The following is a 60,948-nucleotide window of genomic DNA, read 5'->3' on the forward strand; positions in this document are numbered from 1 at the left end:
TGAGGCATTACTGGGAATTAATGGCTGCCTGCCTCCTGACTCACCAGCTCTTCCCAGGCTAACATAAATTCCCAGGACCCGTTGTGAGCCACACATCACCGCTAAACTGAAATGAAGTTGTCCAGAAGCCTGGGGCAAATATCCATGGTGCCAGTGCCACCTGGAAGCCTGGGAATGGAGATGAGCTCCCAGATAAACACACTGCTCTGTCCTGATGGCTCACTGGGGGCAAGCACCTGGAGCTGCTTCCTGGGGCTCCCTGCAGGACCCCAGTTCTGCGTCACTCCTCCCAAAAAATTCTGGCTGAGAGCAGCACACACCACCTTGGGGAGCTGCTCCTCTGGGTAATTAAACCCACGCTGCGTGCCTTACCTTTAACCTTTTATCCTGGCTAACTCTCACCATGCTCTGCTCTGAGAGATTAAAGAGCCTCTCTGAAGCTGCCCCTGGCTGCAGGCACTTCCAGACCATTATCACATCACCTCTAACCTGCTCTTAATAAACTAAAAGAAGATGCTTCATTACTGAAGCCAAGCTCTGCAGCTCACACCTGCCTGGCAGTTAGAAACCATCGTGTCACACACATCGAGCCTCTTGGACTTTGTGCCTTTCACATCACACAGCCTTCAGTGGGGAGAAGAAGAGCTGATAAAATTGGCATGTCTATATATTTATTTAAATATTGAGATTTCCTGCTCTCCCAGCTGCAAATGTAAATTTTGTGTACTTAGATCCAGTAATTAGGGTTAATGACTAAAGAGCATTTGGAAATTGTGCAATTTGTGAAGTCCTCCATCAGAAAGGACCAATTAGATTTGCTTCTCCTTCTGAAAAATACAAATTTCCGTCACCAGCTGTTCATGGGACATGTCTGTCTGGGCTGCTTGTCTCGGGAAATTTAATTAAATTTAGTTAAATTTAGTTAGATTTAGTTATCATGTATTAATTACAGGCCATGCTCAGATTTCTGTGAGTTCCAGCACCCCACTGGCAGAACAGGTAGAGGTACGGCCGAGAGTGGAATATGTTTTAATCTGGAGGAAATACAGCTGCTACATCAAACCAAAAGGCTGAGCAGCTCCACTCCAGCCCACAGCTGAATTCATTTACTGCTGGGTCTCACTTTTGCTGGAGCCATCCATCCAGACCGCTTATTCTCCAAGGACAATCGCTGAGCAGCACAGACCAGTGCAGGAGAGAGATTTGTCTCCTGACAGATTATCCCCCGGGAGAACCAGCACAACGCTCCACAGCCTTGGAGAAGATGAGGCCTGAAAAAGAATTCTGCACTACAAACGTGTTCTTCGTCCCCTCCACAGGGAGCAGCTCTGCCCTTGGGCCCCTCAGGGCAGAGCTGGGCTCGCAGGGGCTCCCAGAGCAGCATCCATCGCTGTGGGAGCTGGGCCATGGGCACTGCTCAGCCCAGTGCCTGTAGCTTTGTCCCTCCTGGTCTTTAATTGAGGCAGCTTGGGCTTCCCAAGCAGTGGGGTGTGAAAGCAGCACCTCATAAAAACGTCCCAGTCGCTATAACAATTCTAAATCAGCTTCCTGGGATGCAGCTGGAACAAGCCCCCTGGAGAAGCCACGGCAGCACAGGGAAGGTTTTACTGGCCCTTAGTTATGGGCTTTGGCACAACCCTCTGCATTTTGTTCTCTGGAAAACAGCAAGGAGGAGCGCTCCAGCACTGCATCACCTCCACCAGCAGCTCCCACACCTTGCCACACGAGTGCAGACACTGCAACAACTCCACTATGAATTCTCCAAACAGCCAGAAATCAACAGTCTCAGCTCTTTCCTCTGCTGTTTTTCTGGTGGTGACCCTTGCACAATTGATTGAAGCCTCCTGACACTCCAGCTGCTCCCAGGTTCCTTGCTGCAACCTTGAGGAAAGTCCCACAGGTCAGCAGGCCACAGACTAAGAGCTGCTGAGGTGAACAAGTCCCCAGAGGGGGAACCTCACGATTAAAAGCTCTTTAACCCAACTGAACAGGATCAAAGGCGGCGGCTGGAAGGCTGGAGATGTTCAGAAAGGCATGGTTAATTGTGGGAGCAATTAGCCTCTGCAAGAATTCACCAGGTACATGATGGATTCTCTGTGCCTGGAAGTGTTTAAATCTCAGTGGAGATCTTTTGGAAAGATAAGCTTCTGTTTGACCAGGGTGGATGGGCTTAATACAGGAATAGCCAATTTTATGCAAGAAGAGATGAACAGAATGGTCTTTTGAGCTGGAAAATCTCTAAAATCTATGAAACTATTAATAGAGAGTGAGACATTTCTAGTGGGTTTGACAGCTAGATGACAAATCTGTGTTAAATTCCACAGGATCCAAAGAAACTACTCAGCCTCGTTTTCTAATATCCTCCAAGGGGTTTCCCAGTGGGGGATTTTAGCTTTCCATTTTTTAGCTTTAGAACAATTTTCCAAATTGGAAAACTTCTCAACCTCCCCTCCTCTCACCTCCCCCTGCTCCTCCATCCTTTCCTCTGTCTCGGAGAGTACGTGCCAAGCTGTGCGTGGGTGAGCCCCTGGGAGAGGCAGCAGCAGCACAGCCATCCCACATGTGTGAGGAACAGAGCAGTGGGCACAAGTAGGAGAAGCCAAACCTTGCACTTTGCCAGCCCAGAGTGATCTCAGAGCCTGGGGATCACCCCCAGCATGAGGAGGGAGTGGCTGCACCCATTTTGCTTCTCCCTGGATAGTTTGGGTTATCAATATTTCCCTTTTAACTCTGCTGCGAAGCCTGATCTTCCCAAACCCATCAGGGCACAGCAGCTATGGTTGTGCTGTGGTTGTGCTCTGGGCTGGCTCATCCCCCTCCAATAATGGAAGCAGAATTAATTACGGCTTCCAGGACCAATTGCTTTGGCCAAGGCTGCTGAGTTTGGTATTTTATATGTGTTTTGAAAAAGAGGGCAGATCATTGAAGATGCAGGGTAATTCCCAATCAGTCATCACATCCAGTGGACTTCCATCCCCACCAAAATAGAAACCTCTCACTCAGACATGCTCACCCTCCCTCCCTCCCTCCCAACATTCCTCTGCTGTGCTTCCTTAGCAGGGACACTTCAGGAAAACCTGAAGTACAACTTTTGACCCTCTCCAGTAGTTTCTTGTCTGTCTTGAACTTGGCAGCTCCTTAGCAAGATCAAGGAGGAAAAAAAACAAGGGTCAATTGAAAGTGGAAGAAATTAATGAAAAGGCGGCTAGGCCCACCAATATTAATAAAAAATATCAATATTTAGGCTGTAATATGTAAAAGCAGTCATCCTCTGAGTTTTGGTGGGGTTTCCTGACAGGCATGACAACAGGACCCTGTACTGAGAAAAATCTGCTCTCTTATGAGGCTGCCAGTCCTTCAGAGAGCAAAGAGGTTAATGAAATAGAGGTAGAAAAGATTGCAACGTTTCCTGCACTTCCCTGTAATTTAAATGTGTGCTAAGTACTGCATTCTTCCAGAAATCCCAAGTGGAAGAAGTAAAACAACCACCACTTGAAGGATTTAACCCAGAAGTCCCCAATTGAATTCATATTTATAATAGGAAGTTTTTGTATAGACCTGCAGAAAGCCTGGGAAAATAAAATATACATAAGCAGCAGCCAGTGCTGAAACTTCTATAATGAGGCAATTTGCAGAAGAACCCAAGACTTGGACAGGCCTTTTGAAGGTGCCAAAGGGATTGTGATCTTCTTCTGTGGACAATTCACTGTGCAACACAGCAGGGGTGGTGGCAAAAGGGCTCTGGTGACACGGAGCTGGATTTCAGAAGCCAGGGAGGATTCAGCCCTTGCATCCTGCAGGTCCTGGATTTCAGAAGCCAGGGAGGATTCAGCCCTTGCATCCTGCAGGTCCTGGATTTCAGAAGCCAGGGAGGATTCAGCCCTTGCATCCTGCAGGTCCTGGATTTCAGAAGCCAGGGAGGATTCAGCCCTTGCATCCTGCAGGTCCTGGATTTCAGAAGCCAGGGAGGATTCAGCCCTTGGATCCTGCAGGTCCTGGATTTCAGAAGCCAGGGAGGATTCAGCCCTTGGATCCTGCAGGTCCTGCCTGTGCCAGCTCAGGATGGGAAGGGCCAGGAGTGATGCAGGGTCAGGGAGGAGGATGGGCTCAGGAAGGGCTCAGGAAGGGCAGCCCAGCAGCTGCAAAGACCATGGAAAGGGGGTAGCTTTGGGCCCTGCTGAGCTGAGGTGGGAATGGGAACACAGAAGTGAGCAGAAAAGTCCACAGGGCACATCTGGGCTCATCAGCTGAAACACTGCTTCAGAGGCCACCAAAATCACCCCCCAACAGTTCCACAAGTGTCTTGAGGCAACTTGTGGGGCACCCCAAGGTGAGAGAGACTGGGGAGGTGACCTCATGCCATAAGAAGACCCTCCAGCACTGCAGATCACCCCAAGGTTTCCTTGCCTGTCTGTGGTTGCCTTCTTGGTTCAGATGCCACCCAGAGGGTCGACCTGTCACTCTGCATCTCCTCTTCCTCCCCAACCCTCTGCATCTGGCAAACGATGGAGCTGCCAGGCTGAAGCTGGCTCTGCCCAGGAGCAAAGCCAGCAGTGCTCTGGAAACCTTGCCTCCCCTCCTCAGGAGATGGTTTTTGTCAGTGCACTGACACAGCAGGGCCAGAGCTTCTCCCTCTTATTCCATGGGATCTGTTCCTGCCCCAAGAAAGAGCAGAGAGGAGAGAAGAACATCAAGACACAGCAGGGCAGGAGTGAGGGAGCCCCTTGCACACTCAGCTCCCAGAGACACTGTAGTGCTCAAGCTGCAGCTCAGATACCGGTTTGTCCCCTATTGACACACTGTCCCCTCTTGTCACCCGCTGTCCTGGCCCTGGCAGCCCTGTGAGATGCCTCTCCCGGGCTCTAAGTGACACAAACACCCTGGCTCTTCTCTGGAAATGCTGAACTAGTTAAACCAACCCTGGCTGGGATTCTGGCTTTGCCCACAAAGAAACTGGCTGATACTCACAGGGCTGCTCTCAGGCAGCACAGCTTTTTCATTTGGTTGGTTTTCCCTTCTCTTTTCCATTTGTATCTCGGTTCTTATCTGGCACTGAGCACAACAGAGAGTCTGCAGGAGGGACCAGGCTGCAGTGGGCACATATCAACACAGCCTTGCTGATTCAGAGCGACCAAGCATCTGATAGGAATCCTCCCAAATCAGCAATGTGTGCTCGGTCACTACTGCCACTGCAGAAGTGGAAACCACACAGAAAGACCCTGCAGATGTGATTTCTCATCCCTCTCCACACAGCTTGAGCCCTGGAGCCACAGGAAGCTTTGCCCAGCCACACCGAGGGTGAGGTTAGGGAAAGGCAGAGGCTGTGCCATCTCCCTCTGTCCTGGCAGGAGCACAGAACCCTGCTTCAAAGGCAGCAAGAGCTTTGGGATCCTTCAGGTCACTCTGGAAGTGGCATTTGCTTCCAGCTCAGCTGGTCCCCACTGCCTCAGTGATGGAGCACTGCCAGGTTTGTAGGGCACTTTCCCCTTAACAACCCAGACCCTCCTGTTCAGCTGCTCACGCCTTTTTGGAAGCTGCTCTGCCTTCACCCAAGCTGAGTTATAAAGGCATCAACACCACAAAAAAAACAAACCGAACAAACAGGTTCCTGTAGCACTCTTTAATGATGTTCCTGGTCTAACAGAGAAGATTTACTTTCTCCAGAGAAGGCTACAGAAAACATTGCTGTTCCATGTCCATCTGTCTTGCTCTCCCTCTTGTCCACTAGCTGTGATCAGCTTGCAAGGGAAAACACGTCTGAAAGCTCAGGTGTGCTGCTGACTTGTGTCCTGTCAATCAGGGCTTTGCACAGCAGATCCTTCTGGCCCTTCTTCTTCTCTTGCAACAGCAGCAGAGGGTTGGTGGAGCTTTAAATCCAGGGGGCAGTAAATCCACATGGCACTCACTGCATTGTGTGAAGATTCATGGCTGTGTTCTCTGAAGGTCAGCTTCATCTGTTGCAGGCAATTAGGGATAATCTATGGCTCCTGCTGCTGCTCCAGCCCTGGCCGTATGCTCCTTGTCAGCACCAGACCATTGGTCAAATAAAAGTCACAACTGGTCAATGTCCTGGAGAAATGCTGTGCCAGGAGCAGGAGGCAGAGAGCTCCTCAGGTCACCATGGGCTCCCAGGGATCTTGCTTCTCTGAAAAGCTGAGGGCTGGCAGAGAGGGACAGGCACCAGCACCTCACAGCTTCTGTCCCAGCGCTGTCCCCACAGACCTGGCAGGGCTTCCTCCAGCACCCACAGCCCTTTGCTCTCTCCATCACTTCTCCTTCATCCTTGAGTGCTGCATCTCTCTCACCTTCCCTGCCCTGCCTGGAGCCCTGGTGCCTCAGGGGAAGGACTCCTCCTTCCTGCCCTGGCCTCTCTCTGCATCTGCTTTCCTGAGTATTTCTCTGTTTGCAGGCAGAGATGGATGTACACCACATGCTGATGCCGAATGATTTCTTGCCTTTTTTCTTTTCTGTATTCTCTGTATTCTTTACACATATATTTTCAGCCTATTGTTGTATACAATACAACAATACAATGTACATGTCTATATACACATATATTGTAGCCTATTGTTGTACCTGTGGCTAGCTTTCCCAGTACTTTCCCCCACCTTTTTCCTAAGCAGAAAGACAAAACACATTCCAGAGTCCCTATCCTAGCTTGGTTCTTTCTGGGAACCAAGGATGGATAACAGCTCTTCAAGACACATTTTCATCAACAAAGTTGATGAAAAGAAAACACCACAAAAGTTTAGTCCCTTCTGAGGGGGGAGGATTTAGAAGGGGCCTGAGCTGGGGTGGGGGGTGTGGAATTGCATCACCACTTGTGCTCTTAATTGGTGATTTTTGTCAATTATGCTAATTTGCTAAACTTATAAAACTGTATTCACCCCATGGGAGGGGGTGGGCATTTTGTGGGCATTTTCCATGTCTGCCCCTGGAGTCCTCCAATAAAGACCAGCATTTATATTCCCTCCTGCACTAATATTATCTCCAGAGCGTGTTGTTTTATTTCGAGGTTCTTTAAGGCATCAATGCAATTCCGCCCTTTGCACACTGGACCTGGAGGAGCTCAGGGATTGGGGATGGCAGGAGGCAAAGAAAGGCTGTTCTGAAGTGAAGGCACAGGGGCAGGGAGAGCTCCCAGATGCCTGACAGACCCCAGTGCCACCCTGAGCATGCTAAAACCTGGATTCAGGAAATAACTTTGAGATCTGAGCCTGAAACCCTTGACTTGAAAGTATTTTCTCATGGTTGCTCACTTGGTGGCATCTCTAACCATGGTCTCTGCAGTCTGCAGAAGGGGCTTGGGATCCCACAGCATTTATACCACTGAAACCACGATGAGAGACAAGGCTACAACCCAGACCTGCTGACCCACAGCTGGGACCAGAGTCTGGGAGCCCAGTGGCTTTGGCTTGTGGGATTGCAAAAATCATCACCAAACAGTGTATCCTTCAAATGGAGCTCACATTAGATTCACAAGAGCTCTCTTAAGAAAGCAACCCCAGGTGATGCAGGCAGTTTTTCACCAGGGTCTGGAAGTGCAGAGGCAGTGGTAATGAGGTCCCTGGCAGCCCTGGCAGCAGGGGGAAGGATGAAGGGATGGGAGATATGGGCCATGCACCAGGAGCTCCTGCAGATGGCACGGTCCCTCCTTCCAGGCCCAGCAGGGAACAGGAGCTGGGGCATGTTCTCCCTCTAAATTGTCTCCATGGGAGGAGGAGGTGGATGAGTTTCCAGCCTCCCTGGCCCTGTCTCTCCCTGTTTGTCTGCTTTGTTTTTGAGCAGCCCTCGAGGCTGTGTTTTGGAGAGAGGGTTTCATCAGGCAAAGGAAAGGTACAAAGATGAGTTAATGAGAACGATTATTCAGTGACAGCTGCTGCCACTCACCTCCTAATGAGTGTAAGGTACAGCCTTGCAGAAACAAGGCTTTTTCTGATTATTATGTTCAGGAGATTAATTTAGGAAACTCTGCTTAAGACCTGTGGTGATCTTATTTGAAATCTAGTCAATGAACAGGCAACATACCCTGTGTAAAGTTGAATTGCTGGGAGTAGATAGATCCTGGGCCTGGGTTGGGGCACAGCAGAGACATGCAGTCCTTGCTCTGCTGTCCCTGGGATGCTCCCCAGCATCCTGGGAATGGGATGTGCCCACCTGGAGCTCAGCGAGGCACAGCCTGGCTGCAGAAGCATTTTATTCCCTGACTGCTGCAGTCCACAAATCAAATCCTCTGTCTGAAGCCCAGGGCTGAGGAAGGACTGGACCATGAGCTCCTGCAGGGAACAGTGTTTGTCCTGCAGGGAGAATCCTCTCTACAGCCACAGTCAGATCTGCTAATGGTCATCCCTGTGTCCGTGCCTGAGAACTGCTCATCAGCAGCCTCTCCACACAGGCATGAGGTGTCCAGGCTTAGCACATGATGCCTGCCATTTAATGTCTCCATCAAGCCATAGAGAAACCAAATGGACTGGAAAACTGGCCCAGGATCACAGCTCTCCTTCCAAACTGGCACCCACGGAAGGCAGCACTCCTCTCCATTTTCAGCCTGGCATGGCCAGCAGCCCCTGCCCAGCCAGCCATGGCCAGGGCCAGCAGCACTGCCAGGAGCTGCTGCCTCTCTGCCTGTGCTGCTGCTGGTGCAGGGGTGTCCCTGCTGCCCCACGGCCTGCCACAGCTGATGGGGGACACAGCCCCGGTGCCCCAGTGCAGGCACAAGGCTCAGCTCCCCTTGGTGCTGCCGTCACAGCCCTGCCACCAGCTCTGACAGATGGTGAGCCAGCCCAGCTCCATCTCCTGGGGCTGTTTGGCCACTACAGAGAGCTGCTCAGGCCAAGCCGAATTTGGCTGGCAGGTGTCCCTACCCCAAATGCAAATATTTGGGCAGGAGTGGCTGTGAGCCCAGCAGAGGAGACTGTTTTCCATCGAGGCCGGGGAGGGAGGTCTGCCCCACAGCAGCTCCTGCGATTTCCTCACCTGGAGACACCATATCTGATGCTCAGGAGCCTTCACAGGCTCTTCCTCTGTTGCATTTTGCATCCACATTTCTGCCAGGGCTGGTCTCGCTCCCAGGGCAGTATCCCAAAATATTGGCTGTAGAAATCTGCATTTCCCCTCTTGGTCTCCCTTTGAAACCATTCTGTTTCCTTTGTGGCTGTTTCACCTTCAGTGACCCTGAGCTCCAGGCCCTGCTGTGGTCTGTAGGGAGCAGCCAGTGCCAATCCACCCCTGCTGCTTTCATAAAGCTCTGGGTGTTTTCTGGTGTTTTCTACAGTGATGCCGTTCAGTTCTACCCCTTCAATACCCCCTTCACACCCTCTTTCACCTCTGGCTGGTCTGTGGATGGAGGAGCACATGGAGGCTCTTGGAAGGGCTCCATGGTTTTACTGCTACCTTTAATTCCAAGGCCCAGGAACTGAAACCAGTCATCCCCTACACAAATCTGTAATGTTCTTTGCACACAGCCAGTGCCTGTGGCAGTAAAACTCCCATCACTAATTCCACTACTACTGACTTCCTAGAGAAAAGAAAGGAGTGGGGTTACCATGCTCTCAAGGGATGATGAAACCATTATGGTCTTCTCTATATATCCAAAAGGAACATTTATCAGCCTGTGTTTCGGGCCAGAGGTCCCTTCCCTTCCCTTCCCTTCCCTTCCCTTCCCTTCCCTTCCCTTCCCTTCCCTTCCCTTCCCTTCCCTTCCCTTCCCTTCCCTTCCCTTCCCTTCCCTTCCCTTCCCTTCCCTTCCCTTCCCTTCCCTTCCCTTCCCTTCCCTTCCCTTCCCTTCCCTTCCCTTCCCTTCCCTTCCCGCACCTTCCCTTCCCGCACCTTCCCTTCCCTTCCCTTCCCGCACCTTCCCGCACCTTCCCGCACCTTCCCGCACCTTCCCGCACCTTCCCTTCCCGCACCTTCCCTTCCCTTCCCTTCCCGCACCTTCCCGCACCTTCCCGCACCTTCCCGCACCTTCCCTTCCCGCACCTTCCCTTCCCTTCCCTTCCCGCACCTTCCCTTCCCGCACCTTCCCTTCCCTTCCTGCACCTTCCTGCACCTTCCCTTCCTGCACCTTCCCTTCCTGCACCTTCCCTTCCTGCACCTTCCCTTCCTGCACCTTCCCTTCCCTTCCCTTCCCTTCCCTTCCCTTCCCTTCCTGCACCTTCCCTTCCCTTCCCTTCCCTTCCCTTCCCTTCCCTTCCCTTCCCTTCCCTTCCCTTCCCTTCCCTTCCCTTCCCTTCCCTTCCCTTCCCTTCCCTTCCCTTCCCTTCCCTTCCCTTCCCTTCCTTCCCTTCCCTTCCCTTCCCTTCCCTTCCTGCACCTTCCCTTCCTGCACCTTCCCTTCCTGCACCTTCCCTTCCTGCACCTTCCCTTCCTGCACCTTCCCTTCCCTTCCCGCACCTTCCCGCACCTTCCCGCACCTTCCCGCACCTTCCCTTCCCGCACCTTCCCTTCCCGCACCTTCCCTTCCTGCACCTTCCCTTCCTGCACCTTCCCTTCCTGCACCTTCCCTTCCCTCTTTTCTCTTTTCTTTTCTTTTCTTTTCTTTTCTTTTCTTTTCTTTTCTTTTCTTTTCTTTTCTTTTCTTTTCTTTTCTTTTCTTTTCTTTTCTTTTCTTTTCTTTTCTTTTCTTTTCTTTTCTTTTCTTTTCTTTTCTTTTCTTTTCTTTTCTTTTCTTTTTTCTTTTCTTTCCTTTTCTTTTCTTTTTTCTTTTCTTTCCTTTTCTTTCTCTTTCTCATTTTGTTTTAATTGCACACCTCGTGTACCACAGAAATGTGTTTTGCATGAGAACTAAAGACAGAAGGAACACTCACTCCATAAAAAGTCTGATCAATACTGCTGGGCAGCCAGAGCCAAAAACATGTCAAAAGTGAGCTGGGAATTAAAAGAAAGTAACAGATGTCATTCAAAAGCCCACGGTGTGAGGAAGGGCTGAATCATGCCCTGGCAGGAGGGGAGCTGTGGCACCAGGGAATTCCTCAGCTTTGCACATCAGGTGGAAGGGTTGGGGGCAATGGAAACCCTACGAACAACAAGAGAGAGAATTGCCCAGGCAGCCCTGGGAGCCTGAGCCTGCTGCAGGAGGAACAGGAGACACCAAGGGCACATGGAAGTGAGGGGCAGCAGGGCTGTGCAGGGACCACAGGACGAGGGGAGCAGGGGACATCACGCAGGGCTGGAGCCGGAGAGCGGCCACTGCGTGGGGGACAGCAGAGCCCGCCAGAAAGGGGAAAACAGAAGGATTTATGAGCACAGCCATGATGAGAGCCAGTTATCCGTGACCATCCTAAATCTTGTCAGAGAGAGGATGAAAGGGACCGTCTCCAGTGGACAGGCTGGAAGATTTAACACCACCATTCCACAGTGTAATCACAAAATGAGCCCCCCACGCTCGTGGGAAGGGGACTGCCTCCTGCCTGTGCTCCCAGGGCTGAGCCACACCTCAGAGAGCAGGGAGGGAGGTCAAACAACACCAGGGGCACTCCAAAGAGGCCCAGCATCTCTGCCACAGCCCAAGGAGGGTCAGGATGCTGCCAGCCTCTGCAGCCCAGGCAGCCAAAGGCTCGGGTCAGCACAGCCACACACCCGTTCTCTCACAGTTTTATTAATGACACCGCATTTCCAGCCCAGCTGCTGCACTGGGAATTGTGCTTGGAATTGGGACTGCTGCACCTCCCCTTGTCCCAGCCACAGGGAAGAGGACACAGCCCCACAGCAGCGTCCCAGGCACTGAGAAGGTGCTACAGAACCTCTGCCCACTCCTCTGTGCCTGGGTGCCAGGGCTCAGCAGGCACACACTGAGCTCTGCCTGCTCTTCACATGTGCCCTGCTCTCCAGCCCAGCCCTGGGGCCCTTGCACAGCTCTCAGACCAGCAGAAATGCCCAGTGGGTTGAGCTTTCACAGTGAGGGTTTGGGGAATGGGAACTTGGGCAGCAGCAGAGCGAGCCCAGGGGCCTCTCCCCAAACCTGGGGAGACGGGTCACTGCCACCTCCCAGGGGCAAGGAGGGCTCCAGCCAGGGACACGGGGGCACAGGGGACAGGAAAGAGCAGTCACAGCCACTGAAGCCCCCATAGCCACAGACAGAGGCCACGGGAGCTGCCTGCCTCCCCCTCTGCAACCAAGCAGCCTCATCATCTGTCCCCAAGAGAGAAAGCAATCAGGTAAGCAACGTCTACAAGCCCATATGGACGGGCTGGGATGCTGCCCAAGCTTCAGCTCAAAAAAAAGTGCACATTTTCTGGTATAAATATTTTGGTTTGCCTCCTCCTCGCCGGCCCACGGGCTCCAGCACAGGAAGCACAGCAGCAGCCCTGCTCAGAGTGTCTGGCAAGAGGCTGATCCCCACAGTTACCAAAGTGTGCTGCAACAAAAGCCCACACACACTGACCCCGCTGCCCACATGCCTCCCAGGCATTGCCACGAGGGAGAGAGGCTTCTGGCAGAGTGGAGCCAGGCTTTCAGCCCCTGGAAGGTGCTGCTTCACAAAGGACCTCAGCAACTGCCACATGTAGGACCAAGGAGATGCCTTGTGACACCATCCAGTTCCCATTTGGTTCCTTTTGTTCCTGCCATCTCCCATGACAGAAAAGAGCTGATTCCTTTCCTGTTAGCAGCCTAAAATCATGGAATCACACGAATGGTTTGGGTTGGAAAGGACGTTCAAGATCATCTCATTTCTTCCCTCTGCCATGGGCAGGGACACCTTCCACTACCCCAGGTTGCTCCAAGCTCCATCCAACCTGGCCTTGGACACTTCCAGGGCTGGGGCAGCCACAGCTGCTCTGGGCACCCTGTTCCAGGGCCTGCCCACCCTCACAGGGAGCATTTCCTGACACCTGATCTCCAGAGATGCCTGCTCTGAAGTTCAAACAGTGGCTGTAATGCAATGAGGAGTCTGCCCACCCTGTCACAGCACTCCCAGCATGAGCCCTTTCCTCAGCAGTGCAGCATCTCCCCAGGACACATCCCCACTGCTGTGGGGCCTGTCCTTACCCCACACATCCACCAGCCCACCAGGAGACACCCCACTTTCCAGTCTCCTCCTCTTTTCTCCCCCCAGTACCACGGGAAGAGCTCTCAGTCACCAGAGCTGCTCTCTGCCATGGCAAGAGCAGGATCTGAGCAGCAAAATGTAGCAGCAGGTATTTATGGATGTATCTCCTTTAATCATCAGAGCACCTGCGGCCATGTCTCACCAGTGCTGGAAACGAGGATCAAGCTGCCACATTCCCACAGAACAACAGTGATTAAACCCAGGTGATGGCCCCAAAACTTTCTCCAAAGGCTGGGGAAATTGTGATGGGAATTTGGTAGTGTGAAAATGTGTCCGTTTGATGAAACTGGAATGGAGAGGAAATCCATCAGGGCTCTTCTTCACCAAGTCCTCTTGGAACAAGGATAAGAGAGGGAAGGAGAATTTGTCTAATAAGAGTATTAAAAGCAGTTTTTCACCAGTGTACACTCTATGGCTCTTAATTCTTGAGAAATGAGTTTAAGCCCTGCCTCCCCCAGCCCAGCCTTGGCTGTGAACGCAGCTGGCCAGACTCAGCCCCTCAGCCTGCCCCGCTGGCACTGCAGGTGCCCAGGAAGAGACTGGGAGCAGCTCTCAAGCTGCTGGTTTGCTCTCAGACATCCAGAGCAGGACAATTAACCTGCAATACTTGCTCAGACAGTGCCTCCCTGTGTGTGTGCTCCACAGCTACACACCCAAAGCGAAACCTGAGCTCGGGATCTGCACTTACCTGGGCAAACATTTGTTTTGTGCTCTAACAGCAAGGTGAGCGTGCTATTCCCCTGTGTAAACATCAACTCCTCAGACATAAGCACTTCTGAGCTGTGCTGCACTCCTCTCTTGAAACAGCCGCTTTCCACGTGAAATCTGCTGCATTCTCCTGTGTCAACAGAGCCAGTGCTCGAGGCTGTCCTGGGCTGCTCTGAAATGTCTCTTGTCTTGGCTGGGAGCAGTCCGAGGGTGTTTGTTTATCCATTTTTAGATGCACTCTGTTCCTTCTGCCATCTCAGTAGATGGGTCTGCGAGGCAGGAGCAGGAGGAAAGGATGATCAGCAGCACAGACACAGAAGGAAAATGGCTAAAACACACTGGGTTTATCCTCCCAGGCTAACATGGCACCGGCCTTGAAAGGGAAAGGCAAAGGGATTAAAGTAGTTTCCTCTCTCTGGTCTTAGCGCTGGTGCTCCCTGGGAGATGGTGACCAAAGCAGGAACATGTGGGAGGACCCAAAAGGAGCCAAAAGTGAGTCCTGGAATAGGAGGAATGAGGCTGGAGGGAAGGTGCCAGCAGAGCTCCCTGCAGGGCAGGTTTGTGACCCATCCCAGTGTCTCATTTGTGACCTGGTGGCTTTGGAGCTGCTCTGGGGCCAGGAGGAGCAGGTGGAGCTGCACAGCCCAGCAGCCAGCCTGGGACAGCTCGGAGCCCACTGGGAGGGGAATGGGGAGCACAGTGTGCAGGGCTCAGTAGCTGGGGGTTAGGAGCAGCTGTTTCCACTGCCCAGCAAGGGCTCGTCCATGGGACTGGCCAAGGAGGAAAATTATCTACATCAATGAGTCCAGGAAAGTTTTGATAAACTCTGAGTGTGACAGAGCACCTGAGGAGGAAAAAAATGTCTACGGGGTCTAAATATCTTCTCAGACACTCAGGAAACCCCTTCAGCCTCAACAGATGGTGGCACCACACAAGCCTCCAGCTGCTGCTGTTTTCACTGGAAAACATTTTTGTCATGACTTCTCCCCCTGGTTTTAGGCTCCTGTCAGGACATATTTGGTGATGTGTGGGTGAGTTATCACCATCCAGACCACTCTGGATGCTCATGTGGATTGCTCAGCTATTCTGAGCTGCCTGCAGTGGTCTGGGACAGGACTGATGGTCCTGTGCCTCTGCTCTTCATGTTTCTGTTGAGATGTAAATGCACAGAATACTGAAGTGAGCCCACATCAAAGAACTGGGCTGGGAAGGAGAAATCTCCTGTACCTCCTGTAGCACCCCATGCCACAGGATGGGCACTGTCTTCTCTCTATAGGTAGGGAAGCCAAGAAAAGTAAAATTATTTGCCCAGGACCACTCATCAGAAAGCTCTGCACATTCAGGAGGGTTCAAAAGGAGCAGAGAAGGGCACCTGAATGAGCTGGTGAGTGGAGGACACATGGTATAAAAGCATTGTAGAAGAACAGAGCTTGCTCAGCCTTGATAAAGCAAACTGGCAGTGATGTGATTTTTTTTTTATTTTTTTTTTTTGTCTATAAATACACCTGGAGGCCAAACACCAGGGAGGCGGGGGGAAGCTATTTAAGATGAAGGACGATAGTGGTACATGAAAACATCCATATTTATGACTGAGGAAGTGAAAGAGCAAGTTATGGGGAGAGAGAAGGGAGAAATGGATGACCTGAAGGGTAGGCAGAGGAGCTCCAGGCAGGGGCTGAGCAGGAGCTGCCTCGTCCAGGGGAGGATTCCTGAAGGATCTGCCTTGCAGAGCTCAGGGTGCTCACCCTTCCTGCAGGATTGGACAAGCTTTGGCACCAAGTGGGAGAAGGGAAGGGAAGCAGGAGCAGGGTTATGGAGGAGAGGAAGAGATGTTCAGTCCCAGCCTGAGCAGGGTGTTCAGGGAGCAGGGGGGAAGAAGCTGACTGCCAAACTGCCCCTCAACATCAGCAGCAGGAAAACAGGTGCCTCGGCCCACAGGAGAAGCTGATGCTTCATCCTCTCATCCCCCAAGGCTTTCCACACACACTTGGCAGGTGCTGGGAAGAGTCTTTATGTTCCTGGGCCAGCAAGGGGTACAGATCCCCCCAAAATGTCACCAGCACAGCAGCCCCAGCACCCCCTGTGCTCTGCCATCCTCCTGGCTCAGAAGCAGAGCCAGACATTGCTTTCTCACCCCTGCTTCTAGCAGCAAGCTGGGATTTCCATAACCATTAAAAACAAGCCTTTGTTATTAGCCCTGTGAATTATTTATCCTGTCATAATTAATGCAGGAGCGTTAAGGGCCGTGGCAGAGCTCCCCAGCTCGCCTGTCAGCAAACACCACTCCAGCCCTGCTCACCACTCGGGCATTAAATATGCATTGGGGCTGAGAAATGGCTCCAGCACGCTGATCACTGCCAGGCTGTCAAACAAAGTGCCCTGGGCATGGACCTTTCCCTGGGGAAGGGCTGTGCTGCGATAAACTGGAGGTGGCAGGGGAGGGGGGCAGCTCCCAGGGGGCACAGGACTCATCCCCCCCTCGCAGCTCTTCCCGTCCCCTGCTCTTACCACCGAGCAGAGACACCTTCCTGGGGCTGGTATCTGAGCCATCCTCAGATAAATCACCCCCCTCAGGCTCTGCATTCATGTCTGGCCCGCTCTGTTTTCCTGTCAGGTTTGGGGAGGATGAACCCCTCCGAGTCCTCCTTGCTTTTCAGAGATGCCAGCTGGGCTGCAGGGCTCCAGGGACCCTGATCCCAGAGGGAGATTCCCACTCTGCCTGAGCCTCCCAGGGCCAGGAAGAGAAGGGGTGGACTCCTCTACCTTGAGTGGCTTCACAGGTTTTCATCAAATGCCTGCAAAGAAGGAGGGAGATGGGGAGTAGCTTACCTAATTAATAAAACAAGAAGAAATCAACAGCTGCTATGAAGCTGCTGAACTCTTTTGCTCATTGCTGAGACCAGCCTTTTTTAAGAGGTAAAGCAATTCCAGAGTTTGAGACTTTCTCAAAGTCAGCAGGCTCTGGGGCAGAGAGCTGTGCTGGGAGCCTGGGGAACAGGATCCCATGAGGACAGGTATCACAGGACACCACAGGGACTCTGTAACAAACTCACTGATCACCAGCTTGGTGAAAAACAAACCAAATGCAGGCCTAGTGCAACAAGTCAATCTGCCAGGGATAAACACCTGGATGCTGTTACTCCTCACCCCACCAAAATTCCCTCCCATTAACTTCCCTCTGTCAGGCTGGCTCCTCCAGGACACTCTGTACCTCAGCACCCCAATGCTGCTTGGTTTACACCTTTTTCCTTTTCCAGAATCCACTCCTTATAGATGACAGTGGCAGGGTCCAGAAAAAAGCTGGTCTCAATAACAGCTAAGTTGATTTAAATCCAATATATGAGTACAGAGCACACAGATTTGAACAAGAGTCTGTAAGAGCAGCAGTTTTGCAGGCTGGCTCCATGAAATTGCTCCAAGCAGCCTTTCCCTGGCTATGGTGGTGCCTGAGAAAGGATTATTCCAAAACATGACATGAACTGACTCTACCATGGAGGTCTGAACCCACGGGCAGGAGTGGAGCTGCTCCCATCCCACCACTCAGGGGGTTTAAAAAAGGAGGGGCAAAAAGAAGCATTACAACTTATTGTGTGGGCTAATCCTGGCCCAGCAGTGAAGTGCACTTAAAATGACCCTTCTCTCACTTGATGTTTCTCTTATTCGAGGATCTTTCTGGCTCCAACATCTATTTCTCTGTCAACAGCCCTCAGTGCATCTCTCTTGCTATCTTTAGGCTCAGATTATTGATCCCTCGTTCCTATCTATCCATCTCATTCTTTTGTGCCTATTCCTGCCTGTCACTCGATTTACTGCAGGACACCTGTCCTGGTTTACAATGTGCAGCTCATTTCAGCCCCTTTTTTCCACATTTCCCCTTCCCTAGTGAGGAGGAACACGAGGCAGGGAACTGCTGGGCAGCCTGCAGTGCCCACCCAGCTGGGAGATGAGCAGCCTGGCACACAGAGCTGCTTTCTGTCCAGAGGCAACCCCCCCTTGGCAGGGCTGGAACATCCCCTCCACCGCTCCTGGGAGGGAGTTAAATATAAACCAGGCACCAGAGCTGTGGTGTCAGACCTTCACCCTGCAGCTCCTGCTGTGACACACCTTATCTGAGGAGATTAGTCAGGTCTCTGTCCTGAAGCTGCCTCTGCATCCCAAACACCAGCCATACCCTTGGAGATAAGGGCATCCGTGTCAGTGGCCTCAGTGCTCCGCACTGGCTGCCGGATCACGGCAGAGCAAGGAACAAGGAAAGGCAGATGAATGGAGGGGGCAAAAAAAGACTGAGAAAAGGAGCAGGATGAAGGTGTGCCCTCAAAGCTGCTCTGGTTTTGTTTTCACCTTTCATGTCTCGAAAGGTGAACTGGGGAAAAGAGAGGCCAAGAACAAAGCCCCATCACTTACTCTGGCTGGTTAACTCATTATCCTTAATGTGTGCCATGCTGTGGCAAGCAGAACAAGGTGAAGGAGAAGGATTTTCTGTCTCAGAGCAGGGAAATCAAGCCCCTCCCTACTCAGCAGACAGCCACTTTTCAGAGTTTCAGGTAATGAATTCCCAGACTGCCCAGACACCCCTCCCCAGGGCTTGGCAGGGCTGAGACCCTCACAAAGGGAAACCCAGCTTTCCTAAGGATGGTTTGTAACTATAAAGCACCCTGCCCTCCAAGCAGAGCTAAGCAGGGACACACACAGAGTGAGAGACCAGTCTGAATGAGACTGAGGCCTCAGAAAACCTCAGGGAATCCTCAGATCCTGATCTCACCTAGAGTACAACGTGGAGCAGCAGTAAAGGCTGAGGGGGAACATGCAGCTCCATGAAAACACAGCCAAGGGAACTGCCAAACCTGCCACCCCTGAGTGGGAACAGATACACCTCAGGGCAATCATTGCCAGAAAAGCTATGGGGTTTGCACTGGAGGCTGTCCTGTAGGATATGATCCATGCACAGCACTGCTGTCTCCTGAGTCACAAAAACCTCTTCCAGTAGAAATCTCAGGGCTGAACCTCATGGCCTAAAGCAGCTGAGGGGCAGAAAAGCTGCTCTCTCCATTTCTCTGCCTGAACCTCCACATTGCCCCTGCTTGGGCAAGCAACACGCAAAGACACTGATGCAAAAAACACTTTTTGTTCTTCTGACAAAGCCACAAAAGAGAGAGATGAGGAAACAGCCATTCATGGCAGTCAGAGACTGAAGAAGATTCATGCCCCCAGTAAAAGTGTCTCCACACTGCAGTCCCAGCAATTCAAAGAGAAATTGTTTTTACAGAAAAAGGACAATAACAGGGAGGCTGCAAGGGCACATCTGTATTTAAGAAGTCCTGTTGGGTTCTTGGGAAGAAAAGGAAAAAGGGATGTGATGCTCAGGCTCTGGGTATTCCAGGGTAAAACCACAGCCCAGAACTTCAAGTTCACATTACTCCCATGCTCTTTGCCAGCTGCTGGCATTTGAAGGTGCATGCTGCCCTTCCCAAGCAGGAGCTTCCCCACAGCCCTGCTTGTTGCTCTCTGGCTGGCTCCCAGGCACAAAAACTGGGGCCAGGATGGGTGAAGGTGCCTGGGCTCAGTCCCTGTCCTGCAGGGATGCTCCAGCCAGGCTTCAGCAGCCTGCACAGCAGTGGGCACTCACCAGACCCCTCTTTTCATGTCTCCTTGTCCCATCCCCAGCAGCAGCACAGGTGAGGGGAGCCAGATCCTGCCTGACTCTGTGCAGATTCTCCTCCTCCCCCATCAGCCAGCACACAGCTCATTATTGCCCTTTTCCCATTCTGAGCCTGTTGGCGCCTCCAGTGTCACCACGTGCTGCAGTGGAAGAAATCCACAGCCCCAGGACAGGAGTCTCACTTTCCCAGACACATCTCACCTTCAGTGAGCTGGTCCCAGCAGCTCTTCCCTCTCCTGCTGCCCGAGCTCAGGCTGTGTTAAATGTTGTCATAAGTCACCTCCAGCTTCCTGCACAAGTGACCTGCAGCTCCCACAGGGTGGGGAAATCCTTCCAAGTTTCCCCAAAAGTGACTTGTCTCACCCAACTGCTGCAGCAGCCAGCAGCTGAAACAACCTAAACCCTCATCCCTGCAGAGCCAGGAGCACAGAAATCTGTGGCTCTGTAACAGGACCCAGGGGAAAGCTGGGATGGGAATAGGAACAGGGGAAGGAGGCACGGACACCTCCCCTCCAGCACCTTGTGGGTGCAGGGGTTTGTGCTGGGCTAAAAGGTGCTCCAAGATGGGAAGGGAAGGGAAGGGAAGGGAAGGGAAGGGAAGGGAAGGGAAGGGAAGGGAAGGGAAGGGAAGGGAAGGGAAGGGAAGGGAAGGGAAGGGAAGGGAAGGGAAGGGAAGGGAAGGGAAGGGAAGGGAAGGGAAGGGAAGGGAAGGGAAGGGAAGGGAAGGGAAGGGAAGGGAAGGGAAGGGAAGGGAAGGGAAGGGAAGGGAAGGGAAGGGAAGGGAAGGGAAGGGAAGGGAAGGGAAGGGAAGGGAAGGGAAGGGAAGGGAAGGGAAGGGAAGGGAAGGGAAGGGAAGGGAAGGGAAGGGAAGGGAAGGGAAGGGAAGGGAAGGGAAGGGAAGGGGTTACTCAGCTTTAATTAGCCTCATCACATATTCATCTGGTAATTCCTCTGATCTACAGAGAATGTTAGCAGCATCAATACAACTCATCTGCTGCACAGCAAAGTCATGAGCTGCCATGGCAGAAAGCAATGCAGAACATCCTGTGCTGCACCCAGAGGATGAGTCCAGTGGGTCAGTGCACAGAACTCCATCAGCAGCTGGGGATCACTGGAGTGGTCCCCAGTCCAGGCCAGAGCTGGGTTTGGAGGTGGCAGCTGAGAAGTGTCCTGGGCTCTGGAGACAACATGAGCTGTGCTGGTGAGCAGGTGGGAAACACCTCAGCCTGAGGTCTGCCAGCAGCAGAGCCTCACCATCCTCCTGGTCCAAGACTGAGGCTGGAGAAGGAAGAGGAATAACAGCCTCCATGCAAACAGGTCTGTCAGCCTGAGCTCCCCCAGGCAGCACAAGCTCTCTGTGCCTGACAGAAAGCAATCAAGCCAAGGCCAGCTTACAGGGAACCTTTGCCATTGCTGTGCAATAGAAAGATTTCCATAAACTGCTGGTTTGGTTGTTTTTTTCATGAGACATTTTGTCTCAATTTGTCTTTCCCTAAAGGTCATTCTCACAGACAGCAGCCCACTGGCGCCCATCAGTCAGAGGCTCTGACAAGCCAGAGGATCTGTCAGACCACATTTTGCCTCCCAGCTACATTCAAGGTTTTACATTCAACATTTTTAATTCCCCTAATGGAGTTTTCCCTCCAAGGCTAGCGCACTATCAGAAACCAGAGAGCACCAGCAAGGCAGAACTTGGCACAGGAGAAGTCTTACAAACCATGTTACAGTCAGGGAAATGCAGGTGGCCACAGCAGGAGAGCTCAAAGCAAACATTGGATAAGAGGGTACAGAACAGCCCCAAATTTATGGGCAGCCAGATAAAGGTGAGGTACACAGGGATCACAGAAGCTTGAAGAGGAGTCAGACTCTCTGTGTCCCAGGTGAGCAGGCAGGGGAGAGCATCAGGAGATGGCAAAGCCTTGTCTGGAGTAGGACATGGCTCTGTGTCACCTGCTGGCTGCAGAGCTGGCAGGAGACCCTGGTCACGGAGGTCCTGGTCCTCCTCCACCCCAAGAATGGTGAAGAAACTCCACAAGAAACTTGTTCTGCTCCTGCCAGTCCTTTTGGAGGGCAGCACCCAAGCAGGGAATGCAGCTGGATGACCAAAACCCATGCACATGGCAGCATCAGCTCCAAGAAGAATTGCATCAGCACACAGCATTAAGTGTAATAATTTACACTTCCTTTTGCTGAGGTGCTGGAAGGCAGGCATGAGCCCTGCCTGGGCTCCCAGAAACCCAGATTTATTTCACTGAGGGTGTGAAGAGTGGCTCTGGGATACCTCAGGGCAGTGACCTGGACCTGGGCACCAGAGACAAGGTAAGAGGGACAATGGGCTCACTGTGGAGTTCACTACCATATAATTGTTCAAAATCATGGTATAAATAAATTATTTAAAAGCTGGGGAAGGGTGAACCCCCTAAGGCCCCAGAATAAGCTGCAGAGGCAGCATTACCAGCCTGAGTCTTTAAGATGTGATCCCCACATCTCAGGGATGGCAATGCAAACTTGTGAGCTGAGCAGAATTCCCCTCAGGGGTAACAGGAGCTGTCCCATGGGTGTGCAAGGGAACAGAGTCAGTCAAGTCAGATGCCACATGAACTTGCAGACCAGTGAAGAGTGAGATGAGCAAAAAGCCTGTTGAAAAATACATAAAACCTGTCCCAAGTGGATTCCAAGAGGAAGAAGAACCCCCCATGGTGAATGGCACAGTGCTCCTGGCAAAAGGCTGAGAAGGGTGATGGCTTCTTGTCCCTTCTGGAGCCCAAAGTACCTGGGGGAGCCCAGTGCCAGGGGCACAGGGGAAATCCTGGCTCTGGCTCACACAGCAGCTCCAACTGCAGCCCTGCTGATGGCATTTGTTAGCTATTGATTGCACAATCAATGGGGCTGTCAGTGCTAGCAGCATTTTAACTGGACTAATAATAACAACAGCTGTTCATTGCATTTTTTGTTAGATTGTTAAAACTTTTAATTGGACAAACAGTAAATTCTGGATTTGGCATAAGAGGGTGTATTTTTTGTAGGTAACACCCCCCAGCTGAGCTAACACATCTCTGTCCTGCCCCACCTCCTGGAGGGGGGATGAGTTCAGGGTATCTGATTGCAAGGAAAAGCTCAGCCCCACCCCAAACTGATGCACAGGTCCATCCCTGTCTGCTTCACCTCCTGCAGCCTTCACCAGGCTGCTCCTGGGGACAGATGTGACAGGTACCATCCTGGGGACAGCCCCCCCCAAATTCTGCCCCAGCGTGGGGCTGCTCAGCCCTGGCAAAGCCCCTCTGTGTGCCCAGGACAGCTTCACCTTTTCAGTCCAGAGGGTTTTCCCACCATGAGGATACAGAGGAGATTGGCCAGCCAGCACAGAGCTGGTCAGCCCCAGGTCCCTCATCTCAAGTAGAGACTTCATCAGCTTTCCCCAGCAGCCCAAACAAGCCAGGCATTTCTCCATCTCCTCTGGTGCCCTCCTTTGCAGCTCCTCTGATCCCCTGGCCCAGTGATTGGCAGCATCTCAGGGCTTCCAGGGGCAAGAAACAGCCTGTGCTCACAGCCCACCCAGGGTAACAGTTCACCACAACATTCTCACTTTTAATTTGCTTATCCAAGCAATAAAGCAGAGATGAGGAATGGCAGCTAATTAAATGTATCGATTCATGTGGCACTCAAAAACTCCCCGGACCAAGTCAGGGCAGGGAAGGAGGGATGAAGAGCCTGGAAGAGAACAGAGGACAGCAAGACTGCAGTGCTGCAGGCAAGTGTATCCTTGCTCTCTGTGATTTCCTGCACAGGGAAGATTCCTCAGCTCTAGCAACCCTCTCCTACAAGGCACCATCCCTAGGACACTGGGTCTTTTCTTTAGCAGAGAAATCTCCAAGATTCCCATTCCCTCAGCGCCATGTGAATCCTCCTTTGACATGCCCCATGTGTTTTTAAGGCTGGCTGACAGCAGGCAGACAGCCCCCCAGAAATGGGGGGGAAACACAGTCAGGATGTGTTTCTGCAGTGAGGCTCTCAAAGGTCACCGCTTGCAGAACCCTCTGACCTTCACATCAGCGCACCAACACACGGGAGATGTTTGTCTTTGTGACTCAGGTACGTGCAGGACTCGCAGGGTGCCTGGGGCCAGAAAATCCAGACAACTTCCAGCTCACCTGCTCTGCCCACCATGGCACAAGATGGTTTTTGAAACCAAAGCTGGTGCTGAACGGCTGTCACTCCCGTGGGAATGGGAAAGATGGGGGCCATCACCAGGGTCTCAGGTGTCTGCTGTGGCCAGGTGTCTCTTGGCAGAAAATTGATGGGAATGGATTCAAACTGAGAGTAGGTTTAGATTAGCTATTAGCAAGAATTTTCTTTTCTGTGAAGGTGGTGAGGGACTGGCACCAGAGAATCTGTGGCTGCCCCGTCCCTGGAAGTGCTCAAGTCCAGGCTGGATGGAGCTCTTGGCAACCTGGTCTAAGGGAAGGTGTCCCTGTCTCCAGCAGCAGGGTTGGAACCAAATAATCTTTAAGGTAAATCCCAGCCATTCTACAGCTCTATGAAGATGAAGATGCTCATGACCAAACAGGAGCTGGGGTTGCCTAAGCCTGGCTAGCATGGGTCTGTCTGGAGGGGAAGGTGGCTGCTGAATCCTCACTTCCCACAAGGGTAAAAGCTTTGCATCTCAAGAGATGAGCCAAGTGAGGAGCATCCAGACAGTGCTGTGCCAGAGACAGAGCTGGGAGCAGACTCAGAAGCATCCACAGCCGCTCATGAGGTAAGAAACTGTCACTGTCTTCTTGCTCTTCATTACCCATTCCATCATCTCTCCATCCCTCTGTGTCACACAGCTACTGACAGCTGTCCTCATGGGATCATAGAAGAGCCAGAAACTCTGACTGAAAGCTTGCTCCCTGTCCTTCTGACCTCACACAGCAAGCAGATGCTGCCATGACCTGGAGTACCAAGGGAGCAGAGTTCCCAACTGCATCATCCCCATCGAGGACTTAGAAGCAAAGAAGAACCTGCAGGAAAGGACTTGTGCTCTGAATATGCTCCAAAAGCTTCTCAGAGAAGTGACAAAGTACCTTCTCATTTTTAAAACTGCCCTGGCAGCCTCCTCAGTGAGGTTTGCACCCACATCTTGGGCATAGACCCTGGGGGTTCTCCATCCTCTGCCTGTGGTGTTTTCAGTGCTTCCTCTGAGCTCTGTGGGCACTGCAGGCACAGCTCAGGCTCCTTCTGCTCTGCTTCCTCTCCCGTACTCCCCAGCGAGCAGCTGCTCCAGCCAAACCATTGCAGACCATCCTGCCTCACCCAGCACTCAGGCAGCTCTTCCCAGAGCACAGCCAGACACAGTGTGGCCACTTCACAGCACCCCTGCCCCCATCCCACACCACAGCTGGGGATCACAGTGCTGGAGGAGATCAAAGATCCTGCTGTGACTGCAGGTAATCCATCCAGGCAAGCAGGCAGAGGGATTCACTCTCTGTGACAGACTTTAGCTGGCTCCACAAAGGATAAACCTAAATCCTCTCCTGTATTTCCCCTCCACTCTCCAGTCCAGAAGATGTAATGTGACATGTGGCCAAGACCAAAAGGCAACATTTAGGAGCATGCAGGGCTGAGCTGAGGAGAGCACCAGGGAGAGCCCCACCATGGGACAAGGAAGCCTTCACCCTCAGAAGCCCCAGACTTGGGGGTCAGGGGAAGAAGGGCTGTTGGGAAGGCATCCCAGGATCTTCCATTCCATCCCTCCAAGGGAGGTGGTTGAGATGGCTTCACCTCCTGCTCACCCATCACCCTGAGCTGCTGTCATGGCAACACACGCTTGAATTCAGGAAGGAACAGGTACTTCTGCTTGTTTACCCAAGAAAAGAGGCAGCATCCTGGTATTTTGAACGGGAGAGAAGGAGGGGAGCGAGCCAGCAGCCAGCACAGGAGCTCAGACAGGCTGGCCTGGACCTGCATGGTGTGCAGCCTCCTGCCACCCACAAGGGGCTGCAGCCTTCATCCACTTTGGCTGTGCCACTCTTTGGCTGGGAGATGTGCTCGTGGCAGGCCCCACACCACACCAGGACCCCACATGAGGATGGGGTGACAGAGGGCACTGGCTGCACAGGACAGGACTGGGACATGCTGGGCACTGAACACATGAACTGTGCCTTCCAAAGGGGGGGACCACGCCTCAGAGAGCTCCCTGACACTCACCTGGGGCTGCAAAGGAAGCACAGATTGCCCAGCACCACCTCTGACAGGGCTCATGCCTTCCCCAGCCATTTCCCAAGAGCAGCCCCAGGGCACGGCACATCCAGCATCAGCCATGGACCACGAGAACAAGCAGGGTGCAGAGCCTTTCCTCTGGAACCTCACTCCTACCTGCAGGAGAAGCAGATTGTATCCCTGATTTGATTGATTTCAGAGCTCCTGAATGCAAAGGAGCCTGAGCAAGATATTTCCCCCTCCAGGAAACAGCTGCATGGGAGGCTGGTGACCTTCTACACCACCTCCACATGCCAGCCCCTTGAGAACGGATGGAATCTCATTTGCAGCAGCCCTCTGCATTCAGTGCCTCACTCCTGGGATAGCAGCACCAGCAGCAGTCCTGGTTCCCCTGGGTGCAGAGGAGGCAGGAGCTGAAGGAAGAAAAGCTGTCTAGGGAGCTCTAAAAGAGGCCCATGCTGGAGGGTTTGGAGATGCCTCCAAACTTTCCTGATTTTCAAAAGATTTGTGTCCAGCCAGCCCATAGGAGAGTCACTGTGTGGTCAGGACGACAGAGCAAGACTGGAGCTTGCCCCTGCGCTCCACACCATTCCCCTGGCACACAGATCTCACCAGATTGAGCCTGCTGTGCTTCAGGCTTCATGCCAGACCCTGGGCTCAGGGCCAGACCCTCTCTGCAGTCCCTAAATCCACTGGTCCAAACTCACACAAACCTTGTTTGCAGCTTGCTGACCTGACTTAGCTCTGGAGAGTGGGCAAAGCCAGATGGTCTCCTGTGCTGCAGCCTTGCTGTCCACAGCCTAAGCAGAGGTTATCTGGGGGCTCGCTCACCACCAAAATCTCCTCCTCATGAACACCTAAAGAAAACCAAAAATCAGGCAGCTGGGAGGCAGCAGTTATCACCACTGTGTCCTGGCAGGCTCTCTCCATTTTCCCCAGCTGTGAAATGGGTACTTGCACTTCCCAGAGGTGGATGAGAGCTTTTTCTGGGTATCATCCAGTAACGATCATTTCATTCCTGGAAGCGATGCTCACAGGGGAGGGAAACCCAGTGTGGCACAGTGCAGTTATGGCTGATTCACCTGAGCATCCCAGGCCTTTTCCTGCAGCTCTGTTACAGGCAGGCCAGGTCTGAAGATGCATCCTTTGACAGCAGAAAACATCTGCTGCAGATCCCTGCTCTGATGGGTGGCTGCCTGGTGAATTACACATTTCCCTGTGGCACAACCTCTCCCAAAGTCGAAATACTTGCTCCACATTTGATGTCTCCCATCCACAATGCACAGATGAGAAAGCCCCCTGTAGAACAGAAGCTATCTTTGGAGAGAGCTAAAAGAAGGAAATTATTAATGATGTATGGACAAGGCAGCTCAATGCATTGCGGCACAGGGGCACATCTCTGAAGGGCGCTGAGCAGACCCTTACACTGGGGTTTTCCTCCTGGATGCCTCTGCTCCCCACCTCCAGGGGAGCCTTAGGGAAAGCACCTGTAAAATGGGCAGCAGCCAAAGCTGGATCTGCTGAGCCCCATGTCCGCTCTGCTGGGAATTTAGGCAGCCTGCAAGTGCAGCTGTGCCATTGTGTGCTTCCCTCCAACATCTGCCTGTCCTGCTCACTGGAAAAAAAAATCATGGAGCTGCTGCTAATTTCATTAGCAGGCCCGTCAAGCGGTTCATCAATCCATGATTTCCTGGCTGGCCGCCTTGAGGAAGCAAGCGGGATCTGCTCTGAATTCACAAAGCCATCCCCTGGGGTCATTTGTCTGAAGGCTTAAAATTTCCCGAGTGCATTATTATCTCGGATTAAAACTGGAGGAGGGAGGGGGCTTGATTGGTTTTTCTGCCCATCCCCGGGAGCAGGGCAGAGCTCCCAGAGCTGTCCCAGAGCTCCCAGAGCTGTCCCCGAGCTGCCCTGTGCGGGGCCGGGGCAGTGAAGGAGCAGAGCCCGCGGAGCCGGAGCAGCTGCGGGGCGGAGGAAAAGGCACCGAGAGACTCCCGTGGTGGCCTCGGCAAAGGCTCGGCTTTCCGCGCCGGTGGGCTGGGAGCCCGCACCCAGGGGCCCGCACCCAGGGGCCCGCATGCAGGGTACCGCACCCAGGGGCCCGAATGAGGGTCCCGCAATGAGGGTCCCCTCGCCCGCACGGTGTGTGGCACTGAGGGTCCTCCTGCCCGGGGATGTCACACCGAGGTCTCCCCACACGGAAATGTCACACCGAGGTCCCCCCACACGGGGGTGTCACACCGAGGTCCCCACACACGGAAATGTCACACCGGGGTCCCCCCACACGGGGGTGTCACATCGAGGTCCCCACATACGGAAATGTCACACGGAGGTCCCCCCACACGGGGATGTCACACCGAGGTCCCCCCACACGGGGATGTGTCACCGAGGTCCCCCTGCCCGCACTGAGGGCCCGGCCCGAGGGTCCCGCGCGGGCGCGGCGGTTCCGCGGCTCACAGCGCCCTCTGCTGCCCGCCCGCCGCAACCGCAGCGCCGGGAGGTGTGGGATGAGAACGGGAGGGAACGGGAGGAGAACGGGAGGGAACGGGAGGTGCGGGAGGAGAACGGGAGGAGAACGGGAGGTGCGGGATGGAACGGGAGGTGCGGGAGGAGAACGGGAGGAGAACGGGAGGTGCGGGATGGAACGGGAGGTGCGGGAGGAGAACGGGAGGTGCGGGATGGAACGGGAGGTGCGGGAGGAGAACGGGAGGTGCGGGAGGAGAACGGGAGGTGCGGGAGGAGAACGGGAGGGAACGGGAGGTGCGGGAGGAGAACGGGAGGTGCGGGATGGAACGGGAGGTGCGGGAGGGAACGGGAGGTGCGAGATGAGAACGGGAGGTGCGGGAGGAGAACGGGAGGTGCGGGAGGGAACGGGAGGTGCGAGATGAGAACGGGAGGTGCGGGATGAGAACGGGAGGTGCGGGAGGGAACGGGAGGTGCGGGAGGAGAACGGGAGGTGCGGGAGGGAACGGGAGGTGCGGGAGGAGAACGGGAGGTGCGGGAGGGAACGGGAGGTGCAGAAGGGAACGGGAGGTGCGGGAGGGAACGGGAGGTGCGGGAGGAGAACGGGAGGTGCGGGATGAGAACGGGAGGTGCGGGAGGGAACGGGAGGTGCAGAAGGGAACGGGAGGTGCGGGAGGGAACGGGAGGTGCGGGATGGAACGGGAGGTGCGGGATGGAACGGGAGGTGCGGGAGGGAACGGGAGGTGCGGGAGGGAACGGGAGGTGCGGGAGGGAACGGGAGGTGCGGGAGGAGAACGGGAGGTGCGGGAGGAGAACGGGAGGTGCGGGATGAGAACGGGAGGTGCAGAGGGGTAGGGCGGTTTAGGGCCGGCTCTGCAAAGAGGAAGCTGCAAATCCATGGTCAATATTCCCAGGAAAAGGGGAATCTGGGAGCCGTGGCTCGTGGCATTATAAGGAGTAGCAGAACTGCAACTACACCAACTTCAGCCAAGAGCAAGCACCTTGGTCAGAAAAGGAAAAAAAAAAACCAAACCCAGCACATGTACAGTTTAATTCAGAGATGACAAAAAATCTTTTATTCTTACCCCAACAACTAATTTTGGTAATGAAACCGTTCCTACCCCCACAATCCCAAACACAAGGCCTTTATTTTTAAATGGAAAACATTCATATGAAATGCAGAGGCAGTTTTAGATTGGAAGGAAAGAAAGAACAAAGGCAATACCCTCAGTTTTCCACCATGAACCCTTCTGGGTTGATATTTCCCAATGTGTCCTCCCATCATTTCAGCCAAACTCTTGTCTCAGGTTGACACAGAACATGAACTTCCTTCCCCACCAAATACTCTCCTGCTTGGTACCAGCCCAAGGCCACCTCACAGGTGCAGTGGGCTCACAGGCCCAGAACCAAGAAATGAGGTGTCCTCCTCCAGTCCCAGCACCTGCCCTGTACCCCAAGGCATGGGTGACACTGCTGCTGCTTGCACTGCTGCTGCTTGCAGGGGTTTGGGGGCTGTTCCTGCACTGTCCCCCTCTCCACCGAGCCACCAGGGCTGCAGCACAGCCTGGCAGAACTTTGCTGGCATTCGCAGTGGTGCCACGTTTGCACCCTCACATGTGTCCCTGTGGCTTTGCCACTCACCTCTCCTCCAGAAGGCAGGGGCCTCTGCAGCCTGCAAAGCCCCAAAACTCCCACTGGGTACAAGAAAAGCCCCTGCCTAAGAAAATAAATGTGTTCTGCACTCTCTCTGAGCTACCCACAGCAGAGCAAATACGGGCACATCTGGCTCCCACCATGGCTTTGTTCCTTAGAAACGTCATTTCAGTCAAACCTCTCCTGGCACATCTGGCTGTCGTTGGATGGAGGAGAGAGACTCTCTCTGTCTGATCTGTAGCAGTTCCAGCCCTGCACCTCTGCATGGCCCTTGTCACCCAAGACATCCACAGCCCAAATGGGGATCACACTGCTTCCACAGCCTTGGGAATGCTGTTCCCAGGAGGATGCAGGGCTCAGGGCACCAAAGCACCTGCACCAGGTGTCCCCTGACAGCACCAAATGACAGGAGAGGCAGGCAGGAGGCAGAGGATTCAGATCCTGGCAGCTCAGTGCCCAGCCTCAGCAAGGGTGGGGAGCAGGGCAGTGACAGTGACCCAGAAAGGCCTCTCCCTTTGCAGATGTCAGAAGCACAGTTTGGCCTGTCCTAGCTGAGTTTGGGGACTGTGAGTAAAGAGTTTCTGGGTGCAGACTGGGCAGTGTTTGCAGACACTCACTGAGGACTGATTACCTCAAGTGAGTTACAAAGGCTGGCCCAAAAGGCAATGAAACAAGTGACAGGTCAGAGGAGGAGCCAGGGCAATCCCCTGATTTGGAGCCACCTCAGGGGCTGCCATCAAGGCAATGCCAGCAGCAGCGCCAAGGACCTGAGAAAAGGCCCTGGCAAGGCAGCCACTGGGTCTGCCTTGTGAAACAGCAAACACTGCCTCAGCACAAGGTCAGACATCATCCAGCTGACTCTGTTCCCCCTCACTGCATCCCACCAGGTGAAGCTTTCTCCTCATCCTCAAACAGACTGTCTGAGCTATCAGAGAAGAAATCCTCCACTTCCTCCTGCCTCATCTTGGACTCCAGAGCAGTGATGCGCTGCTTGAGCTTCATCTGGGCATCGTTGTATTCAGTCAGGAGCCGGCCAAAGCGGGTGTGCAGCGTGTCCAGGTTTGAGGCCACCCTGTCCAGCCTCTCCTCCATGCTCTTCCCTTCTGTGCTTTCCTCTGCAGCTGACTCATCCAGCAGCCCTTCCTTGATTAGGATCTCCCTGCCACGCTCCTCCAAGATCCTTTTGGCATCAGGGTACTCTGTGATTACTTCCATGAGATCTTCCTTTGACAGGCAGAAGAGATCAGAGTATCCCAAGCTGCGGATGTTGGCTGTGCGCCTGTTGCCCATTTTGCTCCCTTTGATGTTGAGGATGCTGATCTCACCAAAGCAGCCCCCTGCAGTGAGCAAAGCGTACTGTGTCATCCCATCATCCGCCACCACGGCCAGCTTGCCCTCCTTGATGATGTACATCTCCTTCCCGATGTCCCCTTTGCGGCACACGTAATCCCCCGGGCTGAACACCTGAGGGCGAAGCTTCAGCACCAGCTCCACCAGCAGCCCTGCCTCGCAGTTCTGGAAAATCCTCACCTTCTTCAGCGTCTCCAGGTGAACGTTGATGGCAATCTCTGCCCTCAACTTATCAGGGAGGTTCTTGAGGACCTCCCGTTCATCTACTGCCTTCTTGTTGGTCCACAGGTAGTCGAACCACTTGATGACTTTGGTTTCCAGGTCTTTGCTCACCTTGCGGAACTGCATGTAGTGCTTGATGGCATCGATTTTGGCCTGGAACTCCGCCCTGGTGGCGTTCATGTTGGATATCATGGAGCCCACGTTCCCCACGATGGTGGCAAAGATGAGGACGCCGACGAGGAAATCGAAGATCACAAAGAGGTACTCTTCATCCCGCACAGGGGGAGGGGTCTCCCCGATGGTGGTCAGAGTCAGCGTAGACCAGTAAAGGCAGTAGATGTACTCCCGGGTCAGAGACCCGTACTCAGGGTCTGTGACATTGGGATAGACCCAGCTGTCCTCCCCGAAGCCTATGGCCTTGGAGATGGCATAGTAAATGCAGGCATTCCAGTGGATGATAATCAGGATGTAAAGAACCAAGTTGCTGATGCGGAAGATATTGGGGTGGCTGGTTCTGGTCTCGGTCCTATCGAAGAACTCAAACATGCGGGAGAAGCGCAGCAGCCTGTTAAAACGCAGCTCAGGGCAGTGCAATCCCACCAAAAAATAGGCCAGGTCTGTGGGCAGGGTGGAGAGAACATCCAGCTTGAACTGGAGCGTGTGGATGTAGTTATCCCGTAACTTCTTCAGGTCCTTAACCAGGAGGCCCTGTTCCAAGAACCCTAAAGAGAAGCAAATGACAGGATTATCTTGGTTTAAGTTTGGCACCTCTGCAGGTTTTGTGAGCACCTGAGCGATAGTCTGTGATATGCATAAATACACAGGGTCACCCAAATATCACCAGTTCCTGCTCTACTCAGTTTGTTACCACTCAAGACCTTCATCTGGCAAAAGCCACCCAAAGATATCACTCAGAGATTTACTCTGTTGCCATGAAGAAAAAGGAACACAAAGGTTTCCATCCTCCAGATCATGAATTATTGCAGTTCTGACAGCAAACGTTCAGCCAAGTGCTGCCTTCCGAGAACATTAAATTCTACCATTTTTCCATGCAGATAATTCATTAGCTGAACTGATGCAAAATCAGAGATACAGACCTTCAACTACGCCTGAATACTAATAGTAATGCAGGTAATTTTGTACAATTATTCAAAGGTGAAGTTGAAAGCTGGGATGATTAATCTTTCATATTGAAACTTGCTCCGTTTCTCAGATCTTCTAATTAGATTCTTTCTCTGGAGACTGCTTCGTACTAGTGAACGTCAAGGTAGGCAAAACCCTCCTTCTAATGGGACTGGATGGATTAGGCCGGTCCCTTTCAGCTCATCTCCACTTTTAAGGGATGAAAGGAAGGCCAGGATGCTGCTCCTGCTCACCTGTGTGCAGGCGGATCACTGTGTCCCCAAGGTAGAGAGCATCTGAGATGTAATCCAACACCAGCCACAGCACAAAATAGCTCTTTTGCAGGTCAGTGAAGCAAGCCCTGGAGGAAGACCATCAAACAGGGTGTGAGGCCACAAATCCCCACATCCTCTCTAATTATTACAGTTTGATATAGGCTGATCCTGAGGTACCCAACTCTGCAACAGAGCTTGGCCACTGGGCACACTCCTCTTCTAGGAGTTAAAACTCCCTGCCCTGAAAAATCTGCCCTCCCTTGATGAAAGTAAAGCAACATCTTGAAACCACCTCCCAAATGACCCTGAAACCACAGCCCTTTCCAGCTGGGCCAGAACCCACAGTGACAGTGGAGGGTCTCTTTCAGTGCCCACCAGCCCCAGCACCATGAGTGTCAGCTTGGTCCTGGCTGAGCCACAACAACCAGGTGAGCAGGAGGGTCAGAGGAAGCCCAAGAACCTCCCAGCTCACCTGGCTACGAGCAAGCACCAGTTATAGAGGACAGGAACTGCAATCACAGCCAGCCAGTGGTAATACCCGTCCCCCGCAGGGTCCACCACAAAGAACTGCCATTTTCTCCTGGAAGCAGAGAGAAGAGACAGAGCTGGCAGTGGCTGTGGAAAACAGTGTTGGAAGGAAGCATCAGAGCCACATCCTTCACCCCTTGCACCGCACTGCCTTGAACAGAGCTGCTTGGGTGCCAGTCAAAGCCAAAACCATTCCCAGCAGTGCCAAATGTCAGCACTGTTTAAGTTCCTTTATCCCTTAAACTGAGCCGGGAAAGCAGCAGCAGTGGAATCTGTGGTTTGGTGAGGCAAAGCAGGTGGCCCACATGACACAGCACCCCAGTGGCTGCAGAGCCAGGAACAGATGAATGGAAGAGGGTGATCAGAAAAGTTCTTGAGACGTGACATGACTTTGCTTCTCCCAGGTGAGGGAGGGAGCGGTGCCAGGCAGACCTGAGGAGAAGATTAAGTGGAGCAGGAAGGGAAGTGTGCTGCAGATCAGTGGCAGCACCAGGAGGGGCTGCCCAAGCCCCAGAGCAGTGGCCCTGGGGGCAGCTGGCATGGCAGGACTGCCTCCTGTGCCTCCTGCAGTCTGCACAGCCCGGGCTCCAGCCTTTGAACTGCTCCCAAGTGTTTGATCCTGCTCATCTTGGGACTCTGAGATAAGAAGTGTGTGCTCCTGTTGCCAGATTCACTGGGGAAGAGAAACTCTGTGGCTGGGCTGATAGGTTTATAGCTGCTGCAGCCTGGTGGGGCAAAACACCCTCTCCCTCCTTCCTTCCCTCCCTCCCTCCAGCTTTTGAAGATGCAAAACTCCCTCCAGTGATAGGGAAAAAAAAACCAACCCACTTGCCAACAGATTGCCCATGCCCACCCCATTATTCTGGCAGCTTCAAAGGCAGAAGCCCTGCCTGGAAGTCTCCTTTCCCTGGAGTACAGGCAGTGCCTGGAGCCTGGGGACTGGCACTCGGCACAAAGCCAGCCCCAGTCCCTCATGTTCACCCTCCATGCACCCACAGACAAGTGGTGATCCGGCCTCCCCATTAAAAGGGTTTGTTTTTAACCAGAAAGTGCAAGTTGAACATTTGTTTTTTGAGAGAGGGACCCTGTCCCCTAGGGCATACAGCACTGTGTGCATACACACAGGGGAAGCTCTGACTCACCTGCAGCCAGCCCAGACAGCTGGAGCACACACAGCCACTAATAACCTGTGATGCTGTTAATGATGTTAGTAACTTCAGCTTTAAATCACCAGTGATACCATGACAGTGGCCAGAATCACTGATATTACACTGAGAGCAGGGCCAGGGCTGGAAATACAGGGCGCTGGGTTAACTCAGGAAGAGGGAATGATCATCTGCCTCTTCCCGAAGGCTTTGCACTCAGGCCTGGAGCTGTGGAACCTGCCATGGCCATGGGCAGCAGCACACATGTGGGATTACCAGACTTGGGGCTCTTCTTACTTGTGGAGCTGAGGACCCAGAAAACTCCAGAAGTTCCCACTGTATCCCCAGAAGACACTGGCACTGAGCAGCCCTTTCACAGAACACTTCAGCTGCTTCTAGTAATGAACAAGCTCCCCTTAACCTCACAGTATTTTCTTCCAGATACAAGGCTCAGATTATTTTTCTCCTACATAAAACAATTATTTCTCGGTGTTTTAATTACCATGTATAATGGTAGGGTCCAGAGCAGTCTGTGAGCTTTGCCCTCTAATTAGCCAGCAGAAGAAAAGCCAGGTTATTGCTTCTCACCAGGAGTGTGAGCTGAGGAGATGAAAGGGCTGCATTTGAAAGAGCCTTTTCAGAAAGCTGCTCTTTGTGGGGACACAGGCAGCAAACACACTCCTTTCATCCCGCAGATGATGAATGAGACTGGCAAATCCCACAGATTTGTGGCTCCTGGGTGGGATGCAGTGGTTGCTGGGTGGAGTCCTGCATCCCTTGGCTTGTGTCCAGCCCCTCATATGCACAAGCTGCAGGTGCATCTTATCACAGAGCCAGGGCTGGCTCCAAACACAGCCCTAGTGTGGGACTGGATGTGTTTCCCACCAAGGCATGGACCAGGAGGGAGAAGACCCCATGGCTGAGGGACAGGCCAGGTCTCTTCCACAGGGACAGACCACCAGGTCCTGTGTGTCAGCAAAACAACCCAGCAGAGCCAGGCTGGCTGCCAAGACAGGGGCAGGAGGGACCCTTCCCACCACTCCACTTCCTTCTTTCCCATCCCCACTGGCAGCCCCCAGCTCCAGCTGGGACCACAGGAAAGGGATCCTACCTTTTATTTAACTTCTCAGCCTCCTCATCCTCAAGTTCATCGCCAGCACCTTCAGCCACTGTCAGGAGCTCGGGGCCTTGAAAACGCTCCAGGAAGGGGTCTGGCCTCTCCTGCTCCTCCTGCAGGCTCTTGTTGGCCCAGCTCCTGAGCACCAGCACCAGCTGGACTATCCTGGACAGGCCAGGGAGGCAGACACAGCAGTTGTTAACAGAGCAAGGACAAAGCAAAAGCTTCAGAGTCATCAGGGGAGCTACAGCTGAGAAGAAAACTCTTGCAGCTCCCTTCCAAGCACTAGAATGTATTTTTTTACCCCTTTTAGTGATGATGTGGGACCAAAAACACACAAGCAATAGAGATCACCCTGATAGAGTTCCACAACTTCTACCCCAGGCCTGCTGTCATTGCCACAGGAATATGAGGAATCTGTGGGTGACTGAGGCAGAGGGAGCCTGCAGGGAAAGGAGCCTCTGAGCCCAGGGGGGTGAAGCCATCCCCTACCAAAACCCTCTCATGGCCACTGGGGCACAGAGAGCAGCATTCACAGACACTCATCCCTGCATCCCACAAATTCCACACAGCAGAAGGGGATCCTGACTCCACAGAAGGCCCCAGTGTCAAGGCCAGGCACAAAAGGCTCACCCCATGCCAGTGGCACACACAAGTACCTGGCCAAGGCTCCCTGGCCTTGGAAAGCGTGGTCAGCCCTCTGCTCCCCCCCATCCAGGCTGGCTCCTCTCTGCAGCTCTGAGCTGGTGTCATCCCGGGCTGAGCAGGTCCTGCAGTGGGGAAAAGCCCCTTTTTTCACATCCACACTGTGCCACCTCGGCACTGCCACTGCCAGGCACACTGGAGGAACCTGGCAGCAGAGACTGGGCATCACAAACCCCGTGCCAGGCCTTTCCCTCCCCTGCCCAAACCTCAACCAAAGCAGGGACCAGCCTGACCTGCTGGTGCTGAGCCCTGTCCCCTCCGTGTCACCCTTGGGCTGGTGGTTGTCTGGGGAGCTGTGCAGACCATTGCTCCTTGCCAGCATCCTCAGGGTGAGGAGACCACAGGCACACACCCTACCCTAGGGACCTGCAAAAAGCACAAAACAGCCACAAGAAAACACATGCAGGACACATCACGTGGTTTGAACACAGAAATCCAGCACAGCATGGGAAGAGAGGGTCAAATCCCACGGCGTGGGCCCACACCATGTTTCCCAGCACCTGCAGGAGGAGTTCTGCAGGGCATTTTGTTCTCTCCAAGAGATCCCACAGCTGCCTGGGGCCGTGGAAGATGCTCTCCTCATCGTCCAGACTTCTCATTCATTTCCAGAAGAATACATTTTTTTCCTTCTCTTCTCTGGTTTTTCCCATCTCTCCTTTGCCTTTCCTACTCTCCTTGCCTTCTGCTGCCTGGCCTTCCCTTTCCCATTCCCCTCCTCATGTACTGCTCCTTTTCCTGCCCTGCCTGCCCCTCCCTTGCCTTGCTTTTCCCAGTCCAACCCCTCCTTTACCTTGCTTGCTTTCCCCTCCCTTGTCCTTCCTACCCCTCCTTTGCCTTGCTTTGGGTTGCCTTGCCTGGCTTCTCTTGTCTTACCTTCCCTTTTCTACCTCTTCCTTTCCTTTCCTTGCTTACCCCCCCTTTCCTACGTCCCCCCTTGCCTAACCTACCCCACTCCTGCCTAACCCATCCCATCCCACTCCTGCCTAACCCATCCCACTTCTGCCTAAACTAACCTATCCTACTCCTGCCTAAACTAACCTATCCTACTCCTGCCTAATCTATCCCATCCCACTCCTGCCTAACCTATCCCATCCCATCCCATCCCATCCCATCCCACTCCTGCCTAACCTAACCTAACCTAACCTAACCTAACCTAACCTAACCTAACCTAACCTAACCTAACCTAACCTAACCTAACCTAGCCTAGCCTAGCCTAGCCTAGCCTAACCTAGCCTAATCTCCCCCATTCCTGCCTAACCTGCCTTGCCTGCCCTCCCCTCCCTTCCCCACCTCCCCAGGGCAGCGGTGCCACTCCGAGAAGCCACCAGTGTCCACTTACAGCCCCGGCGTCCCCCGAAGCCTTGCGGGCTGTGCTGCTGCCTCAGGCGGGCTGGCAGGGCTGGCTGGGGAGCATCCCTGCCCCGGGAGCCTGCCGGGCTGTCCCCGGAGCGCTGCGGCTTTGAGAGCAGCAGGGCAGGGCAGGGCAGAGCAAGCGGAGGTGGCTGGGCAGCAGGGGACAGCACACACACACACACCGGGGTGGCTGTCACCGCCCATCCCCGGAGCATCCCCGCTGCCCTGAGCAGCAAGGCGCACTCCAGAGGAGCTGACAGCAGCCAGCCTTGTGTCTGGGGATGAAAGGGGAGGAGGGAAAGGTGTTGCTCGGGGATGCTCCATTTCCCTGTGCACGTGTTCCCTTCTCCCCCCACCCTCGGGGGCTGGAGGGAGCCCAGACAGCTCCAGGACAGCGGCCAGCTGGAGATCACAGCCCTCCCGAGCAGCTCTGTGCCCAGTGACCCCCAAATCTCCTCGCTGAAGGGTCGCTGTGCACCCAGGGACAGGCACCCCCAGATGGGCTCAGGTCCTGCCACACCAGGGGATGCTCCTGGGTTCTGCTCCCTCTCCCCTCCCAGCCCCCTGCCCTGGGGAAAAGCAAAGATGGTGATTGTTTCCCTGCTTCAGAGGCTGTGCCACAGCTACTGCTAGGATGGAAAACTGGAAAAAGTAAACACATTTTAACGCACTCACATCCACTTACCTCTTCTCCTGCTGGCAGAGCAGGGGACCAAAAGTGCTGCTCTGGAATCCCATCAAAGAGAGCTGCAGAGCTTGAAGGTGATCATGAAATGCACTTTTCACCAATTTCTGCCCTCTTATTTTGTTCAGGAAGTCATTCTAATACGCAGTTAGCAAAAGAAACTGCATCCCCAAGGCAATAAGGAAGAGGTCAGTTTTTATCCTCTCCCTCCAGCATGTAACCATGTGCAGTGGCTGAGGCTGGATCCATCCCTGACATGGAGTCCTGCACCTTGTGCAGGGCTGATGTGAAAAGCACCAGCACCGGGAGTCTCTTTTATCTTTGCTATCAAAGGTTTACCTTCTACTTTCCCCTTCAAAGCCTTAAATTCCACTCATGATCTCACTGAGCACCCAGGCAGCAGGGAGTCCAAAGGAAGGAACAGAATTTCTCCGCTTTGGCTGGGGCTGTAGCTCCTGGGTGAGCACCCAGCAGCACAGGCTGTCACCCTGCACTTGTCCCCACATCACAGACTGCAGGTGACAGCTCACCAGCAGCACTGGCAGCAGCATGTCCCCCTTCCAACTCTCTTTATGCCCCCTGCCTGCAGCTGCCTCCAAAAGGAACACGAGAGCTCCAGGGGCTGCTCCCTTGAGCACCACAGTGCACAAAACACTTTATTTGCTGTACACCTCATTGTGGAAGTGGCCCCTGGGGACACCCAGCTCTGCCACGTGTGCTGCCTTGGGACAAAGCAGCCAGGAGGAGGAGGAGGCAAGGAAGAGAAAAAAGGAAATACAAATATCACACTCCAACAGGGACATCATTAACCAGAAGCTTTTTTACTCAAGATTCCCCCTCAGCCAGGGCAGTTGGGGCTCAGACACCCACAGGTCACAGTCCTGCTGCCAAACTTTACCTGTTCCCACTTACTGCGACATCAGGATCAGACTCCACAGAAAAGAAACATGTCCAGAACACACAGAGTTTATTAAAATATGCATTTTGTGCTCAGTGTTTCCAGATTTACACCGGAATTTACACCTTACATAGAAGTCATATCTTCCAGAACCTACCAGGAACTAGCCCATGAGAACACATCCAGTTTGACCACCTCTCCTCCAAACACCTTCAAGCTACACTTTGAAGGTGGTGTGCCCTCCCAAAGTCATCCCTTCTCACCCTAAAATACAGCTTAAAATAAACCCCAAACACAAGCTTCCTCCAAAACACGTTAACACCTCTCAAAGGAGAGAAAGCAGACAGTTTACCTCATTTCCTGGCACGACTCCCACCCCCTTATACATAACAATTGTGTAAGGTCCTCTGGCGACCCTGACCCCATCCCTGAGCCACAAGCCACAGGAGCCACCCGTCCTGCACATCCCCCCTGGCACAGCACAGCACACCAAGCCCACTCACCACCCTGGCTCTCGTCTGCAATAAATCCCAGCGCTCTCCTCAGCTCAGCAATCAGCCACAGGTTCAGACCTGCAATTACTTTGGGACAGTTATTTATTAATCACTGTCCAGCTGCCAGATTTACAGTCACGGACGCTTGATGCGGTGTCAGGCAGAAAACACCTGAGCACTGATGTCTGTAAACAAGCTATTGGGACATCTGGATGACATGTAGATCCAGCTATAATTAGGTATAGGTGACACAGAGAGGTTCTGTTAAGCCTTGCCAAAACCTGCCCCCAGGGCCTGCATGCACAACTCCAGCAGATGTACTGGATGAACCACCAGAAACATCTCAAAGTCACCTCAGAACCAAGTCTTACTAAACTCTAGAGAAGGAAACAAACAGAAGAGCTGTTAAACTGAGCTTGTTTACAGCTAAAGAGCATCTGGGTCAGGAATTTCCCTCACCCATGTTCTTGCACCATCACTGAAGTTTCAGCTTGGCAGCAAGACCTGGGAGAGACCCCTCCACACCCCTCTGCCACGGGAAGCCTAACAAATACCTATTTTCCCTCACCTGTTTGGTGCTATCCCTGTTGATATGGGGTTTTACAATCCAGAGAGCCACCATGGGGAGGTTTCCCACGTAAATCTCTCTGGGAAAGAACCAAGCCCCTGGATAAGCCCAGATGTCAGCAAGGCTCTTACAGCCACTTTGGATCTGAGCATCTGCAAAGCTGCTGTGGCTGCAGGGATGGGAGCTCCTGGCCCCTCCAGCTCCACTCCTGGAAGAGGGGCTGTGGCACAGGAGACCTGGCAGTGTCACCTCCACCAAACAGCAGCTGCACAAGGAAGAAAAGAAAACCCAGAGGCAGTTTAGAAACACTCAGTCACTCTACAGAAGATGAGGAATAGACCACAGCAGTCAGCTGAGAACTTTTAAGGGGTCAGAGTTGAGATCTCCAAGGTGGGATGTGGCCAGGGGACCGGGCCCACCACAGGCTATGGCTGTAACAGGACCCCACGTCCACAAACACCCAACACCTCGGGTTTGCATCTCCTCTGGCAGCCTGAAGGCAGCTGCACAGAACAGACACCTCCTGTGTCAGCCACCACCCAGCCCTTTGCAGCAGCTTCTCACACCTTCACTGTCATCATGGCCTGAAGGACACAGATTCCTGAGGGCCCACAGTGCAAAAAGGAGTCCCAGTCAAGAAAAAAAAGAGCTCCACTGCTGGCAAGCACACGAGAAATGCTCCTCTCCCTGCCCTCACCCACCGTGCCAGGGTGAGCAGGGGAGGCTGGGCACAGGCCATCATCTCCTAAGCCAGAGCCACGTGTTGATGAGGCAGGCAGAGATCATCACGGAGTACACCAGGGCCTCCTTCTGTCTCCAGGCATGGCACTGCTCCTCCAGCACACGCAGCCGCCCCGAGATCCTCGCCAGCTGCAAGGGAAGCAGTGGGGCACTGTCAGCACCCCAGAAGCGTGGGACAGGGATGGAAAAGATGGGAGCTGCTGCCTCCTTCAGGCCCTCCTTTTCTAAAGCAGCAGCTTTTCCCACCTTTGTGTGGGAGGAGCGGCAGCAGCACCTCAGGCCTGCTTCTCAAAAGGATTCTTCCCCTCAGAGAGCATCTGAGCCCCTCTCACAGCCACCAGAGGGGTCTGGCTGTGACCTGCAGCCCTTCAGCCCCTCGGGGTAGGAGCTCCATGGATCAGCACACGTGTGAGTCCTCTCTTGCCTCTCCTTAAGGCAGGACCAGTCTGACAGCACCAGCCAGCCCATCAGGACTGAGCCACTGCCCCTGGAGCCTCCTCACCCACCCCCTGTGGCTCTCCCGGGAAGGATTCTCAGCCCTTCACCCCCATCTCACCTGCCTTCTCATCACTGCCACCTCCGTCACCCCGGCCTCCTCCAAGGCGCTCTCTGCAGCAGGGACGAGCTCCTGGGAGCTGGGAAAGGAAAGCAGAGATGCAGGTGGACAAGCACTGCTCGTGGGGTGCCTCTCCACAAATGCAGCGCTGCCACGGCGAGCTGAGCCACGCAGGGAGTGCCTCCCCAGGCTGTGCTGCACCAGGAGAAAGCAAACAGCACCAGCACAGCACCCACAGATGAGCATCCACTCACCTCTTCTTAACCCCCAGCATGCACATTGATACCCCTCCAGCATGCACCCAAAGTGATCAGGACAAACAGACAGCACGTGCCAAGACAGGCAACAAAAAACACATGCTTGTATTTCTTTAGAGGTGCAACAGAGAGAAAACATATCTACTAAGCCTCCATTCTCTGTAGTCACAGGAAATCACTGAGGGCTGGATAAAACATCTCTAGAGCCAGTCAGGTAAAAGTACCACAGGACCAGTGCTGAAATGGAGGGGTGATCCCATTTACATCAGCAGGTGAGGAAGCTGCCATCAGCTGGAGGGAGATACCACTTTTTGCTCTTGTAGCAATTTTACCTGCAATTTGAAACATAAACAAGCAACCCAGACATTCACCACTTTGTTCCCTCCCTGGAAACACGGGGGCCCCCACTGGAACGAGCAGCTGCACTGGCAGAGGCAGCACACACCACTGATCTCCAGGCCAGTCCCTGGAGGCACAGCCTCACTGCAGGAGCCACACCACTGAATCACAAAATAAAGTAGATCCACAGTGAGAAAAAGATAAATTCCTGCCATCACAGGCTAGCCCAAAATCAGCAATTCTACAACCAAAACTCCCCTGTGCATTCTAATAACTCACACAGGCACTCACTGATCCCGTAAGGGTTAACAAGCACCTAACCCCACTCCTTGGAGGCCCTGGGGAGGAGAGGGTATTTATCCCTGTTTGCAACATGATGCTGATCTCACTGAAGACAAGCCAGAAGAGCATGTGGAGATTTACTGAATCCCCACCTGAAACTCCATTTGTGAGATAATACCTCCACAAAATGTAGCTGCAGTGTAAAATGACAGTCACAACAGAAAGAAAATGCAATTTTCCCCAGTAGAGAACCATGAAAAAAGGACACATCCTGCAGCTTTTGACTCAAAATCCCAGTTGATACAGGTGAACACCCTTTAAAGTAGAGACTAGAAATTGCCTTTTGGTGACTCATACCCTTCAAGAGGTCACTGTGAGCCGATATCCCAGTCTCTGTCTGAGACCAGACTTGACTAAAATTTCAGGACAAACAAGTCAGCACAGTCTTTTTGTTTATTTCATTGTTGCACAGGGGTACAAAGCTGTCATATTGAAGGGATGTCTGAATCTCAAGGGATGTAAAGTACTAGGAAGAGGTGTTTGAGGGTGGCTGGTTTCAAAGGGAGATCAATACCTGGGGAGAAGCCCCAGAGTCATCCCACTGCATTACGGCAGCTCTGCAGGCTACCACGGCCTGAATGCCCTCCACTGCTGGAAGGAGGAGGGAGAAAGTCTTTTATAGCCACTAACCAGATCTCTTGGTCATTAAGAAATTAAAATTATGTTTGAAGACAGCCTCAGCCTACAGTTTTTAAGAGCAGAGACATCAGAGACATCACTTTGGATTATCAGCAAGCAGAAGCCAGGTGGGGAGGGAAGGCAGGATGTGATGGATGGTGGATGATGGACGCTGGTTCTCCTCCCTTTCTGCCTGGAGGCTTTGCTCAAGGAGAATGGGCAGTATTTACTTGTTGCTCCAGGTGCTCAGCAGCCTTAGAGCAGTGGGGACACCTTAAGGCTGCAAGGATGTCTTTGAACGAAGAGAATTTACTGCAGTGGCACAGATAAGGGTGGTGGAAGTGGTTCCTGCAGCACATCTGGAGGGACTGAGGCCACTGCACACCTGCTCCAGGGAGCACAAAGGGACACCACAACCTGGCCAGGGACACTGGCTGTGGGATGAGTTCATGGAAAGGCTAAGTAAGAGTGACCAAAATACAGTCAAAGCTGCTGGGAGCCTGCAGGAGAGGCTCTCAGGGACAGCACCTGGGTCAGGCTGTTTGCTCTGGATTTTGATTCTCTTCACAAACCCCTCTCCAACAAGCTATGAAAGCACTAGAAAAATTAGTCCTTGCTTAGCAGCAAAGCCCCAGAATGCCACAGCAGCACGGGGTCACTCAGGGTGCCCAGGGGACTGGTGTTAAAGCTGAGCAGACTCAAGCCTGGCTGGGTTAGTGGGGTGCACCAAGGCCTGGCACCCAGAGCTGGCAGACAGGACAGGTGAGAAAGAAAGTCCAAGGCAGCCATGCAGGACCATCCTGCAGCCCACAGCTTACAGAGCTCGTGCCTGGCTCATGCCTCAGCAAGGCACAGGCCAGTCCTTGCAGAGTGACAGAGAGCTGGCTCAGGACAAGCCGAAGTCACCTGGACGGTGCTGGGTCTCGCAGAGAGTCCTGGACTCGGTGGAAGAGCACCTGGCCCAGGAGGTACATGGTCTGGAAGATGTTCTGCATGGAGTAGATCCTGCCTGCCTCTGTGAGGAGGGGGAGTGGGGCACTGGGAGCAGGCAGGGGATACGAATGCAGCCTGGGTACACACAGAATCACGCCTGTTACTCCCTAGTCTCGCACAACAGGGCACAGCCTGGCACCAGGCATTGCCCCTCATCCCTTCAGCAGCTCCAAGCATCTCTGGGCAACGCCACTGGCACCCAGACCCCGATGGCATCAGCTGGGAGAACCCTCTCCAGCAGCCCCCAGACTCAGAGGCAGCCACCTGATTCCTGCAAAGCCAACCACGGCTGTGCCATGCTGCTCTCCTGCCACCCAGGACAGCTCTGGACTTCACGTGGGACAGCAGTCCCTGCTCCAGGACCAGCTCAAAGACAATGTCCCCACTGCAGAGACTCGAGCCCAAGGCCATAAGCAGAGGGCCTGGGCAACAGCACAGATGCCTTCAAAGCTGCCCAGCACAAACATCTCTGGCACCAAAGGCCATGTTCCTCTCAAGGATGAGCAGGACTTGCCAGGCACTGCACTGCTCTGATTTGGATCCCCCCACGCCCCTCTCAGGACACCAACACCAGAGAGCCTCCAAACAGCCCAGTGAGAGAAGATGCTGCTCCCCACCCACCCTGGGTGACTCTGTGCTCGTGCTCACCCCTCATGGTGCTGTCCTGGGCTGTGCAAGGCCAGATGGGCACAGTCACTCGGGGTCCTGTCCCTCCGTGACCTGCTGCTGTGATGGCCCTGTGGGAACCAAACACAACCACATTATCAGGGGGCTGAGCCCAGCCTGGTGCCCTGTGCACCTGAGTGCTCTCACTCAGGGGTGCAGCACTACAGGAGCCCCAGCCTGGTGACCTGATGCTGGTGCAGGTGGGGAGACATGCTCACAGCAGACAGAGCATCCCCAGCATGCTGATCTGAACTCCAGCCAGATCAAAACCCCTGAACCTAACCCATCCAGGATCAGCTCTCGAATTTCAGGGAGGTTAAAGCACTTGAGGAGGCAGAACAGCAGCTCCAGCAGCCAAACCAAGTCTTTGCCTGCCCATGCCTGGGACCTCTCTTTAAAAGAGTCTCACACAAGGTTAAAATGTGCTTTTGGCCATGACCCCAGAACCCTTTACACTGCTGTGATGAACCAACTCTGCCTCATACTTCATCAAGAAGAAGAAAACAGGTTGAAAAAGGACTTAAAAAGTAGCAGCAGCAGCCCGTGGTGGGACTGCACCTACCTCAGCCTATCCCCTGCCCACAAAATGCAGCAAGAGATGTGGCTGGATCCAGGTCCCAGCACACAGGTGTGCACTGGTTCTGGGTCAGAAAGAGATCACAGCGCCCCTACCCCTCCCTCCTAGGGCCTCCTGGAAGAAGAATCCTGGCTTGGGGTGCTAACAGCCATCTGGAGAACCCCAAATTTGGGATTGCTCCCATTCCCCACCCCAGCCCCTGCCCGTACAGTACCGGTCGTTTGCGTCGCTGGGCGCTGGCTCTGCTGGCTGAGGGCAGGAAAGGGAGGTCCCCAGAGGGGTCTGGGGACACGTGCACCACAACAGGGGGGACCTTCTTTGGCTGGGTCAACAGGATTGGCCTCAAACTGGTGTCTGGTATCTCTACAGAAATGAGAGAGGGAAGAATTAAGCCCACCTGAATGGCCTCAGGAGAGAGAAGAGAGATGCACCCACGTGGAAAGTCAAGTTGTGTTTAGTGCCAGATGGACAAACAATCCCTGGGAATTCTGGACAGCCCAGAGAGGCAGAGCCACTCCTTCAGGACAGCAAGGTTTCAGAAATGTCTGTCAAAGACAGGGCCAAATGTCCTGCATCCCAAAGCAGGGACCCTACCAAAGGCCAAGAGGGAACTGGAAGAGACATGGAGGGAGATGCCTCCACATTCTGCCCCTCACCTGTTGGAATTAAGGCCCCTTTGGACTGCTGTTGGTGACCTTTGCCCACCTCTTCCCGAGCCATCCACCATCCTGCCCTACATTCCTGGAGAAAAATGCCTGCATTATCTGCCTCCATCCTCTTGTCCAGCAAAGCAAGTGAAAGGGGGGTTTATAAGGGGGTTCTGCTCCCTTGTTGTGCCTTGCCAACCTTCAAAACCAGGGCTTTACCTGCCAGAGAAATCCTATCAGGGATGTGCATCCGGAAGGATGCAGGGACGTCCTCTGCCACTGTCCTCCTGTCCCCAGGGCTGCTGCTCTCTGCCACCTTCAGCCTGTTGGGAACCTGCATCCTTTGGTTGATGGCTTCTGTGAAGAGCAGGTCACAGCGGACACGGTTCAGGTCCAGTCCCCAAAGCGGCCACATCTTTGCAGGTGTCCTCAGATGGGGTTTCACACAGAGGGAAAGAAAGCTGCAAAGTGGCAACAGGAGTGGCACTTCCAAAGGTGACAGCAGGGGCAGCTCTTGCACCTGCACAGGGACAACACAACATGCTGTAAGACAGCTGAAACAAAAAGTGGCAAAACCAGCTCAGAAAACAGACCCTGCAGGAGCTGCCTGGGACAAGGGGGTGTCCCACAGTGCCCAGCTGGCAGGGACAAGGCTGCAAGTGTCCTGGGGAGCCACATATGAGATGATCACCCACTGCCTCAACTGATAGCAAGGAAAGGGCTCAGCACACAGTTCAGTGTGCCCTAGAAACTAGTGGAAAAGTTATTTTCCATCCAGAAGTGACATTTTTGGAGGGCTGGGATCACGTTTTTGTGTTCATACACCCCTTTGAGGAAAAATCAGGTTTTTTAAAAGCAAAACACACTTTTTGGTGATGGGCTACCACAGGAAAGGTTTTGGTGCTCAGTTTTTTTCCATTCACTGCAGTATCCCCAGGTCCATACCCCATTTTCCCCCTGATCCAGCTCTCCTTGGGTGACCCACATCCAGCCAAGGATGGACTTTGCCCTGAGCAGAGCTGCCAGATGTTGAACCACCCTGCCAGAGGGGAAGGAAAACCACACAACCCTTCCTCAGCTTGGAGCAGAGCCCCCAGCTCGGCTTTCCTCCAGGTGGGGACCAAGGAGGGACACAGCCCCAGTTCTCACTGCTCCTGGGAGCAGCTGACAGCAGGACCAGGCCATGGGACACAGACACTGCCTGGGGCTTGGCAGCTCTCAGGACACACAATGGCCCTGTGCCTCAGTTTCTCTTTTGCAAAGTTCCAGGATTTTCAGATGTGCTCAGGGGCCACAATGTCCCTAGGATTTCACCAATCCAAATAAGCAGAGGGCAATCAATGGACACTTCTGGGAGAGGAGCCCAAAAGTCATCTTCCTGGCTCCCAGCATATGCACTCTTCATTCTTTCCCAAAAAGCTGCAGCTGAGGAGAAGACCCCAACAAGCAAGAGGTGCTGAGGCTGGAAGACCCCAGCCTTACCCCAGTGCTGCCCAGGCACTCCAAACATGCACACACAGCACCCCTGCACCCTCCTTGCTGGCAGCTTTTGATCTCACCATGCCCAAAAAGGTCCTTCTTTGCTTACAGGAAAAAATCTCCACCTTAAGAGGGGCCAGCAGCAGCCAGGGCTGCCCACCAGCCCCCTCACTGCTGCTCCTCAGGGCACTTTGGAACCCCTCAAACCCTTCAGGATTTCACCCAGGGTAGAGGAGCAGAAAGAAATCCCTGGGGATCACGGGACCTGTCCCCTGCAGCTGCCAGGCCTTGACACACTGGGTACAGGAGGGTGGCAGAACCAGCTCTGCACCTGCCACAACCAGCACTTCCAGTGCTCACCTCGTGCTGCTCCCTCCTCCTCTGTCATTAAAAACCTTTCAATCACACAGGGATTTGCCCAGCATCAACAGTGGTGACTCCCACCTTCCAGCCTTGCAGACACTGCATCCCTGTCCCTGCACTGGGTCCATCCTGGAGGCACTGCTGGGGACCCTGAGGGGCCCCACACCATCCCCATCACCCTGCCCAGCCCCAACCCACGGGTCTCACAACACACACACACACAGACACATTCCTGCTTCTCCCAAAACCACAAAGACAGTGGATATTTGAAGGCACCCCCCACTACTTGGAAACAGGACAGTAATTCCTGGGATGGTCCCAAAAAGGAGAAACCTGCATCAGACCCCCAGCCAGGAGACCACCAGGTTTCTCCTTCACATTTTTGGTGCTCCAGAGGAGAGAACACCATGTGTTACATTCCCAGCTCTGAGAAACTAGCATATATTAATAGCAGAAAATCTGGAGAGGGCGGATCTGTTCATTTTCTAATCACCTGTGAAACCACTGCAGCTCCCAAGGAACAGAGGGATGGGAGAGGGTGAGAAGCAGACTCTGAGACTAAGCTATTAAGAAAGGAAAAAAAAAAAAAAAGAAAGATCAGCTGTCAAAACTCGTAAGAACAAAATGCTTAAGTGGCTGGATTTCCTCCTTTAACTTTCTTTAGGGCTTTTTCGAGCTCTTGCCAAGCACCCCCCACTCGCCTGGAGAGGCTCAGCCTTTGCTTTGGCACTTCTCCTTGGATTTGCAGTGACAGAGAATTTCCGGCTCGCTAAGCCCGAGTAGGTTTAAATCCTGCAAGCCAGGAAAACCTGCCCTGAGGAGGGAAACTCCACAAGCTCCCTCTCTGTGTCCCTCTCCAGCCCGGGACAAGGCAGGCGGGGGAGCAGTCTGGTCCAGCACACCCGTTCGGGTGGGGAGCAGGAGGGAGCAATGTGGGTTTGCTCGCAGCTCTGCCCTCCGGGATGCGCCTTGTCCCGGCAGAGAGAGGGGCAGCGGCAGGGAAGGGCTTCCTCGGCCGGCTCGGGGTGAGCCCGATGGGACACACGGGACGGGACCCGGCCGGGGAGGGCACAGGGGGGCCCCGCACCCTCCCGGTGGGGACAGCCCGGCCCTGTCCCGGGTCCCGCGGCCCGCAGAGCCCCGGCCGTGCGAGCGGACAAGGGGACACTGCGGGCCGGGCACGGACACGGACATGGCACGGACATGGACACTTACTTTTCTTCGCAGACCGACGCAACCCGTCTGACCTGTAAACAGCCGCACCAGCTGCCGGGACCGGGCGGTGCCGGCGGGGACAGCCCGGCCCCCTCGGTAATTAACCCGGCCTCCCGGTAATGAGCCCAGCCCCCCGGTAATGAGCCCAGCCCCCCGGTAATGAGCCCAGCCCCCCGGTAATGAGCCCGGCCCCCCGGTAATGAGCCCAGCCCCCCGGTAATGAGCCCTACCCCTCGGAGTGCAGCCCTGCCCCTCGGTGTCCACCCTACCCCCGGTATCCAGCCCTGCCCCCGGTGTCCAGCCCTGCCCCCGGTGTCCAGCCCTGCCCCCGGTGTCCAGCCCTTCCCCCGGTATCCAGCCCTGCCCCCGGTGTCCAGCCCTGCCCCCGGTGTCCAGCCTTGCCTCCGGTGTCCATTCCTTCCCCCGGTGTCCAGCCCTGCCCCCGGTGTCCAGCTCTTCCCCCGGTGTCCAGCCCTACCCCCGGTGTCCATTCCTACCCCCGGTGTCCAGCCCTACCCCCGGTGTCCAGCCCTGCCCCCGGTGTCCAGCCCTGCCCCCGGTGTCCAGCCCTGCCCCCCGGTGTCCAGCCCTGCCCCCGGTGTCCAGCCCTTCCCCCGGTGTCCAGCCCTACCCCCGGTGTCCAGCCCTGCCCCCCGGTGTCCAGCCCTGCCCCCCGGTGTCCAGCCCTTCCCCCGGTGTCCAGCCGGTCGCCCCTCGTTTAACGCCGCAGCCGGTAATTAACGCTCCCCCGGGAGCCCTCCTGTCCCCAGCCCTGCTCAGCCCCGTGCCTGAGCACAGGGATTGCTCTCGCCAGGGCCAGAACCGCACCCAGGAGCTTCCCCGAGTCCCCATCCCCGGGACTTTAGCGGGCAAACCCCGCTCCCCGCAGCCCCCGGCCCAGCACAGCCCCGCGGCCGCCCTGTGCCGGAGCTAATCTCTGCTCCTCCGCAGAGATAAAATGATCCCTTTGGGATTAACGGCACTTTTAAACACTTCTGAATGGGGACAGGGCCCAAGACCTGACCGTAAAATCTGGGTTTGAAAGGACTTAAAATAAATCCCCCACTGCCCTAGTCTTGCTATTTAAAGGGGATTATCTAAGGGGTTTAGGAGCACATGGAGGACAGCAGGACAACCTGTGCACCTCAATCTCCTCCAAGACCCTCAGAAAACCTTTCTGCATCTCACCTGCTGACAGCTCAGGGCTCACAGGACACCCTTTGGGTTTCTCAGAGTATACCACATGCCCAGGTGAAGTTCAGGGCTCCAGTTGGATCTATGGGGTTCACTCCCAGACACTCCCATCCTCACTGGGGACGGTCCCGCAGCCGTGGTAGGGGTCATTGGTGTCACTGTCCTCCACAACATCCTTTGTGGGAAAAAGCCACCCCGTGCCACTCAGACAGTGAGGGTTTTTTAATAAATACCTTTTTTTTTTTTTTTTTTTTTTTGCACAGAAATATACCAAGTTTTACAGAATACAAACTGCAGGGATAATGACCAAGCATCAAAGACAGAGGATGCAGAGCACCCTTGTGTCTGCCTCTGGTGTTCTCCAGGCTCTGGCCCTGACGCTCACTGTCAGGTCTCCCCATAACCCCAATCTGCTAAGGCTGGGGAGGGGACAGACAAGGTGCCAGCATGTCCTGCCCCAGGAGCAGCCACGCTGGGCAAGCCTCAGCTCTGGGCTGAGGGCATCACTGGGGCTGGGCGGGATGCAGGCCACTGATGGATGGACAATAGCCTTTTGGTGCTGGTGGAGAGACTGGTGCTGGGTGAACACCAGGTGGTGGCAGTGCTGGGAGTTCCTGGGCTGCTTCTGGGGGCTTGGAGCACAACCCTTGTATTAATCCATCAGATACGATTGGGAAAGGACAGCCCCATTGCCTGGACCCTACAGGCAGCTGCCCAGGGAAAGGGGACACTGATCCCACAGCAAAGCACCTGGCTCTACCCTGCCCTGGCAACACAACCACCTGAGCAGGGCTTGGCCCTGCTCCTGACTGTCAAAGCATGTGGCTCCCGCCCCTGTCAGCTGGACTTCCGTGCCACAGCCCTGGACACCAAACATTCAGCCCAGCCGGGAGGTCAGGAGGAGAGTGGGGTCTTGCATCCCACTTTACCTGCTCTGGAGGACAAAGAGCCCCTGAGAGAGGGGCCAGGCAGGGCAGAGAGGTTTGGGGTAGGGAGAGGGAAGGTTTGGCCTGTGTGCAGGCTCTCAGCTCTGGGGCAGACACAGGATAGGCCACACTCCAGGAGAGAGTTGGATCCCCATCACGTAAAGCCATGAGACCACATTTCGCTCAGGGTCAGAGACAACCCCCTTGGCCAGCTCTGCAGCAGCCAGACCTCCAGCTGCTCAGCACCCACAGGGGGAAAGCAGAGAGCACCAGGAAAAGGCCCTGCTACTCCAAAGTCACTTACCTCAAGTACAAGACCACCACAAGCCCTTTCTCCCTTTCCAAAGAGATCTAGGAGATCAGAGAGCACCTTCCTGTCTCTCCCTGATCTCCACACAGCAAATACCACTACAGGCACCACAGTGTGGACCGGCCTTCCCACTTCCACTTGGCAACAAATCCACATGGGGGAAGCACCATCTCCCCACAGAGCTGGCCCCACCAACTGAGGGGATGGACAAAAGTCTGCCACATCAATCCTGCATCTCCATCACCTAATCAGAGCCCTGAGCAGTAGAACAGAGCTCAGTGAGGACATGGGGTGAGGCTGAGCAGCAGCCCAGGGAGGCAGCAAGGCTGCTCTGATCATGGGAAACGTTATGTCAGTTTGAGGGGGAAGTGAGGAAATCAAATGCACTGTGGGGAGACCCCTGCATTGAGCCAGGAACAAGCTGCTGCTCTGCTCTGGCTGCTACAGCACTTACGTGAGTGGGGAGTGAGGGGCAGGAGATGGCTGGCTGGCTCCAGAGCCATCCCACAGCCCTGCCTCACCCCACCTGGGGACAGCTATTTTTGGTTAGGAGGGTAAGGCTATTGTGTGATGGCACCAGATTGTACAGGTGAGATGAGGGCCTGACAGACACCTGAAGGAGGTCCCAGGCATGGCGAAGAGAGGGTGGCTGGGTGAGTGTGAGTGTGTGAAGAGGCAGAGGGAGGCAGACCCGCTATTTGCCAGCGGCAGGGGCCGTGGCCACAATCTCTTCGTACTTGGGTGGAGGGTCACTGTAGGACACGCTGGTCTCCTCGCCGCTGCTGCTCTCCGGGTGGCCCGTCACCTCCTCGTAGGAAGGCGGGGGGGTGGCACTGGACAGTCTGGAGAGGACGGAGACAGAATGCTCTGGTGGGCAGAGGGTGCTGTCTGGCTGGGGGGCGCCCCCGGCTCTGCCATCCCCAGCCCCCCGGTTGCTGGCTTCCCGCTGGTACTGGGTCTCCCCTTGGCTCTGCGACCGCTCCCGGTACACCATGACCCTGGGGAGGCTGCGGCCCGTCCGGCTGGCCAGGTAACGGTTCTGGGCATAGGAAGGGCGGTGGCGGGTGGCCTTTTGCAGCTGGCACCTCCAGATGATGAACAGGGCAATGACTATGAGAAGAGCCACCCCCAAGAGGGGCACCACCACGTACATAGCGTCAGAGCGCTCCGTGCTGTGCCCGGGGTCCTTGACAGAGTACACAGAGCTGGTGTAGCCTTTCCAAAACTCCATCTGTGATGGGAACAGAGAAACAACCATCACGTGCTGCAGGTGGGAGAAGGACCCCAACCACCACCAGCAATAATCTCTGCCCTCCCCAGGCCCACGAAAGGGGCAGCATTTTGGATGTCCCCCACCCCTTCAACTTGAGGCAACACAAAAGGTCCTGAGAACGTCCCTCAACAGCCCCCATATCAAGCAGGGAAAATTTATTCCACACCAAGCCCAGCCTAGAGAATAATGGACAACAGCACAGATTTGCCACACATGCCATGGGAACACCAGCTGCAGCTGTGGGCAGGGTGTCCTGGTAAAGCAAGGTGAGGCCATTGCCTGGGAAGGGAAAGCCATGCTGGGAAGTGAGGCCACAACATGCTGCCTGCAGCCAGAAGAGGACAAAGGGAACAGGAGAGGCTGTTCCCCTTGTGCTTTCCTTCTGTCTCCAGCCTGCTGAGGTGTGAGCCCTCCCACATGCCCTGGGGAGCAGTGCAGGACAAACACACCGTCTTCTCCTTGTTCTCGAACACCTCCTTGACCTCCTCGTAGCTGCAGACCTCCTCGATGCACTCCCGCTCGATGGTGCCCTGCCGGATCTCCTCCAGGAAGCCATTGGCTCTGGGAAAGCGTTTCAGGAGTGAGTGGGCATTCCTGGCCCCCAAGAACACTGCAACACACAAGGCAGAGACATGCTGAGCATGGACAACCCCACACCCGGCCTCTGCCCAGCCAAACTTCCCGACCCAGCTTCCTGACACTACATGCATCCCCAACACCAAAAACCCGGGGCTGCAATCAGGTAGGACAGCAGGTAGGACAGCCAAAGGGTCACAGGACTCTTGGGGTTTGCCCATGTGGCACCAGGAGCCCTCCTGTCAGGGCTGAGGTGCTAGAGACATCAGAAGCGGCAGCTGCAGCCACACAGAACAACTGAGGAAGAGACAAAAGGTTCAAAAAATATTTGTTTTCAACCTTCTACCCCTGATGGATTTCGTCTTTCTGCCCCTTTGCTGCAGGGCAAGGGAGATCCCACAGGGCTGGGACACAGAGCTCTGCCAGGACACGGGGCCAGCACCGAGAGGAACTCACAGCCCACAGCTCAACACGACAGCCTGCTGGAAGCTGGTGTCCCTGCTGCCAGCTGCTCAAGCTCAAGTGGCATCAAGGACTCTGTTCAGGCACCAGAGAAACCACTGACTCCTCCCAGGCCCAAGATAACAAGGGCAAACATCCCCAAAACATAAGGACAGCACAGGGGATTATGAGTCAGGGGCCTGAGCAACCTCTCCTCACACAGCATCACATTCTCATCCCCACTTTTTGGTGCAGAGGTCTCACAAGTTTTCCTCTGCTCCCAAAGCCTGGGAGACTCCTCAAGTCTTCCCACAGCACATGCAGTCCTGAAGCCAGACAGAGCAGGAACAGCACCTTCCTCCCAGCAACAGAGACATCAAAGCCTCTCCCCCATATCCTGCAGGAGGGACACCTCCACAGGGTGCAGGAGGAAAGCACCTGCCAGGACCTGCAACAGCACAGGAGGCAAAGAAACTGTTTGCTCAGAGAGCAGGAACTTTATGCAAAACATGATCCTTCCAAGATCCAAGAACACATTTCATGAATGAGTGTTTCCACAACGCAGTTCAACACACTCAGCTGTAGGCTGGTTCCAACTCTTCCCACCAAGCCACAAAATCCTGCTGCTTCCCTTGGGAAGATGAATCAGTTCAGCTGGGTGATCCACAGGAACTTATTTACCTCCTTCAGGCTCAGTTTTCCACTGGATCAACAAGGTGAACCCATTCACACAGCAGCAGCGTCAAAGGAGGCAGGGGGATAGAATCTCCCATCTGACCAGCTAGGTGATAACAAAATACTGGCTGCAGAAGCAAAACAGTCAGCGAAAAGCCACCAACTTCCTTCCTTAGGAGCCTTTTGCCAGGGAGAAAGGCAAGTTTCCTTCTGCTTTACCTTCCATGTATCCTGCTGCTGAAACAATACAGCAAGGTATTTGTGAGAGTATTTGGAAATACCAACAGGGACAAGATCATGGTGTAAGAAACAACTACTACTGTGCTACACTATCCTGGGCTTGGAAGCACTGAGCTGCTTTTGTGCTGTGTAGATGCATTTTCCCCTTGTGATTTATTAATGCCTTGCTTCTGTGAGAGAGTTTGCAGAGGGCTGAACCACTGAGGTGTGAATGAAGAGCAGCATGAATGATGTGAGTCACAGATCTTCCCTCAGAATCGACTTTATTATGCAAACCATTTTTTTTTTTTTACAAGAACAACCGAAAAAGCATTTTCAAGAGGCACAGAAGGCATCTTGCAGAAGGGCAGGGATCAGCTTGCCTTGGCTTTCACAGTTGAGGAGGCCTATCCTGGCTGGAGAGGGAACAGGCTGGCAGGCTGGCCTTGTCTTGAGCCTTTCCAGAAGGAGATGAATTTTTACAAAGACAACATTCATTCTGCAAATGTCCCACACTTTGCTGGAGAAGTCTGGCCTCACCTCCTTTGCCTCCCACCTTGATCAGGCCGTGGTATAAACTCTCCCCTCCTTGGCACTTGAGCCTGAGACTCAGATTTCAACTTCCTCAGCACATCTTAGAGCAACAAGCTTGCCTGCAGATCTCACTGTCAGGGTTTTCCATCCCTGCAGAAAGCAGTCACCTTTCCCTGCTTTGCCATGCTGAGCTGGCCACTAAGGTAGGAAATAAAAACAGACACACAGGCAGGCAGGTATCACAAGCACTGTCCCAACTGCAAGCATGCTGTGACAGAGGTGTGTGTTTTTCCCCACATGCGATTTCCCTCAGGGACATAGAAATGGCAGGAGAGCAGAAACTGAGTCACTGCTCTCTCCCCTTGAAAGTGCAAAGAGCTCCCACGTGGCTCAGGACCAGAGCAGGAAAACCACTGGCCTTCAGGAAATGAGCCTCTCATCTCTACTGGATCCCCAAGTGACATGAAGAGCAGACAGCCAAGCAGGTCCTGTCCCCAAACCACAGGGCTGAGGGGACCTGCCAATGCCCAGCAGCCTCAGTGCTGATCCCCTGTGCCTCTCCAAGCCTCCCCACACCAGCTGGAGAACCGGTGCTCAGGAAAGATCAGAGCTTTAGGCAGGGGAAGCAGGAGCAAGGGCTGGGTTCACCTCATCCCTGCTGGGTTTCCTGGGGTGCTGCTGGCCCCTGGTGGACACCACCCCATGTCTCAGCTGCCCTGCTTGGGGAGGACACCCTGGGGCTGCTTCCCTGGGGAAGGACTGTGGCTGTGCCTGCAGAGGAACAGCCAGGGATGGCAGGGAGCGTGTGGTGGACAACCTGCCCACATCCCCTCCTGCACATCAGGGTCACCATGAAGGGGACAGCTTGGCAGGGGACACTGCCACCACAGGGGACACCTCCCACCATCAGGAAATGCTGGTGAGCCAGCACCTGAGCTCTGGGAAGGAGAAAAGGCAGCAGTGGAGAAAGGCAGGGACCCAGCTGGGCACCCTCCTTATTAAATGAAGATTTAAAGCAGCCTTTTAAAAACACTGCCTGAAGTTCTCTGCTCCCTCCCGCACCAAGCACAGCACAGATGATGAAGGAAGGCATACCTGTCATCCCTGGGTCCTCCTCCTCCCCAGCGTGGCTCCTGCCTCCACCTTCACAGCTGGCTCTGGTGACACTCCGAGCAAATCCTGAGATCCCAGACAGATCTCTCCATCTCCCCCTTCATTACTGCCGTTCTCCTTATGCTCCCATCACACCAGGGCACGGAGCCTCCATGCAGGCTGCCCAAGAAAGTGAGGAGGGAGGCTCTGGACAGACCACACACCCCTCTACAGCCTCGTCAGTCTCAGCCCATCTTTAGTGCTGGCCCAGCACAGCTCTGGGTGTGCCACAGCGAGCTCGGGGTGGGGCTGAGCTCGGCAGCTTCCACAGAACACAGAGCCATGGTGCCACCGGCCACACAAGGCAGTGTGGCCCCCAGGGTGGGCACTGGCAGGGTGCCAGTCATGGGCATGAGGAGCACTGTGGATGAGAGATGTCAGTGCAGACAGGCAGCCCAGAGAGCCCTGGGGAGGCCCGTCCTGCACCACACAGAGACAGAAATGCTGCAGCCTCCGGGTAGTCCCGGAGAGGTCAGACCTTCAGCACCTCCTCTCGACTCCCACCTTGCAGAGGGGAGAGAGAAGCACAAGTCAGGCCGGACCCCAGATCTCACCCAGGGCCAACAGCCGATGGCAGCTGCTCCCCACAAAGGATAACACCCCCCAAAATGCAGAGGCACCCCTTTCTTGAGAGGTGGCTGTCAAACATCCCCCTTCTCTCCTCCAACACCACCGCCACCTCTCTGTCTTGCCTAGGGAGCACTTACTTGCCATGCTGCCTCACTCAGCCAAGGGGGGCTCCTGCCTACCTGCAGGGAAGAAAACAGGAGAGTCACTGACTGCTTAAATTTCCAGCCCGGTTTCAAAGTCCAAACCTCCATCGCCCAGGATCAGATTCATGCAGAAAGCATGGCGTTGAGTGGTGGACCCCACAACAGATCCCAGCTGAGCAGCGCCCCTGCAGAGAGCCAAGGATTCCAGCTGCCTCCCTGCTCTTCGCCTGCCTGGAGGGGCTCAGGACACCCTCAGCTCCCAGAGTGCTGGAGCAGGTCCCAGGGAGAAGCAGGGCCCTTGCAGACCAGCGAATTAGGAAGGGAAAAACTGGATGAAGGATAGACCCCATTTCTCACCAGCAAATGAGATGTCAGACTGCTGGGAGCAGCCTGGTGCTCTTTCCTTCCACAAGAGATTGATGGATACAGGTGAAGCAATCATCTTATTTTAGAGCAACTTCACAGACGTGCCAGTTCTCACTTCTGCAACTCCTACCCACAATCTGGTTGTTGGGCCAAGCTAAGGGCAGCAGCAAGAGTGACAGAGCTCCCTGCACAGCCAGAACAGCTCTCCAGCTGGACAAGCACCTTTTGTGCTTCAAAAGCAAAACTGAACTAAACAAAACCCCAGAGAAGTTAAACAAAGCCGTGCAGAAGTAGAGGATTTCTGCCTGTTTCCCATGCTCATGGATCAGACTGCCCTGGGCTGACCATTGCTGCGTGTGACACCTGCTGTGGCAAAGCCACAACTCTGTCAGGAGACAGAGGGGACAGGACTACCCAGCTCCTACAGGGATTTATTGCAGATGAAGGAGCAAGCATGGTTAGAAACAGCAGGAACTAAACCACATGCTGGTCTCAGGCCCAGGACTTTAGATATCCAGTTATTCCAAAAGCACTTGGATCTGCTCTGCTGGAGTGGGGTCAGGAACAGCAGAGCTGTTCACAGGGTCAGCAGGGCTGGAATCACAGCTCTCCTTTCACATAAAAGGCAGGCACACAGAAGGGCTGATGCTGCACACCAGCACACCTCACAACAGCCACCTTCCAGTAAATGGAGCACCTCTCCCTGCCAACATCAGGTTTGCTGTGCTTTCCAAGGCTCCTGCACCGTAAAGTGGCAAGAGGGCATGCAAGCCTGGAGCTGTGTCCAGAGAGAAAAAGCAGCTTCTTCCCAACAGTTTGGGAAGCTCAGATTGCAAACCTCAGTCTAGAGCTGAAGCAAGAGCAAGGGAAAGCAAGAGCACCAGAAGTATATGGGAGGGATCTGCTGCCTCCAGCGCCCAGCAGCCCAATCCTGCTTCTCTGAGCCCTTCTGGGGGATGTGAGAGGCCTCTGGATCCATGAATTCCCCCACAGGCTCTGAGCAGAGACCACCTGACCCACTTCTGCTGTCATCAGTTTTTACAAAGAGACCCAAAGCCCCAGGATAAAAGAAATCACAGCACAGAGAACATGCCACAGTTTCCACACAAACCCTCGTTGTTACAGGCACTCTCCCCCTCTGATGGACAGGAGAACAAAGACACAGAAAGGATATTCTCACGTCACACATCAGGCAACAAATTTAATGTTGTTTAATTTCATTTACACTCCTTTACTTTCTTCCATGTATCTGTGTCAATGCACCCAGTGCCACAATCAGGGAGGTGCACACAAGCTTCCAAGCATAAGCATTGCTGGTGAGAGGGGCAGACGCCCCAGAAGCTTATTTTTATTTCCACATGCAAATTCCTAGCCACCTCCCCTGGCTCCAGCAAGGAGGAAAAGCTGGAGCATTGCACACGCTGACACCAAGGGGAGCAGCATCCCTCCTGCCCCTACACAAGCTTAGAGAAGCCTGAAGCCGGAGGCTGACCTAGCAGACGCCCACCCATTCCCGATCCCCCCCCTCCGGCTTCCCATCCTCTATAAATACCCCATCGATAGGAGGTTGCTAAGGCAACCGTGAGGAGGCGCGAGGGATGCAGCCATGGGAGTGAGGATGCTGCAGTCGCACATTTGTGTCTCCCCCAGGCTCCCCCGTCTCCGCCCCCGCTCCCGTCACTGATGCCAAAGGAGGAAATCGTGCCGGGAAAACACCGTGCGTGCGTGGAGCCGGTGCCCCACGGACCCGGAGGGGACCTGGGGGTCCACAATGGGAGGTGGCACCTCCTTGACAGGCTGGAGGGGGCACAGGTAGGGGTCGGGGGCATCCACAGCCCACCGTGACGCGCCACGGCGCGTAGGGAGGATGCTGACTGTGCCAGCATCACGTAGCCGCGGTGCCAGCGGCTCAGCTGGATCCCAGCTATATTGGGGGTTTTCCGTGCCAAGATCCACGGCGAGGAGAAGAGGCTACACCGGCTACGCTTGACAGGACAGGAAGCCTCTCCCTCCCAAAACAGCTTTCACTCGCCACCCTGCTCACAGGCTGGTCCTCACACTGCCCTGGCAGCCCCCAGCCCGGCCCCTTCTGTGCCCAAACCCAACTCGGAATTATCCCCACTGCGCTCTGCTTCTAGAGCCACCCCACGGCAGGGACCCTCCAGCTCACCCGTCACCCTGCAGCAGGGACCCCCAGCCCACCTGCCCAGGTGTGCAGGGGCTTTCTGGTCCCCCCTCAGCGTTCAGTGCCACCCCACGGCAGAGCCCTCAAGCCTGTCACCCCCCAGCCGAGACCCCCAGCTCACCTGTCACCCCACAGCAGGGACCCCCAACTCACCTGTCACCCCACAGCAGGGTCCCCCAACTCACCTGTCACCCCATGGCAGAGCACCCCAGCCTGTCACCCCACAACAGGGTCCCCCATGTCACCTGTCACCCCACAGCGGGTGTCCCCCCAGCCCACCTCCTCGGCCATGCGGGGGTTTCCAGCCCCACCCTCGGCCCCACCGACACGTCCTCCTCCTCTCCTCCGTTCTGCTGTTCGCAGCGAGCCCAGACACAGCGCGCCAGTCCCAGGGCTCCCGGCTCCCCCCATCCGCATCCCTTCCCTCCCGCTCCAGCCCCGCAGCCGCGGTCCCCCGGCTCCGCTTTCCTCCCCCCCGGCCCCGCTGCCGCACCCCATCCCCGCCGGTACCTCATGGCGGCCCCGCGCCCGCCGCAGCCGCTCCCTCCCGCCGACGGGCAGGGGAGGGGAAGCCCCGCCCCCGACACGCCCCCTCCATCCTCTCGGCCAATCGCGCCCCTCCCCGACCCGCGCGCGCCGCCTTCCCCTCGCGATGGGGATGAGGGGCGGGGCCACACGCTCCTCCCCCAGGTCGGGATGGCTCGGCAGCCAATCAGAGCGGGCTGCGGCTGCTGGGCGGTGCCGCGGTGGCTGCTGGGAGTCGTAGTCCTGAGCTCCGCCGTGGTCCCGCGCGGTGCAGGCGCGGCCCGGGGGCGGCCCCGGGAGTTGGCCGGAGTTTGGCGGGTCTGGCCCCGCTGCCGCACGCAGCGCGGTCTGCCTTCCCCTGACTATTGCCTCACGCCGGTCTGCTGGAGCCGGGGCTGCCAGCATACTGCGGGTGTCCCGCGGTCACATCCCCTGCCGCCTCCTCCTCTTCATCATCCCCCTCTTCTTCTTCTTCTTCTTCTTCTTCTTCTTCTTCTTCTTCCTCCTCCTCCTCGCTTCCCGAGTCCTCATAAAAGAAGAGGGTGGCCTGCACCGGGAAGTTCTCCAGCAGCTTGTCCCCCACGCTGTACAGGTGGTCAAAAGCCTTGGACTTGGGCCAGAGGAGCCTGCGTGGGGAGAGCCGGGGTGAGCCCCTCGCCCACCGCGCCCTCCCGGAGCCCTGGTGCCCGGGCACGTACCTGACCGGGTGCTGGAAGAACGCCAGCGCTTTGCTGGGACCGCCGTCCCCCTCCGCTGCCCGAGCCCGAGCCTGGGGAGACACAGCCGGGTGATGCCGGGGCTGCCGCTGCCCCTCCCCGCAGGGCTGGCACCCCACACAGCCACAAACCCCCCCCTCCCCTGCCCCTGTGTTG

General features: G+C 54.6%; 3 protein-coding genes across 5 annotated transcripts; all 3 read right to left on the reverse strand.

Moving 5' to 3' along the window:
- Positions 1-30,542: 30,542 nt before the first annotated feature.
- On the reverse strand, positions 30,543-36,895 carry CNGA2 (cyclic nucleotide gated channel subunit alpha 2). The gene is made up of 6 exons (XM_058847745.1): positions 36,430-36,895; positions 36,151-36,261; positions 35,486-35,656; positions 33,174-33,281; positions 32,681-32,787; positions 30,543-32,026 (listed from the first exon to the last, which is right to left on the reverse strand). The coding sequence occupies exons 1-6, from the start codon at positions 36,516-36,518 to the stop codon at positions 30,603-30,605; spliced, it is 2,010 nt and encodes a 669-aa protein (XP_058703728.1). The 5' UTR covers positions 36,519-36,895; the 3' UTR covers positions 30,543-30,602.
- A 2,158-nt stretch (positions 36,896-39,053) lies between these two features.
- On the reverse strand, positions 39,054-49,069 carry FATE1 (fetal and adult testis expressed 1). The gene is made up of 7 exons (XM_058847756.1): positions 48,988-49,069; positions 46,150-46,450; positions 45,498-45,646; positions 44,689-44,777; positions 43,954-44,115; positions 41,492-41,570; positions 39,054-41,064 (listed from the first exon to the last, which is right to left on the reverse strand). Exons 2-7 carry the CDS (start codon positions 46,343-46,345, stop codon positions 40,933-40,935), a joined length of 807 nt encoding a protein of 268 aa, XP_058703739.1. The 5' UTR covers positions 46,346-46,450; positions 48,988-49,069; the 3' UTR covers positions 39,054-40,932.
- Positions 49,070-50,388: 1,319 nt separating this feature from the next.
- PRRG3 (proline rich and Gla domain 3) lies at positions 50,389-60,133 on the reverse strand. 3 transcript variants are annotated; one of them, XM_058847758.1, is made up of 5 exons: positions 60,062-60,133; positions 56,995-57,036; positions 56,231-56,791; positions 53,140-53,300; positions 50,389-52,648 (listed from the first exon to the last, which is right to left on the reverse strand). In XM_058847758.1, exons 3-5 carry the CDS (start codon positions 56,235-56,237, stop codon positions 52,112-52,114), a joined length of 705 nt encoding a protein of 234 aa, XP_058703741.1. In that variant the 5' UTR covers positions 56,238-56,791; positions 56,995-57,036; positions 60,062-60,133; the 3' UTR covers positions 50,389-52,111. The 3 variants fall into 3 exon arrangements, with proteins under 3 accessions (XP_058703741.1, XP_058703740.1, XP_058703743.1); XM_058847757.1 differs by having other exon boundaries at positions 56,231-56,314; positions 60,062-60,124; XM_058847760.1 differs by lacking the exon at positions 56,231-56,791 and having other exon boundaries at positions 60,062-60,127.
- Between the last annotated feature and the right edge of the window lie 815 nt (positions 60,134-60,948).

This window comes from Poecile atricapillus, chromosome 12 (genome assembly GCF_030490865.1).
Source record: "Poecile atricapillus isolate bPoeAtr1 chromosome 12, bPoeAtr1.hap1, whole genome shotgun sequence".
Classification (NCBI taxonomy): Eukaryota; Metazoa; Chordata; class Aves; order Passeriformes; family Paridae; genus Poecile; species Poecile atricapillus.

Excerpts from the sequence above, each read along its gene's own strand:
- FATE1 (XM_058847756.1), bottom strand. The coding sequence starts at position 46,345 with ATGTGGCCGCTTTGGGGACTGGACCTGAACCGTGTCCGCTGTGACCTG. Across the intron at positions 44,116-44,688 it reads CCAGGACAGCACCATGAGGG|GCTGCATTCGTATCCCCTGC; the intron begins GTGAGCACGAGC and ends GTGTGTACCCAG. Across the intron at positions 41,571-43,953 it reads CGAGACCCAGCACCGTCCAG|CTCCCAGGAGCTCGTCCCTG; the intron begins GTGACTTCGGCT and ends TTCCTTTCCCAG.
- PRRG3 (XM_058847757.1), bottom strand. Across the intron at positions 53,301-56,230 it reads GGAGGACCCAGGGATGACAG|TGTTCTTGGGGGCCAGGAAT; the intron begins GTATGCCTTCCT and ends TGTGTGTTGCAG. Across the intron at positions 52,649-53,139 it reads TCGAGAACAAGGAGAAGACG|ATGGAGTTTTGGAAAGGCTA; the intron begins GTGTGTTTGTCC and ends TTCCCATCACAG.
- CNGA2 (XM_058847745.1), bottom strand. The coding sequence starts at position 36,518 with ATGCTGGCAAGGAGCAATGGTCTGCACAGCTCCCCAGACAACCACCAG. Across the intron at positions 33,282-35,485 it reads GCTGAGAAGTTAAATAAAAG|GAGAAAATGGCAGTTCTTTG; the intron begins GTAGGATCCCTT and ends CTCTGCTTCCAG. Across the intron at positions 32,788-33,173 it reads TGGTGCTTGCTCGTAGCCAG|GGCTTGCTTCACTGACCTGC; the intron begins GTGAGCTGGGAG and ends GTCTTCCTCCAG.